The sequence below is a fragment of the Notamacropus eugenii genome, chromosome 4, assembly GCF_028372415.1.
Source record: "Notamacropus eugenii isolate mMacEug1 chromosome 4, mMacEug1.pri_v2, whole genome shotgun sequence".
Classification (NCBI taxonomy): domain Eukaryota; kingdom Metazoa; phylum Chordata; class Mammalia; order Diprotodontia; family Macropodidae; genus Notamacropus; species Notamacropus eugenii.
In genome coordinates this window covers 14810807-14881782 of record NC_092875.1, presented here as the reverse complement: position 1 = coordinate 14881782, position 70976 = coordinate 14810807, and the positions used below count along the sequence as shown (strand labels likewise).

The 70976-nt window shown below is 42.8% G+C and overlaps 3 protein-coding genes and 1 pseudogene across 8 annotated transcripts in view; 1 reads left to right on the top strand and 3 right to left on the bottom strand.

Moving 5' to 3' along the window:
- Positions 1-1709, top strand: part of LOC140499038 (galactosylceramide sulfotransferase-like) — a 16095-nt gene extending 14386 nt beyond the window's left edge. The window contains exon 3 of the mRNA XM_072599966.1: positions 514-1709. Within this exon, the coding sequence (XP_072456067.1) occupies positions 514-1636 (1123 nt within the window). The 3' untranslated portion in view covers positions 1637-1709. The remainder of the gene's footprint in view (positions 1-513) is intronic.
- A 9700-nt stretch (positions 1710-11409) lies between these two features.
- SEC14L4 (SEC14 like lipid binding 4) lies at positions 11410-38467 on the bottom strand. Of its 5 annotated transcripts, none has more exons than XM_072599959.1 (13): positions 38357-38467; positions 35579-35654; positions 28810-28853; positions 27619-27678; positions 27282-27470; positions 24359-24454; positions 23218-23278; positions 22771-22854; positions 17527-17633; positions 17303-17442; positions 17010-17179; positions 12156-12268; positions 11410-11687 (listed from the first exon to the last, which is right to left on the bottom strand). In XM_072599959.1, exons 1-12 carry the CDS (start codon positions 38408-38410, stop codon positions 12156-12158), a joined length of 1194 nt encoding a protein of 397 aa, XP_072456060.1. In that variant the 5' UTR covers positions 38411-38467; the 3' UTR covers positions 11410-11687. The 5 variants fall into 5 exon arrangements, with proteins under 5 accessions (XP_072456060.1, XP_072456062.1, XP_072456063.1 ...); XM_072599961.1 differs by having other exon boundaries at positions 17016-17179; XM_072599960.1 differs by having other exon boundaries at positions 11595-11682.
- A 2902-nt stretch (positions 38468-41369) lies between these two features.
- On the bottom strand, positions 41370-42661 carry LOC140498052 (14-3-3 protein zeta/delta pseudogene; annotated as a pseudogene).
- A 16399-nt stretch (positions 42662-59060) lies between these two features.
- Positions 59061-70976, bottom strand: part of LOC140499028 (galactosylceramide sulfotransferase-like) — a 15191-nt gene continuing 3275 nt past the window's right edge. The window contains exons 1-3 of one of the 2 annotated variants that reach the window (XM_072599942.1): positions 67545-67760; positions 64539-64672; positions 59061-60586 (exon numbers count right to left, since the gene is read on the bottom strand). In XM_072599942.1, coding sequence (XP_072456043.1) covers positions 59464-60586; positions 64539-64663 — 1248 coding nt within the window. In that variant the 5' untranslated portion in view covers positions 64664-64672; positions 67545-67760 and the 3' untranslated portion in view covers positions 59061-59463. Of the gene's footprint in view, positions 60587-64538; positions 64673-67544; positions 67761-70976 lie in introns of those variants that run through there. The other variant, XM_072599941.1, reaches the window with a different exon arrangement.

Below are 70976 nucleotides of genomic sequence, written 5' to 3'. Positions count from 1 at the left end.
TTTTCTATTACATGACCACTTCCACCTATTTTTTAGTCAATAATTCTACCTTTGACTATAGGTGTGTGAGCAGCTCCATTCCATTCTCTTCAAACATTTTAGGCTGTGCCCATCTCTAATTGTGGCATAGCTATCTATGTGGATCTTATTGTAGGATTTGACTGTTGAATCTCTACAGTCCTCAAAGTAAACCCTCGTATCATCTGTGATTGGAGATGTTTGCCTCTTCTTGTTTCTTTGATTTCTTTTTCTTGTCTTATTGAAGTAACATTTTTAGAATTATATTTGGTAATAGTGATGACCATGGATACCTATGTTTTACTCTTAATCTTATTGGAAAGATTTCTAGTGTTTCCCCATTGCAAATAATATCTCTTGGTCAGCTCTTACTTTTTAGACGAGGAAGCTGAGGACAAGAAGGGAATAAGGACTTACACAAGGTCACACATGATGAGAAAAAAACGATTATAGTTTTATCACCAAAGGGTCTCACTGTTCTCTCTTTCTCAACAGTGTTCCAGAGCCAACCCACTGTTCCTCTCCACCCACCTCACCTGTCAACATCCCCAAAGGCTCCTGCCGGCCCAAGACGGACATCGTGTTCATGAAGACACACAAGACCGCCAGCAGCACCCTGCTCAACATCCTCCTCCGCTTCGGCCAGAAGCACAACCTCAAGTTCGCCTTCCCCAGTGGCTACAACGACTTTAACTACCCAGCCTTCTTCAAGCGCAGCCTGGTGCACAACTACCAGCCTGGTGAGTGCTTCAACATCATCTGCAACCACATGCGCTTCTCCTATTCTGAAGTGCATAGCTTGGTGCCCCCCAATGCTACCTTCATCACAGTGTTACGGGATCCAGCCCATCTCTTTGAGTCATCCTTCTACTACTTTGGGGCAGTGGTACCCTTCACGTGGAAACTCACGGGTCAGAACAAGCTGGCCACATTCCTGCAGGACCCCAACCACTACTATAACCCCAGAGGCTTCAATGCCCACTACCTCCGCAACCTACTCTTCTTTGACCTGGGCTATGACAGTGGGCTGGACCCCCGCAGCCCCCAGGTACAAGAGCACATCCTGGAGGTGGAGCAGAGGTTCCACCTGGTCATGTTGCAGGAGTACTTTGACGAGTCCCTGGTGCTACTCAAGGACCTCCTGTGCTGGGAGCTGGAGGACATCCTCTACTTCAAGCTCAATGCCCGCCGGGCCTCCACCAACCCCCAGCTGACTGGAGAGCTCTACCAGCGGGCCACTGACTGGAACCAGCTAGATGCGCTCCTCTACCGCCACTTCAATGCCAGCTTCTGGCTCAGGGTGGAGGCCTTTGGGCGGGAGCGCATGGCCCAAGAGGTGGCCTCCCTGAGGAGGGAGAACAAGCGAATGGAAAGGATTTGCATTGAAGGTGAGCATGCAGTAGATGCCAAGGACATTGAGAAATCATCACTGCAACCCTGGCAGGCAATGGGGGCAAAGACAATCCTTGGTTACAACCTGAAGAAGAATATCAGCCATCAGTATGGCCAGCTGTGCCGGAAAATGGTGACTCCTGATATCCAGTACATGACTGAGCTTGGGGTCAACATGTGGGTCACCAAATTATGGTGGTACATCAGGAAATTGCTGCAGATTTGATACCAGACCCTGGAGAGTTCTCTCTGTCATTATTGGCTCAAAAGGCATGTACAAGAGCTATCCCTTACTCAGGGCAGAGTGGATGGACTTTTGGGCTAAACACTCAGAGCAGCTGATGAGGTGATTAAAGTCTGACCTCTACCTTCCAAGCTAGGTCAGTATCTTTCCATCCTTCCCCTACCTTTGGGCAAGACATACTAGAGAATGGGCCAAGATCTGCACATCACCTCACAAAGCCCACTGGGTGAGCTTACAAATGGTGAAGCCAAATTAGACTGAATAGGAGATGCCTTCAGTGAACGAAAGTATTTGAATAATTACATATAGTTTAAATTTTTTTAAAAGGGACATTCTGCTTTTATGGAGCAGCCTCTGAAATAAAATAATTTGTCTTTCTGTTTTATATCTGTAGTAAGTGAGATTGAGGAGAAAAGTTCCTAAGAGATCATTCCCCAGGATGTGTTGGCCCAAAGTACTGGGATAAATTCCCTGGACTCCATTTCCCACAATCCTCTGTATCTGGACACTGAGGATGGACATTGCCAGGTGAAGACTTGAATGGGGGGGGGTGTCGAGGCAAGATACTTAAAAAGTCGGTCTACAAGAAGTGGTCCTAAGTGGATATGAGGAGGCTAGCCCAGGACTAGGAGAGATAACAGTACCAGCAGACCCTTGATGACCCCAGAGCAAAAGTAAGAGGATTCTTTAGATCCCCAGCCTTCCTCCAGTGACTTTATAGACCTCAAGTCTTCCTGAGCTTGTCCATGAGGCTGAGACTCAGAGATGGATAAAGTCCCACCCATAACCCTGTCATTGATGTGGCATTGGGAGCTACCAGGTCAGTCCCTTTCAGGGAGTGAATCTGAGCTCTAAGGTTTTTACTCCTGGGTCATGAGTTTTGAGGTGACTCTCACTCAAGTTCTGGGTGAGTAAGAGTTATACTGCAATCACCTTGTAGGGTATAAGGTACTTCCCTTCTTGGTATATAAGGCACAAGAATGGTTATAATGCTAGGTCATTTCAGCCCTGCTATTTTCATTTCTTCAGTGTCTAAATTAATTTGATGAGATTTCACTTGCAGGTGGCACAATATGGGAAGGCATAGCTAATGTATTGGATAAGGGCAGAGTCAGAAGCCAACAAGATCATGACAGACCAGACAAGAGCTTTGGGCTGAATGACAGGAGATGAGTTTTGGTGGTGATCAATATCAAGTCTTACATTCAGTTCTAAAGATTGTCAACATGAGGATGAGAATGAGGGGCTATGATGAGATAGTAGGTTGTTTGGGAGAAAGTCTGGGAGTTGGAGTGAACTGCAAACCTAAAGTGAGCCAATAGTGTTAGAGGGCAGCTAAAAAAGGGGATGCCATCTTGGCCTGAATGAAGGTGGATAGAGCCCCAAAGCATAGCATGATAATTGTCCCTCCATGTCCTGCCCTGGTCCTTCTCACATCTAGAGTCTTAGGTTCCTTCTGGGTAGGAAGGTCATTGAGAAGATGGAGGACAGCCAGCAGGGGAAAGGGCCTTAAGTTCATGTCATATGGAAATGGGGTGAAGCAACTGGTGATGTTTAACAGAAAGAGGAGAGTCAGAGGGAATGTTAGTAATTGCTGTCAAGTATTTGGAGGACTGTCATGTGGGATCAGCTGTGTTCCCTTTGACCACAGAGTAGAACCAGAAGCAACATATGGGATTTGCAATGAGGCAAAACTTTCTGACCTTTAGAGCTATCCATAAGTGGGATGGTTGACCTTGAGAGGTAATGGTATCTCCTTCTCAGAGGTTTGAGTGTTCCTCCTCTGTTGCCAAAGAAAACCATACCATCTGAGAAATAATGACATGACTTGCACTTGACTTTGTTTAGAGTGAGGGAGGGCTGTGCAGGTCACCAGATTTCTCCTCCAGGGCCCTCTGAATCCAGTGACCAGATGTTGATCAGGATGATTGTAGATGACCCAGGATGAGGCAATTGGGGTTAAGTGACTTGTCCAGGGTCACACAGCTAATGAATGTCAAGTCTCTGACCTGAAATTTGAACTCAGGTCCTCCTGACTCCTGCACCAGTGCTTTCTCCACTGCACCACCTACCTGCCCCTTCAGAGGTTTGTAATCAAAAGGTGGATGACCAGTTATCAAACATATTGGGGGGTGGGGATCCTTCTCAGTTACAGGTTGGAGTAGATGGCTGCTGGGTGCTAAAATTCTCTGCTTCTTTGAAATGATCTGCTATTGGATTGGTGGTTTATACAGTCCCCTGAGCAGAGAGCTTTGTACTGGAGGGCACCTATGGTCTCATGACTTGCTTATTCGATAATACAAAAATACTTCCACAGATTGTGCTTTAAAATTAGCAAAGGATTCTAGAGCTAAGGTTTGAGGGTGGCACAGTAGATGGAACCCTGGACCTAGTGTCAGGAAGACCTGAATTCAAATTCAGCTTCTTGATACTTCCTAGTTGTATGACCTTAGGCAAGTCACGTAACCCATAATTTCAGTTTCCCTAACTGTAAAATCAAGACAATAACAGCACCTGACTCTCAGGGATGTTGTGAGGATCAAATGAGACAGTATGGGTAAGGTGCTTAGGACAATGCTTGGCACATGGTAGGGCACATGGTAGGTGTATAATAAATGCTTATTCCTTTACCTTTCCCCATTTGGGATTTTTAAGCGGTTTTTTGGTGTGTTGTTTCAGTTCTTGTTGTTTCAGGCTTGACACTTAATGACCCCATCTAGGGTTATCTTGGCAAGGGTACTAGAGTGGTTTACTATTTCTTTCTCCAGTCCATCTTGCAGATGAAGAACCAAGGCAAGGATATTTAAAGATACTGAATCAAGTTAAAGCTACCTGCTCCACCCTTGCGCAAATTCATTGAAAATTTTTGGGACACTATGTTATGCTGATATTTCCAACTATATTTTGATTATTACCTTCTAAGAAAAGACTTAGCAAAAATTATTTATCAGCATGTGTGCCACACTAACAGAATACATGCAAGATTTAAATATATATATGTATATTTGTTCCTCAATGTCTACCCTATAATTTAACAGTAGTTTTCCAGTGTAAACCCTAATTCCCCCACAAACAAATTGACTCAGTCAATCAATTTGACAATGAGGATGACCAAAAGGAATATTTGTTTTGCTTCATGATTTTTTATAAGGGCTTTGTTTTTCTTTTTGTCTATTCTTCTGGGGTTAGGGGTGAAGGGGAATGAGAGGGAGAGTAAATCAATTTTTGTGAATTGAAAACATTATTTGAAAAGAAGACAGATTGCATTTTTTAAAATGGTACTGAAGTACCCTATTTAATTATTTGTGCTCAAGTAACACTATTGAACAATTGAACACTTAGATTATGTGTGGGGTTGAGCAATCACATGGCTCTTTGGCTATTGGAAAGCTGGTTTTCAGCTGCAGAATTGATCCTCCTCATGATTCTGAAACAAAAAAGACTTTATGCCATCCTTTGGACATGCCAGGAAAGGTTAGAATCTGGCTAAGGAATACAGTAAGGAAGGCTCATCCTGTCACTAGGTGACCTGTCAGAAACCATGGAGCATCCCAGGATCTCCAAGGATGTAAGTGCTCAGGACGTCACTTGGAAACTACTTAGTAAAACCCCACATTGCTTCCTACAATATGTTGCTTAGAAGAAATGCACTTGAAGCAGAGACATACACAGAGTAAAGGAAAACCTGGAAAGACTTGTATGTACTGATGCAAAGTGAAATGAGCAGAACCAGGAAAACACTTTACATAATATCGGCAACATTATGTGATGAATCAACTGTGAATGACTCAGCTTTTCTCAGCACACAGTGATCCAAGACAAGTACAAAGCACTCGCAAAGGAAAATGCTCTTTATATCCAGAGAAAGACCTGATGGGCTCTGAGAGAAGATCAAAGCATATTTTTTTACTTATTTTTTTCTCTCTCATGGTTTTTTTTAACTTTTGATCTGTTTCTTCTTCCACAATTGTGGTGAATATGGATATGTTTTTCATGATGTGTATAAACTACATCAAACTGCCTATTGTTTTCAGAAGAGGGCAGGGGAAGGAGAAAGATTTGGAACTCAAAATCTTGTAAAAATGGATGCTAAAATTTTTTTTAATTTGCAATTTCTGGGGAAAATGCTATTTAAAGTAAAGTAAACAAACAAACAACAACCCTATATTGCCAGTCAGGAGTTGGAGAACAAGTTTAAAACTTTCATGGTGAGAGAAGGTTGGATCAAAGTGATAGAAACAGCCTGCTGAGATGGACCATGACACTGTAGGCAGCCAGTGACCCAGTGGTAGCAACAACCCAGTAGTCACACTTTCCTCTGTAGCCAGCGATCAGTGTGATAACAGTGGTATTAACAAATCTTAAAGAGGTAGGCTGTGGGGAGGGAGTGGGGAGAGTATAAACTTACCAGTATAAGGGGATCAAGGTGGAAAGCTACACTCTATTCCATGGGGGTATTATCCATAAAATGTAGGTGTGGCAGAGGTCTGATGGGGGCAATAAAGGGCAATAAAGAAGAGCCTCAGAGGACATAATTCTTTCTGCTCCTTTGGTTGCTCCTTCCCTTTCCTCCAAACCAGACCATCACACACCATGCCAGGAAGCAGCTAAACCACTTAGCTGTGTACCCAAATACTGTGTCCTCATGCTCACTCCGATCATTTTCAGACCCATGGCCGGCTGCATGCATACTCTCTTCTTCCCCATCATCTTTCCACTCTTTCCCTGAGAACTGTAGCTAAATCACTTTCATTATTTTCTCTAGAAAGGATGTGTAAATGGACGTAGAAATAACCAACAGAACTAACAACTGGTTCTTTGAAAAGACTAATGAAATTGATAAACTTTCAGCCAATAGCATTAAAAATAAGAGAACAAAAAACTTAAATCAACAACATGGCAAATGAACAAAGTGAAATCTCACACACACACAAAGAACAGAATAAAAAACTATGGCAGCCTGCTATTCACAATTATATGCTCAGAAAATGGAGCACATAAAAGAAATAGAGGAATATCCAAGCCAACAAGGCCAAGTTGATATCTTCAATAATCCATTCTTAGAAAAGGAAATAATAACTCCCTATAAAGGAGCAAATAAAGAAAAAAATCCTAGTCCCAATAGATTCTCTGGAGAATCCTATCAAACTTTTCAATAAAAATTAATATGTAATCAGCACACAAATAATTACAACAAATGACTATAAATACTATACAAAGTATTCTCAAAAATCGAGAAATAAAACACTATCAGATTCCATTTATGAGAGAAATGCTGTCCTAATACCTAAAGAAGGAAAGGATAAAACAAAGGAGTATGGAACAACATGATTAATGAATATCAATTTAATAATTTTAAATAAAATCCTATCAAATAAATGAAAGCAATTAACCCAAGAAATCATTATAACCAAGTTATATTTACAACAGGGAGGCAGGATGGTTCAATATTAGAAAAATGATACAGTTTTTTAAAAAAACGTCCAAGACCAGATGATTCTCTTACATAGTAATAATTTTGATAATAATAATTTCTTATATGTATATATATATGTGCCAGTCATTGTGCCAAGTACTTTACAATTAACTCATTTGACCCTCACAACAACCCTGGGAAGTGGGTGCTATTATTGTGTCTGTTTTATTGATAAGGAAACTGAGGCAAAAACTGCCTTGACTTGGGTCACACAGCTACTAAGTGTCTGAGACTGGATTTGGACTCAGGTCTTTCTGACTCAAGCCCCACTGCTTTATCTATTGTGCCATTTAACTGTCCCTGAACCACCAAACTTTCCTTTAACTTGATGCAGAAAAGTCTTTGACAAATGTGTAACAAATCCAATAAATTATAGGCACAGAGGTACCTTTCAAAATGATATATATCTATTTAGAACAAAGTGCAATGGTAATAGGCAATGAAGATGCACTAGAAGTTTTCCCAGTAAATACAGAAGTAAAGCAAGAGTGCTCATTCTCCTTGGCATACTGAATAATGTTCTAGCAATGCTAGCAATAGAATTAAGACAAGAGCAAGAAATTAAATGGATAAAGGCAGGAGAAGAGAAAACTTCCAATTTGTTGACAACATGATATCTTACTCATAAAATCATAGGAAATCAGCAAAGATATTAATTGAAACAACAGCTTCAACAAAGTTGTAGGCTGCAAAATAAATGCACAAAAGCAAACAGATTTCTATATAATTATAACAAAATCCAAAAGGCAATAACAGAAAGGAAAAATCTATTAAAAATAGCCATAAAAATGCATAAAGATTTAGAGGCTTAATCTACCAAAACACAAAATACTTGGAAAGATTCAATAATGGAGAGCTTCTTAATAAAATAAAGAAAAATTTAAATAACTAAAAGAATATTCAGTTCTCATGGCTGGTCAGTGGTGATCTAATAAAAATTACAATATTATAAAAATTAATTTACACTCTTAATGTTCTACCAATTTATCAAAGAGATGTGTTATATAAACTAATAACAAAATTCATCTGGAGAAGTGAAATAGAATACCAAGGGAAATAATGAAAAAAGATATGAAAAGGGGGAATATCATTCAAGCTATATAAAGCACTAGCCATCAAAATTATTCGTTATTGATTAAAAATTTGAGAAGCAGGTTGAGGGAAAAGACTAGATAGGGGAGGAGAACCAGAAACAATGAAACTCAACAACGCAGTGTTGAGTAAACTTAAAAATATAAATTATTTAGGAAACAACTCACGAGTTGATTTTTTAAAAATTGCTTAATAAACTGGAAAGCAGACTAGTAGAAATTAGATTTAGATCAACATCTTATGCAACGTTCTACAAGAAATTCAAGATAGAAACGTGAACGTAGTACTAAAGTTCATGACACTGAAAAATCAGAAGACGGGTAGATTAGATCCCTTTTACACCTATGGGTGAGAGATAAAGTCTTAACCAAACAAGGGATAAAGGAAATTTAAAAACGTAAAATAGATAATTTTGATTACATGAAACTGAAAGAAAAGCTACTCAAGCATATTAACGAATCAAGCATAAGAGGGAAGATATAAAAAATCAGTTGTCGTTGTTCACTAGAGAAGTGATTAAAGAATACAAACTATTCTAATGATTTATGAACTATTAACAACCATACGAAAGAACACCTCGAATCATTAATGATGTAAAATGCAAATTAAAATCACCATAAACTGTTACCTCAGAACCAACAAATGGGCAAAAGCAACAAAAGATGGGAATGATCTGTATTGGCAAAATTGTGGGAAGATTGTGGTGCTGTGAATTAGGAGAACCATTTCAAAAAGAAATTGAAATAAAGTGAACAAGAGTCTAAACTCCATACTCTTTGATTCAAAGATTCCACTACTAGGCATATACTCCAGGGATGTCATTGATAAGAAGAATGTACCCATATAGGCAAAAGTATTTATAGTGACACTTTTTGTGGTATCCAATAGCAGGAAACAATGCACATGCTCATTGAGAGGGGCACTTGTGATATTCGAATATAATGGAATGTTAGTGTGCTGAAAGAAATTTTATGGATAGGGTGAATATAGAGAACCAGGAAAAGAGCTCCATGAGCTGATGCAGAGTGAAACAGAGCCCATAAACATTAAGTGTCTCCTATGTGCCAGGAACTATATTAAGTACTGAGGACACAAATCTGAAAAAGAAACACAGCCTCTGCCCAAGGCACAATCTCATTGGAAAAACATCACATGTAAGGGAGCTGAGAGGGCTGGCCTGGGGTCCTTTTCAAGTGGAGACTTTGGGAGGAGTCTTTTGCTCTGCCCTCCAGCTCTCCAATGAAAGAGGAAGAGTGACCTGAGGATGCTGAGGATACTGATGAGGTGGGAAGACGAAAGTTGCTGCCATCTTGGTAGAATAATAGGGTTTGTTTTTTTTCTGATAATGAGGTTTCCTGGGTACTTGATGGAAACAATATTCACTATGACCACAACAATAAAAGTAGAAAAAAGCTATAACCATCAAACAATCAAAAGTGGATGTTGCAAAGTGATAAGTGCCTCAGTGAAGAGGCAGGAGAAAACAACTCCCCTCCTTTGCAGAAGTGGGAAGTCCTTAGGCAAGAATGTCATGAGGCTCAAATGAGCCTTGGCAAAAATGATTATCGTTGTTATTCCCTAAGCCTGCCACTTTCCTCCTGATGAACTCAAAGACTATTTATAGAACAATACATGGGGATGTTGCTAGAGATTTAAGTTCTCAATAAAAAAATTCACACATAAACTTAAATTTAATCTACATTATTAACCTGTTGTTAAGCCTAGACAATCAACAAAAGTATAAATCAGACCCTGATTAGTAACATTTGCTGATTTCTATGGTATAAATGATATCCTTGAAAACTTAATAAGGTCCTCTTACAAGCTGGTGAGAGCTGGCTCCTGCATACCCCTGTGCACACGTATGGGACACTGCAGATCTTTTCAGATTTCTTCAACGTGGCAATCAATATTGCCGAGGTGTTTTTTCCTTCTCTTATTTTTTTCTTTTTCCTTTAAAAATAATATTTGTTGGGGGTGAAGTCAAGATGGTGGAGAAAAGAGAGGAACTTGCCTGAGCTCTCCCAAATTCCCCTCCAAATAACATTAAAATAATGCATCAAAATGAATTCTGGAGTGACAGAACTCACAAAAGGATGGGGTGAAACAATTTTCCAGCCTGACAACCTAGAAGGTTGGTGGGAAAGGTCAGTCAAGCCAGGGTGAGAGTGGAGCACAGTCCAGTAGCAGACAATGCCCCCATAAGACAGCAGCAGGCCTTGGGGGCCATTGAATTGGCAATGGTATCTTCTGGAGCTCTCAGTCCACAGATGGTAAGGGGGGGGTCAGACCACTGATCAGGAGGATATTACAGGGGTCCCTTTGCTGGCTGGCTGCAGGACCATGTGCAGATTTCAGTCTTGGGTCACAGTTCCAGAGTGTGGATGGGCAGCAGCAATCAGGCCACAGGGGTGAGGGGACCTTTGTCACAGTTTCAGGGTGGAAAAGAATGCTCATGGTAACTCACAAACCAGAGCACAGGCCAGATGAGCAGTGACCACACCTCTCCTTAGATTATATTTCCTTGGAAGTACTGAAAACTTACAGACCCTCAGAATTAGCTCTCAAAACAGCTACAAAAAATTCCTAAATTTGGGAACAATGGCCCTTCTACCCTGGGAGCAGAAACCAGCTTTAACTGAAAGTTAAAAAGCAATAAATTGGCTTGGAAATGAGAAATCAACAAAAATCGAACCTGACCATAGCAAGTTACTATGGTTACAGGGAAGACAAAACAAACTATGAAGACAATAAAGTGGAAACCACTACATTCAAAGCCCCAAAGAAAAATATGAACTGGTCTTAGGCCCCCCAAAAATTCCTGAAAGAGCTTAAAAAGAATTTGAAAATGCAAATAAGACAAGTAGAGGAAAAACTGAAGAAGAGATGAAAGTGATGCTGTAAGAAAATTATGAAAAAAGAGTCAACAGCTCAGTAAAAGAGGCACAACAAATACTGATGAAAATAACACCTTAAAAAACACAATAGGCCAAATGAGAAAAGATTTACAAAAATTCACTGAGAAAAAGAATGACTTAAAAAAGCAGACTTGGTGAAAAGGAAAAGGAGGTACAAAAGCTAATGGAAGAAAATAATTTCTTAAACAAATATTATTTGTTGAATGCGATGACTTTCTGGAATTGGGAAGGAATAATAAAAGAAATTTTAATAAGGCAAAAACAAACAATATCAGTTAAAATCTATTTTTAAAATGAAAAGTAACAGTTTTCCAAACTGCGCTCCACATACATTGTCTTATCTGAGCTTCACGACTGACCTGTGAGGTAGGTATGTTTGCGCCACGTTACAGATGAAAAAACTGAGTACCAGAACAATGAAGTGATTTGTGCAGGGTCCCATAACAAGTAAGTGTAGAAGAAGAATTTGAACCCGGTTCCAACCTTCCTGGATATCGTGAGGCACTTCGGTGTCGTCATTCCTCTGCCTCCAATTTCCACACCTTGCCTTGGAAATGATAAACAAATCAATACTTTAATTTTTGTAAGGATTGCAATAATCCACTCCCTTAGGGCTCCCCTCACCATCCCTGTGACTCCACTGCTCCACTATTCAATTATCTCCCACTATAGAATGTGAGCTCCTCGAAGGTGAGAATTATTCTGCCTTTGTATTTGTGTCTCCTGTATTTAACACAGTGCCTGGCACACAGATGGTGCGAAATAATCAAGTTTTCATTTATTCGTTGTGTTCCTTCACTAAATCATATTCCATTATCACCTTGAGGCATCTCACTCTTTAACACCTCCCCACTCCCACATGGTGCCTTGGTCAAAGGTCATCCCCACGGCACTTCTGGGTGGAGAAAACTGGCCAGAGGCAAAAAGGGATCCAGAGTGGGGCGAGTGAAAAGTCAGAACCAAGGAGTGGACACAAGATTGGAAGGGGTATAATGGTGGCCATAGTCAGACTTGCCTACAGTTTCTGTATTTTCTCTTCAAAGGCTTTGTCAGGGAGTAAAACTTCCACTGTGTAGCTGACCTTCTTGGAGTGGACCAAACTGTAGGTGTTGTCAAACCTCAGGACATCTGCAAGGAACAGACAGACAGACATGCAGAGAGATCTACCTTCTGTAGCTCCCCTCTGTCTTTTGAATTAGGCCTAAGCTCCCACCTAGTACTCAAGGACTATCCCGAGCTGCCTTCAATCTACCTGCCAAGCTTTATTTCATAGTAGTCCCCTTGGAGCATTTTTTGAAGAAGGGGTTGATCAGGGGACCCCTGACCATTCCAGGAAATTACAGGATGAAAGTGGCAGGTAATGGAGATGATGAGGAGTAAAGACTTTACCTCTTTCACAGCTGAGATGTTGCATTCATAGCTTTCAAAATGCATAAAACCATGAGTGGCTCATGCCCAGTGTGTGTAATGATCTATTCAGCCTTCAGAGGGTGTGAAGCTGGCAGAGGCCCATTTGCACCTTGTAAAGGATTTCTCCTTACAGACTTGAGTGAGTCCATGCAGAGAGGTGTTCCTGCTTCTTAGTCATTTTAGGATGTGTAAATAATGCCCTTCATCAAGTTGAGTGTTATAAAGTGGCTAACCATTGTATGACTGAGGGACCAGCCATAACTCTGATGTGTCCCTAAAAGGTACAAACCAGCTCTGAAATAGTTAGCTCTGGCAGGTGAAAAGAAACCTAGCTATGGAGGAAGCTTTCTGCTTCTCTCTTCTTTTTCCACAGTCCATTTTCCAGAGTATGCCCGTGAAATTTCTCTCTCTTCCTCCCCCAGGCCCATTAGTAATGAGGTCACACAATAAAGCAAATTAAAAAAAACAACCCAAGCATTTACTAAGTATCTGTCATGTGCCAGGCCTGTAAAAATATTTCATTTAATCTTCAAAACAACTGTTGGACCTAAATACTATTATAATCGACATTTTACAGTTGAGGAAACTAAGGCAAATAGGGTTGAAGTGACTTGTCGCAAGTCACACACCCAGGAAGTGTTTGAGGCTGGATGTCCCTCACTCCTCTACCAACAGCTACAACTAACTACTGTATTCCCCCTTTAAGAGATGCCATCCCCAAGAGAAAACAAAGTATCTTCAGAATATAAAGAGTATCAAGAAGAAAAAACAAGGAGCCTAGAGACATTTGGAGTACTTCTGGGGCTGAAGGTATGAGTTGCCTTGACCCTAAGCATTTCCTCTGTGTGTGCCTTTCCACTCACTATCTATATGATTACTGTATTTATTGATACTGTGGATATTTGTGGAAGAGGGAAACTGAAGTTTACGTGTGGGGTGATGCTTTGTAACCACTGTCCATGACAGACATGCCTTCTCAATACGTCTTTGCTTTGACCTAATTTTGTCAACTAGTTGACTATCAAAGGTAAACACCCCAGTGGGGGCTCATGAGTTACAGTTTTAGTAATATGAACCTACATGGTACCTTCAATCTGGGCTGGTCATCGGTAGAATGACTCAAACTGCAAGTGCCATTTGGTGGGAGGGGAGGTAACCCAGAGGGGTCACTACACCTATGTCCCAATAAGACTAGGCTCTAGTCCCTGCTCTTGAGCCCTCCTTCACCTCTGTGCCTGTGTTCATATTGACCTCTATACCTGGAAGGGCTAGAAATGGCCACCACCACTCATCTCCATAAAATCTCTCCTCCTACAAGACCCCAACACAAGTATCCCCAGGAGACAGAAATCTCTGCTTGGGAAGGTGGCACTAAAGAGAAGGGAAGGAGAATACTTATACTAAGACCAGGAATGGATTGGTGGACACAGAAGACATAGCAGGTAACTCCACCATTAAAACTTGAGATTAGGGGAAGGAGTACTCAGGGAAAGTGAAGAGGAGGGAGAAAACAGCAGTAGAGATGATCCCAGGGCAGAAGCCCAGATGAAAGCTGGCCTTCCCCTAACCTGGGGTGACACTTCCTCACACTAGAACAAGGTAGGGACAAACCACAGAGTCACAGAAACTGAGAGTCCCAGAAGAGACCCCAGGGCCATCTAGTCCAATCTGCTCACAAAAGAATCCCCCTAGAACATACCAGTGAATAGCTATTGAATCTCAGCTTGAAGACCCCCTGAAGAGTGGAGGGGCACCCACTCATCCCATGGGAGTCCATTCCACGTGGGGCAGCTCTCATCCTGAGGAAGACTGTCCTGTCTCCAAGCTTAAATTGGCCTCTTGGTGCCTCCTTCTTGCTCCTGGTTCTGCCTCCTGGGGTCACCCAGAACAAACCCACCCCCCATGTGACAACCCTTCAATACTGGAACAGGTATCCTATTCCCCACCCCTATTCCTGAGCTCATCTCCTGACTGACCATGCCCAGCTCTGTCAACTGATCTTCATGTGGCATAGAGAGCCCTTGGTCATCCTGCTGCCTCCTCTGCACAGTCTCCAGATCACCAATGTCTGTCTTAAACTGTGGTGCCCAGGACTGAACCCACTAATTCAGATGAAGTCTGACAAGGCAAAGAATTGTGGCACTATTGCCTCTTTGTTCCTATATACCATGTCTCTCCTCACTGCAACCCAAGGTGGCATCAGTATTTTTGGCAGCCATACTACTCTGCTGATTTCTAGCAAGCTTGCAGTTCACTGAAACCCCCAGATCCTCTTCTGAAAAGCCTCCATATATCCAGGCCCCTCCTACTTTGTATTTGTGAAGTGAACACTTTGTGTCCAGAGTAAGACTTTGTATTTATTCCTGTTAACTTGTGTCTTATGAGATTCAGGCCAATGCTCTGGCCTGTCAGGACTCTTGGATTCTAACTCCGTGTTAGCTATCCTTCCTGCCTTCAAGTCATTTGCAAAACTGATGGCTTTATCCAGGTCAATGATAAAAAACAGTACTGAATACGCTGCCAGGCACATATCCCTGGGAGACCTGGGAGTACTGGAGACCTCCTTCTATGTTAACAGGGCATCATTAACAGTCTCCCTTTGGGTTCAGTCATTCAGTCAATTCTGGAAACTTCCAGCCACCCCCAACTGGGTTATCCTCTAGGCTACATTCCTCCACTCATTAGGAAATGATGAGATTTTTTATTAGCATCAGGAAAACTGAAGTAAACTATGCCTCCAGCATCCCTCTCCTCTACTACTTTAGTCCACAACAGGAGCCTCCAGTTTCTCTCTTCTCACCCTCTCTTTAACTCTCTACAGCCTGACTTCTAGTCTCATCGTTCAGTCACATCTGCTTGCTTCAAAATAGCCAGTGGCCTTTTAGTCGCCAAATCCTATATGTGTTTTCCTCATGCTCCCTACAGCCTTTGGCACTATTGGTCACCCATTTCTCCTCCATTTTCTCTTCTCTTTAGGATGCTCCCCTCACACCCCTACCCACTGTTTCTCCTCCTTCCTCTCTGACCATTCCTTCTCTGTCTCCTTGGCTGGATCCTCATCCAGATCACACCCTCTAACTTGAGGATCCCACAAGGTCTTTCCTGGTCCCTCTTCTCTTTCCGTCTATTGCACCTCTCTTGGTGATCAGATCAGGTCCCCCAGGTTCCACCATCATCTGTGTGCCAATGATCTCTGATCTAAACATCCAGCCCCAGTAACATATCATCAACTGCCTTTCCAATATCTCCAGCGGGGTCTCATGGATATCTCACACTCAGCATGTCCAAAACTGCACTCTGTCTCTCCCCCTACGTTCTCTCCCCCATTACTGTAGAGGGTAGCACCATCCTCCAGGTCCTGGGATTCACAGTCTGGGTGCTATTCAGGACTTCTCACTATATGTCTCCCCACCCCCAGTCCATCTAATCTGTTGCTAAGTTGATTTCACCTTTGCAACATCTCTCCAATATGCCCCCTCCTGTCTCCTGATGCTGCCAGCACTGTGATGCAGGCTCTTGGTGTCTTATATCTAGACTATTGTAATAGCCTACCAGTTGGTCTCCCTACATCAAGTCTTTGCCTACTCCAGTTCATCTTCCATTTAGATGCCAAAGTAAATTTCCTAACGTGCTAGTCTGACCATGTTACCCCATGTGTGCTTGTGCACACACACACACACACACACACACACACACACACACACCATTACATTCTGGCAGTATCCCTATTCTAGGATCAAAATAAAAATGTTCTGACATTCAAGGCCTTTCATAATCCAACCCCTCTTACCTTCCCAGTCTTCTTACATCTTTCCTCTCCTCACATTCGTTTCCATCTATTAACTCTTGGACCCTGGTTGTTCCACAAACATACACTCCCTCTTTCCTTCTCTCTGGCTGTCTCCCATGCCTGAAGTGCTCTCCCTCTTTCCGTCCCACACCTGACTGGTCTGGCTTCTGAATCTCAGCTAAATTCCCATCTTCTACAAGAAGCCTTTGCCCCATCCCCTTAATCTACTAATCCCCTCCTCCTACTGATTTCCCCCAATTTATTCTGGCCATTGCTTGTTTGCACACATTAGATTGTGAGCTCCCTGAGGACAAACCCATCTTTGGCCTTTCAATCTCCAGTGTTTATATGGGGCCTGATACACAGTAGGTGCTTAATAAATGTTGATTGATTTTTGTAGTAATCTTGTCCACAAGGGCAATGGGGGTTCTCTATCCTGTTTTTTGTGAGGCCAGGCTGGCTCTCTGTAATCCCCATCTCCCTTTCTGGATATTCACCAACCATATGTTTAATGATCCCTTCAGGATTTCTTAAAGGAATTGAAGCCCAGCTCACTGCTTCTGGTTTGCAGACTGTCCTCTCCCCTTTTAGCCAATCAGGACATTCTCCCTCCTGCTCTCCTCATGACACAGCTGCCATTTCCCATGCTCTATCAAATATGTCACTCACAGACACCTGGCTCTGTGCAGGTGAGGGTCCCATCCTCAGGGACCAGGTGAGAGTTGTACTTCTGGGTGGGCAGCACCTCAATCATCTCCTTTGCTCGCTGGCGCTCACCCATCTTCGTCTTCAGGTAAATCCCAACACCAATGTCTTGCCCATCCAACATAAACTGCCACCTGCAGGAGAGATGGTTCTTCTTGCCCCATGTTCTGCCATCCCTAAGATTCTGTGGCCCAGGCTCCTGCTGACATCCACCTACAGCTCCCTTCTGGGGAAGGGCAGAACAGACAGGCCCTTACCTCAAGATGCAGCCTGGGAAGAGGATCTCAGTCTCCACCTGGTGGGAGGAGCCCCGACTGATACACACTGTATGCTCATACTGCATTTTCATCTGGTTCTGTAGGTAGTATTTCTTGGGGACTACACCCCCATATTTAATCTGCAGGAAGAGGACATGGTGACCTTTGGCCTGCTGGGTCTGCCCTGGCTCCTGCTCCATTCCTGGCCTCAGGGGGTTCCTTACCTTGGTCAGGTATTTGGGGTTCCCATCAGGGTCTGTTAGGGTTCCCCCATACTCTGCAGGCAACTGGTCAGGGTTGATGAATTTCTGCAAATCCTTCTTCCAGTTTGCTAATGGAAGAAAAAGAAGATTCCAGGGTGGAGGAGAAAGAGATTCCAAGAAGAGATGTGTGATTGGGAGACTGGCCAGGGAGCCCAGCCCTTAGGAGCTACATGTGTGAGCCTGTTCTCCCTAAGGGTAACTGAGCTCCACTGGAGAGAACAGGCCTCCAGGTGCTGGGGGTTGGGGGGGGGACTCTTGGTGGAGTTTCTGAGTAAATGGCCCTTTGTAGAAGCTAACTGAATGTAATTGGTTAAAGGATACTGGTGCTATGATCACTGGAGGGTGGAGATGATATAAGGGAGAGTCTAACTAGGTAATGATGTTCTCCTTTTCAGTCCTGTCCAACTCCTCTTGGCTCCATTTGGGCTTTTCTAGGCAAAGACACTGGAATGGTTTGCCATTTCCTTCCCTTTTATTCCTCTGCAGACAGGAATTGGTGCTGTAATTGTGCTCCTGCTCTGCTCCTGGGCTGTAGCTTGCTTCTCAGCTTCCTCCTTTCTCTGTACACAAGGTAGTGGGCAACAAGGCTGCCCATTGACCCCTATTCCCATCACAGTTCCCCATGTAGGTCTGAGCCCTCATCTGACCTGGTGCATTGTCTCTGCCAGAGAGCTGGAGTGGGCAACCCAGTGCCCAGTGTCCACTGATTTCCTTGTCCATCTCCCTGTTCAGAGTGAGGATTAATTTACTGTGACTTTTTCTAGATTTCTCCATCAGGACTTGGTCTGGTGCATTTCTGGGAGTGTTTGGAGAAGTTTTGTGGCATTTCCTGCTATTCCACCATCTTGGTCCTGCCTCTCATGTCTGGACAAAATCATCTCTCTGACATTCAAAGCCCTTAATAACCTAGCCTTCTTCCCCTCCCCCCACTCTTCCTGTCTTCTTACACTTTATTCCCACATATTCCTCCATCTGGGGACACTGGAATCCTTCCTGTTCCTGGTACAAGACCCTCCACCTCCCAAGTCAGGGCATTGGGGTTGGCACACAGTGCCTGGAATGCTCTCCTTCCTCATCTCACCTCTGCACATCCTTGGCTTCCTTCAGCTCCCAACTTGAATCCTACCTTCTGCAGGAAGCCTTTCCTGATCCCCCTTAATTCTAGTTGATTATTTCCTAGTTATCCTGTATAACACTTTGTCCATAGCTGTTTGCAGGTTTTCTCCCCTAATAGACCATGAGCCCCTGGAGGGACCTGGAGGGCAGGGACTATGTTTTGCCTTTCTTCTTACCTCCAGTATTTAGCACAGTGCCTCGTACACAGTTGGTACTTAATAAATGTGTATTGACTGACTGAAAAAGAAATAGGCAGAAATAGTATCCCAGGTAAGAAAGTGACCTGTTTGATGAGATCATAGAATTGCGCCTGTCACAGACATTAGAAACCATCTGATCCAACCTCCTCATTTTTCAGTAAAGGAAACTGAGGCCCAGAGAGGTTTCTTTTTCCCCTGTGCCCTCTGGAATGCCTGGTATTTAGGCACCAAACTTGCTTTCTTCTTAAATCTTTTTCCTGCCTCACTCCTTCCATCCCTGGGCTCTCTCCTGATGACACAGCCTCCTAGCTTCTCTTTCTAGCCATGGCTGCCCTTTTACTCATTTTCCCCAACTCACTGGTTGAGATGGATAATTTGGGTATCTGGTCACCTTCACCATTTCCAGAGTCTCTCTCTATCACTTAGTTACCTCTCCTCATTCAAAGTTCACTCAATCCATATCTACTACCCAATCAATATCCTGTTAGCTGCTATGTACAGTCCTACCAGTGACTCTTCCTTTTTCTTAAATGACTTCAGAGTATGCCTTAGAATTTCTTTCCTCCTCCACTCCTGTTGGCTGTGACCACGTGCAGGAGGCTGGAGGTCTTGGTTTCATTTCCAGGCCAGAGGAAATAACTCAAAGATGATCTAAGGCCCAAGGCACCATCCTCCATACCTTGGGACCAGAGTTGATTACAAAAAATAAACTGCTACAAATACAAAAGTGAACAGGCTAAGGAGAAAGAATCCAACAGCAGAGAATTACTATGGGAATAGGGAAAGTGGGGTTCGTCTTCAGAGAAGGATACTGAAATGAAGAAACCATCCTCAAACCCCAAAGAGCAATCAATGTAAAAATGCTCACCTGCCACAAAACAATTCATAGAACTTTAAAAAGACTTTAAAAATCAAATGAGGGAGATTAAGGAAAAACTAAGAAGAACAACCCAAAAAAACAAGAAGATTATGAAAAGAAAGTCAACCAACCAGAAAATGAGATCCAGAATCTAAGGAGGAAAATGACTCTGTGAAAATCAGAATTGAGCAAGGGGAAACTAATGAAATTATGAGATCAAGAAATAATAAAATAAAATATAATGGAAATAGAAGAGAATGTAAAACATCTCATGAGAAAAACAACTGATTTGCAGAACAGATCTAGAAGAGAAAACACAAGAATAAGTGAATTACTTGACAGCCATGATTTAAAAAAAAGAATTTTGATACAATAATACAAGAAATAATTAAGTTGTCTTGAACCATTAGAACAAGAGGGGGAAGTAGAAATAGAAAAAATCCACCAATCACTACCTGAAAGAGACCCTGTGAGGAAAACTCACAGGAATATCATTGCCAAATTCTGAAATCCCCAGCTCAAAGATAAAATATTATGATCAATGAGAAAAAAATAATTTAAATATGGTAGTGCCATAATTAGAACCACACCAGACCTAATAGTGGCAGCACTAAAAGACCATGTGTCTTTGAATAATATATATTGATGAGCAAAAGAACTGAGGTTCCAGTCCAAAAAATCATATCCAGAAAAACTAAGCTTAATCCCGAATGGGAAAATGTACATTTACTGAATTGTCAGACTTTCAGGATTTTGTTAAAAAAAAAAAAAAGAACCTAAACTTAATAGAAGATCTGACATACAAGAGCCAAAGTACATACCAAAGACAAATTACAAGGGCGTCAAGACAGACTGTTAACCTTCTTTGTATGTAAAATGTAAAATGCAAAAAAAAAAAAAATCCTAAGAGTGTTATTTGTAATTATGTAGTTTGTAAGAAAGACAGGGGCAGACTTCAATATGTTATGATTTTAAAAAGTAAAACTGTTTAGAAATAGCTAAAAAGAGTAATTATTTTATACAAATGAAGTACAAGAGGGAGAAGGGATACAGAGGAATTAGATGAAGAAGAAGGGCTAGTAGTTCAGGAAAACTACTTTCATCAGGAATGAATTCAAGAGAGAACGATGCATACAATCATACAATGCATACATACACACATACTTTCATACATACACACACACATATATATATACATACATATATGTGGATATAAAAGTCTTCTAAATTCAGAAAGAAATAAAATGCTAAGGGGATAGGGAGGAAAGAGAGGGTAAGGGAGGGATCTCTAGAGTGGGGGGAGGGAATGAGTCAAAGGTGGGTGGTATAGAAAGGTGTTTAGATTAATGGGAACGGCAGGATAAGGGAGGGATTTTTGGGAGGGGAGGCAGGTTAAGTAAAAGAAGGGCACGATAGTGGGTAGAAGTAAAGTAGAGGAGTCAAGAGGGATAGGAAATAAGAGATGTGCACAAACATAAAATAAATATCAGGAGTAGAATTTGTTAGGGAAAAAGGAGGAGGGGAGGTAATCGTGATCTTGGACAAAGTTAAGGCTAAGATAGATTTCATCAAAAGAGAAAAACAGGAAAACTACGCTATGTGTCAGCCGTATTTATCGATGTTGTTTGGGACTATTTAAAACAACTTGACAGTATAAGGCGGGATTATTTCTGTGGTGTAAGAAATGATGAATTGGTGGACTTGGAAAAATATGGAAAGACTTGGACTTCTGAAGGAAGAGGTTATCCACCCTCCGAGAAACAAAGGAGAAGTAAGTGTAGTATAGTCTTCCATAGATGCATATGAATGTTTATGTCTATATATGACTAGGATTATCTATATCTAAGTAAAAGTATGTGTAAGTATATGTATATACAGGTATATGTGTGTTGATGTATATATGTACATCTTCGTGTGTATATGTCTATATATGTCTATACGTATGTGTATATATATGTGCATAGATGTGTATGTATCTATGCATCAATATATCAATATATCTGCACATAATTGTGCCTTCAGGGGATGGGGTGGGAGGAAGCGGGGAAAAAGAGCAAAACAAAAAGTGCACAGCAGAGAAGAATAGAAAACTTACAAAGAAACAAAGAAAAGATGGACAGCTCTCAACAGAACTTGTAGTATTATATAGACTTTCTTGAAATGGAAATTTATTGCTGTCTATTTTGAATCTTCTCACACATTCTGCTGTGCACATGGCAATGCTTCCACCTCCTTTTCATATTTTGTATTTAAGATTAAAATTAAAAAATTACAAAAGAATAAAAAAAATGACAAGTAGGATGGCTTATATGGGAAGACTTATATGAACTGATGCAAAGTGAAATGAGCAGCCCCAGGAAAACATAGAATACACAGTACCAGCAATATTGTATAATGATCATCTGTGAAAGACTTAGCCACTCTGATCAATAAAATAATCCAAGACAATTGTAAATGATGCATGATGAAAATGCTATTCCTTTTCAGAGAGGAAAATATACTTTAAACTTTATTTTCCTGGGGTTTTTCTGTTTCTTTTTTCAATGTGGCTAACTTGGAAATATGTTTTGCATGACTTCATATACATAATTGATAATAAATTGCTAGCCTTCTCAAAGAGTGGGATGGGAAGACAGAAAGGGTACTTGATATTCAAAATTTTAAAATATGAATGTTAAAACTTTTTACATGCGATTGGAAAATATTTAAGGAAATGAATAAAAGAAGTTGTTATTGAAAAGACTTTACACTTTGGTGGGATCTGGAAGAACTTGAGTTTGATCACTGCAGTCAGGGGGAGACTTCACAGGATGGAGGCACAAATCAACATAAGACAAATCCACCTGGGCTCAGGTTCAAGGACACCTAAGCTTTCTTCTCTAATTCTTCACCAAACTTTTTGACACGCACCTCGACCCATTGCTGTCTCACCTAGTCAAAAATCACCTAAATGGTGGCCTCTAACTTACCCTCTTCACCCACTCAATAACACCCCATTGAGAGAAGCTGGGAGGGTCAGAACATACTCACCTCCCAGAATCACAATCTTTCTCTGTGTCTCCTCTGAAATGAAGGCTTTGACCAAGTTGTAGGCTACAGGGAACAGCTTAGGAGCTGAAAGAGACACAGCTACCTTGAGATTAGGGCCAGAGAGGGCAGATGCCTTTGCAAAAGGTCAGGGCAGCTCTGGCCCAATACAAAACCAGATGGCACTAGCTCTGGGGTGGAAGTGATTCCTATCGCCCACCATTGCCCTGAGGAACTCAACCATCCTGATCCTGGTGTCTTGGGCTCCCTTGAAGGGGGTGAGTCCAAAATAAAGTCCTTTAGGGGTTTTGATGCCAAACTCTAATGGGGGAGCCATTCTTATCATTTGCTGAGCCCTGGCAAAGTCCAGCAGGTGCCCTCTTGCATTAACCCCAGGACCCTCTTTTCCTCTCACCCGCTTCATCCCATCCCCTGCCACTGCTGACTTACCTTTCACTACAATAAGATTCTTGACAGTCTCAGGGAAATTGTTCTCAAGTATGGAGAAAAACTGCAAAGCCAAGAAAAGTTTACCAATGGCCTTCCTCATGCCAGCCAGTGCCCACCTCCCTGAGACCTCTGGAAGACAGCATTAGGAAGCCTCAGAAGGTCTCCATGCCCAGGGGTCTTCAGAGCTTCCACTGAGGACCCACTGGTCTCAGCACTTGGGCTGTCTCTGTCTGGACATCACTGCCCAGTGTACCACTGCCCCAGCCTCCAGGACTGAGAAGGGGGCCATGATATCACAGAAATTACAGCTGGAAAGGTCCATAGAGGTCAAGATTCTATTTTTATAGATGCCACCACAGAGACCTAGAAACACTGAAGAGTTTGGCCAAGGTCAATCAGAATCAGATGCTCGTTTGGGTAGTGAGTTTCCCAGGTGGCGTCTGGGACCTCAGGGCCCTCTCACCCAACCTGTACCCAAACAAGAGTCTCTTATAACATCCCTACAAGTGATCATCTAGCCTCTTCTGGATGGGGAGTTCACTACCTGCCAGGGCATCCTTCTCTGCCTTTGGATAGCTCTCATTTTAGGGAATCTTCTCTCACATCAAGCCCAAGTTATGTTTGGAGTTTTGGTGATTTCAAACAATGAATAGCAAAGGTGGCCTTAGAATATTTGATTTCAAATACTACTCCAGCATTCTTTCTTCCACATCTTGTGAGGGGCCATTAGATCCCCAAAGAAGGGCCCTTAGAGACTATGAAATTACAGTATTTAGAACTGTAAGGGACCATTCCCTTCAGTTTACAGATCAGTAAACTGAGGCCCAGAGAGGTTAGGCAAGTGATTTACTCAAGGTCATACAGTTCTGGGCCTTGAACCCAGGTGTTGTATCCCTCAGTTTGGGGTTCTTTCTGCTAAACCAGAGCTCCTCTGCCTCTCCCTAGTGGATCCCTTTCCTGTAAAACTTCAGCCTGATTTTCTGGGATGTAGAATTTTTTGAGCCAAAGACCTCACTATGCTGTGGACTCAGAGCCCAGATCCTCAGCTTCACCCCAAGTGTGAAGGGAATACTGCTGTAGGGGCCTGGCTGCCCCCCCAGCTGGGCTGAGCCAACCCTCGAAGTGCCCATTCCTTCCTCACCTCCTGGTAGACTTCTGTAGCTGGCTTCCAAAAGTGCTTCAGGCCCAAATACTCCAAGTCAAATATCATAATGAAAGTTTCAATCTTCTTCCCCAGCTGCAGGGACAAAAAGAAATGTCAGTTAATCTATCAGGGGTAGGAAACTGGCTATTTATCATCCAACCAGGGTTGCCTACATTCATGAGATTCAGAGCTGGGCGGGATGGTAGAGACGACCAGGTAACAAGGTCACACATTCATTAAGTTAGCATTGGAAAGGATCGTAGAGACCATGTTATTTAGTTCCTTTCTTTGGGGATCAGGAATGTAGGATCAGGAATCTAGTGAGCTTAAGGGGATCTAAGTGATACAGTGGACAGAGTGATGGACCTCATGAGAATCAGGTGACTCCCAATCACTTCACTCTCTGGGCCTCATGAGCAAATAGAGACCAAAAATGTGCATTTCATATCTAAGCTGATGCTCCTACAAGTAACTTGCCTGATGGGGTTAATAAAGCACAGGAACAGCACGTTATCTAGTCCTGTGAGATGGGGGCTCATGACTGAGGTGATAACATTTTTAGTCAGTCTTTTCAATCATGTCCAACGTGATTTACAACCACATTTTGGGATTTTCTTGGCAGAGATGCCAGATTGGTTTGCCATTTCCTTCTCCAGACCATTTTACAGATGAGGAAACTGAGGCACACAGAGTGAAGTGACTTGCCCAGAGTTACCCAGCTAGTGTCTGAGGCCAGATTTGAACTCATGAAACTGGGTCTTCTTGATTCCAAGACTAGGGCTCTAGTCACTGCACCTCTTGGCTGCCCTGTGCTAAAGCTAGCCCATGAAAGAGGTGTCTGGAGCTAGCTGACGAGGAATTTTGCTTTTTTATCATTTCGAGTGTATGCCAGATCCTGTCTTCTAAACCTTCCTGAACTTCAGGGCCAGAGCCAACTCTAGTGACACAAGGGAATTGTAGCCAGTGAGGGCAAAAGGCTAATCATGGATAGCTGGAGTGCCATCTGGTGGCAAAGCTGTATATTACACCGCAACAGGGGTTAATGATCTCTCTGAAATAGTAGAGAAGGCAAGGGACTGAGGTGGTCCACAGTCGTCCCTGGGAGCACCTATTAACACTGCAGCCAATTCTAACACCCCTGCCCCAATTAGGAAAAAATATTTATGAAGCAATGGCTGTGCACGAGTCAGTGCTAGGAGCTGCAAAGGATACAATACTCAGATCCCACTCTCCTGGAGATACGACGGTCACTACCCTGCTCAATAACCCTCTGGGGCTCCTGCTGTCTTTTGGATTAAGAAACAATACTCAGCCTGGGATTTGAGGTCTTCCAGAATCTGGCTCTAACCTCTCCAGCCTTAACTCATCCTGTTCTATTCCAGACACACTGGCTCACACTATTACATCCTCTGTCCCAAATACACCCAAATACCTCTGTCTAGGACTTTGCTCACACCATTCCCAAGCCTATAACTGCATTCCTCTCCTAGTTTCCATCTGAAATCTCATCCTTCCTTCAAGGTTGGGGTCAGGTTCCAAGTCCTCCATGGAAGGAAATCCTGCTTCCTCAAATGCCCCAGAGCTGTCTAGAACTCCTTGGCTTATACTCAAAATCTGGCCGCCAGCCTCATCACTTGACAGAAGCCACTCTCTCTAACACCTGTGGTCTCTCCCACAGTATTCAACACTGTTTCCAGCCCTCTCCTCCTTCCTGGACCCTTCCTAGAACCTCTCACCTGTTTGATTGCTCCTTTATCTCCTGCAGAGATAGTCATCCATGTCCCACCCTCTGTGATTTGAAGGACCCAGCACTAGGTTCCAGGTCCTCTTCTCTGCCTGTGTTCTTTCTCTAGCAACCTCAAGTCTCATGAGCTCAGCTTCCTAGGACAGGAGGGACTGTTACTATTTTGTATCTGAATTACCAGAGAGCAGCGCCTGGCACAGAGTTAAACATTTAATAAATGCTCCCTGACTGACTGGCTGACTTCCAGGCTCCCAGACCTGCTAGCTCAGCATCACACAGCTACAAAGTTGCAGAGCAGAATGTTGAAACAGTCACATTGATTCTCTCTCTTTTTAAAACTGATCCTCTTTACAAGGAACTGACCTTGTCCTGGAACTGCCTAAGTCATGGTTAGTCATTCATTTTGTCCTACAACTGCCCATTCTCTGAATTTAATTCAGACACTGAGTTCCCTTTACAAACTCAGTCCTCCAGCGAATCACTGCTCTACTGTATTGTCAAGGAAATCTGTTCCCCTTGAAGGATGCAGGTGGGAGTCTGCTCTAGTATCTGTCCTTCCTAGATGTCTGGTTTGCTCTCTAGCCTTGCAGAGGAAGCTGGACTTGACGTTTCTTATGCCTGGGAGGGAAGAAAGAACTGCTGCTTGTTCTCCTCCCCAGTTTCCATCCAGTCTCATTTTCTTCCATCTCTGATGCTAGCCTTCCTATTTTCAGTATCCCCCCAAATATAAAAAGGGCTGTTGACTGCATAATTGGGTTATTGCTTTGCTGGGAAGCTCAGAGTCTATTTTTTGGTAAATTCACACTTCACTAATAAATTGATTGTGCTTGGAACTTGGTTCCTCAGTCTACCTTCATTTTTTAAAAACTATTACAGTATGAACCCAGGTCTCCTGCTTCAGACCCAGGGTTCTTCCCAACTGATGCCTTCTCTACCATCCCAGGGTCACAGAAGGAAAAAAAATGTATTCCAAGACATGTCCCTTTGAGCTGTCACCTTTGAACCATCTGAGAGCTGCTGTCTGATTCAAGAGGTTCAAGAGGGGCACACTGACGGGCCACAGCCCAAGGATCAATGGGTCAAAGCACGGAGATTTCCTCCCCTCTCTGTCCTCTCAGGACACCCCCAAACTCTCCCTCAGCCTTTCCCAGGGGCTTCCCCCTTTCACTCTCTCACCTTCTCACTTTGTAGCTCACATTCCTGTTGGAGGAGCACCAAGGTCTGGATGCGTTTCTTGACAATTTCTGATTTGCTGCTTGACAGAAGCAGCCCTTTGGGATCCAGGCAGCCAGTAATGTCAAAGCACACTGGGCAGCCCTCTCGATCATAACCACTCAAGCCGCCTGTGTCATATAACTGGAGGACCTAGAAATAGAGGAAGCAGCCTCGATGGCCCTCTGAGGCTCCAAGGTCAAGACTGCTCATGGTACACAGACCAGGGACCCAGAACCCAGAGGAGAGCCAGGTAGAGCTGTGTTCTGGGGCTCTGGGCAGGGGGATAACCCAAGCTCACCTCAGAGGGCTTCCAGTTTATGATGTTGTCCAGGTCCTGTTCCTTCCGGAATACCATGTGCTACCAAGAGAAATGAGATGGTACCAAGCCAGGACTTCCTCAAACTCAGCCAGCCCCAGGGTTAGATCCAAAGGGCAGAGCTCAGAAGGACAAAGTCAACAGGGGGAACCTTAAAACTGGGAATGTCAGAGCTGGGAGAAATCTCCAAAAAGACTTGAGAACATGGAATTTCAGAGCTAGAAAAGATCTTGGAAAAGGACTATAGAATATAAGATGAAAATTCCAAAAGACTCAGAATGAAAAATGCTCCTTCACTTCCAGAGCAAGAATAGATAAATCTGAGTGAAAATTGAAGCAGACGCTAAATTTTTTTTTCTTTTTCAACATGGGTAGTGTGGACATATATTTTGTATTATTTCACATGAATAATTGATAGCATGCTGCTTGCTTTCTTAATGGGTGACAGAGGCAGTGGAGGGAGACAATTTAGAACGCACAATTTTAAAAATGAATGTTAAAAATAAATAATGAAATAATTTTCCCCCAGAGAATATAAGATGTCAGAGTAGAGAGATACCTTCGAACCAGAACACCAGAGCTGGAAGGCAGCTAATTCAACTCCTTCCAGGTAAGGTTGGGGAAACTGAGACCCTTGGAAGGGAAGTGAGTTTCCCAAGGTCACATGGCTAGGAAACAGTGGAGCAATGATCCCAATCCAGGTCCTTTGATACCAGATCCAGTGCTCGTTCCTATACATGTGGATCCTCTAGTCCAAATACCTCATATTACAGGTGAGGCAACCAAGACTCTGAGATGTGTAGCCAAGGTCAAAGAATGGATAGGCAGCAGATTGGAACTTGGGCTTCTAGACTCCTATTCCAGGGCTCCTTCCATGCCCCTTGCCTCTCTCCCCTTGGTGTGTTAGACAAATGCCAGGGTTCAGGCTACTAAGGACCATCCTGGCCCCCACCCCCAACTGTCACTCGAGTCTCTTCCCCTGCTAAGAGGAGGGCTGGGAGCAGGAGGAAAGATTCAATAGCCTTTGGAAGAACACTAGTGGGAGAGGGGCTTTGACTGAGGCTGGAAGGGACAGAGAAATGAAGGAAAAGGGAAAACTCAGCAAGAGGTGGGAAGGCCCAGGATCTGCTACCCTGGCCTGGGGTCCAAGAGAGTAAGGGGCAGGGGGCTCACCTTCCGGAGCATGGCCTCAGATTTCTGCAGGTCAAAACTTCGAGCTGAAAAAGAGGCAGGATCAGGCTGGAGCCTGGAGTAGGCCTCCTCTGGGCAGGGTCCTTCTCCCCTCCTGCCCAGGGAGACCCAGGCCCAGTTTCTCCACCAATACCTCAGAGCATCCCATTCCTCACCCTCTACAGCTTGAAGTGAATGAAGGCCTTTAAGGAATGCTGGCAGCCCTGAATCATTCAGGGTAATTCAGGTACCTGAATTCAGGTACAAGTAAATGCCTAAATTTATACATGGTTATAGTGAGGCTGAAGCAACATCTGCTGAGTTACCCCAAAGGAAGAGAGCCTGCCTGGCTCTCAAAGATCCTCCAAAGACACAATGAGGGTGGGGTGGGCAATGGGTGACTGTTCTTTCTTCTCCAGTCCCTATTCCCCATCATTTTGCCACCCAGACTGAGGTCAGGCCCTGGGGTAATAGTGCCCAAACTTCTTGGTCTCAGGACCCCTTTAAAATCTCAACAATTATTGGGGACACGCAAAGAGCTTTTGTTTATAGGATTTATATCTATCAATATTTACCACATTCAAATTTTTAATCCTCTTAGTATTATTGTGAAAATAGTTTTGATCTTGAACACCCTTAAAGAGTTTGCTGGACCCTAGGGTTGCTCTGGAGATCTGAATGCTTTCATCTCTGCAAGTTTATCCCAGAGCCTCACTGTCCTGATTGTCAGTGCCTCACCTGCCTCACTGATTTAGGCAGGTCTTCACTGCCCTCCCAACCCTCTGACCCTCTTCTCACTAGTCACCCAGTTTGCTATGATGTATGCAACATATCCTCCTTCCTTCTCTCCTTCCTTGCTCCTTCTCACCTCATCCCAGTTCTGGAACCATGATCAAATCAACTCTATCACTGTTCCTGGATAGGGCAAGTCAATATTCTCCCCTAGAGGCACATTCATCATCCTTGTAACTTTCCAGGACAAAGCGCCCATCCCAAGTCATCACTTCTCCATGATTACTGGTTGCTTCCTCTATTAAAATGTAACTTCCTCAAAAAGCATGGGATACCTTTGCTTTTTTTTTTAATCCCTGGGGCTTAGTGCAGTGGTTGGTACATACTAAGTGCTTCATAAGTGCCTTTTCGTTCAGTCTTTCATTCTGTGGCTTCTCTCTTTCAAACCCCCCATCTCTACTAGCCAAGTCTACATGGTGCATTCTTCACCAGAGCATGCTCATTGCTGAGCTGATCAGAGACAATTTCCTGTGTTGAGGGTGATGTTTCCGTTATCCAGACATCTATGGGAGCTCTCTCTCCACACCAATCCAATCAAGATTTAGATGATCCTACCAAATGCCAGACTAATAATGACTTGCCCAGATGAAAAGGTCATTCTTCCAAATATAGAGGCACCAGTAATTCTGATTTTCACCAACGACAAGAAACTGGTTAGAGTGGAATCAGGAACACCTTGGGGCACCCTCAGCATCTGTGAGAAGGCAGAAAAGGCCAGGTAGGCACAGTCTGAACTGTATCCTTTCTTCAGAGAGAACAGTTTCCCAAGACTTCAGAGGATCCCATGGGGAAAATTCTCTGAGGAGGGCTGAGGAATGCAATGAGAAGAAAGAAAGAGAAAGAATTCTGAGGAGAGACAAGATGGCATTTGGACCAAAGGGACCAATGTGATTGCAAAGGAAAATCATTCTACAAGGCCTGGAAGTAAGGGCAGGTAACAGAAGGCAAGTACAAGAATGGTGGCATTAGACCCTAAGAATAATGTCAGTAGAGCTAAAAAAAAATATCAGAATAATTGTAGGCTAGTGAGGAAGGCTAAGGACAAGGAGGATTTCTTTAAAGCAATACTTGGAGGGGACAGGTTCAAAAAAGTGACTGATCTACTGCTTGGGGTGGATGGGACAGGAATAACTAACAACAGAGAGAATGATGCTGCTTATGTCTTGTTTTCCTTCTGTTTTCTCTCCTTTGCATTGGAAAGGACAGAACTGAGTGATCCATAGAGAACTGAAGAAAATGGTCAAGCAGCACCTGATGAGAAGTTAGCTCCTGGTGACTTTGTGTCTCCTGGCACAGACAGTCACCGTCCTCAGTCACTGAAAGAGTGGGCATCTGGGCTGGCTGGGCCATTGTCAGTAGTCTATCTCAATGAGCATTTATGCTCCTATGAATCCCAGGGCAGCCAAAAAATACTGGCACAATCTTGGGCATTCCAGCAATAAGGAGGTGATCAATATTCCTTCCATATTCTGCCTAGTTAGGTCCACATTGGAAGTATAGTGCCTCATTCTGAGTAACACAACTTGGGAAAGACATTGATAAGTGAGAGAGGGTGTCTACAAGGAAACAACCAGGATGTTGAGCTTGCCCTATGAGGTTCATTGGAAGGAACTGGGCATGTTTGCCCTGGAAAAGTGAAGACTTCAGGGGACATGATCACTGCATCTAAGCATATGCAAGGCTGTCATGTGAGAGATTAGATTTGTTTTGTTTAGACCTAGAGGACAGAAGCAGAAGCTGTCAGTCAGCCAGCAATCTAACTTAACTTAAGCACCTACTATGTGCCAGGTACTACTGTGCTACGTGCCAAGGCTACAGAGAAAGACAAAAGACAGTCCCTTCCCTCAAGGACCTCCCAATCTAATGGGGGAGGATACACACAAGCACCTCCAGACAAACATGCTATAGACATCAACAGAGGGAGGGCTAGGGAAAGGTTTCTTCCTGTAGAAGGTGGGCTGTTAGAAATGAGTGGGAGCCACATAGAGACCCACTGAAGCTTAGTATCGGGAAGACAACCCAGCCAGAGGGGGACATAAGCTGCCCAGAGACGGGGTGGGCACCCCCACTCTAAGGCTCTTCAGACAAAGGCTGGATGAGCCCTTTTGAGGTACGTGGTAGAGGGCATTCTTATCTGGGTCTGAGACAGAAGAGATGGCCCCTGAGGGTCCACACAGCCCTGAAATGCTAAGGCTCTGTGGTCTTACAGAGTGTTTTACTTGCCCCTCACTCTGACTGTATGATGTAGGTGCTACCAATGTTATTGTCTTCATTTTGCAAATGAGAAAACTGAGGTCAGCATAATTAGGAGAGTAACGCAAGGTCACACAGCTATAAAGTATTCATTTTGCATGGGTGAGACACTGATTCTCCCCCTCCCCCCTCCCTGTCATTCTAGCAAGATCCTGATGCTCCCTGGAGCTCCTTTGAACCTCAGTTTCCTCATCAGTAAAATGGGGATATTTATGCCTGCATTCCCTACGTCTCAGAGATGGGCTTTGCAAACATTAAAGGATGGCAGAACTGAAGGTGATTGGAGTCTTTTTTTTAATCTGTATGTAGGATCTCAAGGTGGGAGGGCTTCCAGCTTGGAAACCCACTCCACCAGTGCAGATGGGCAGCTCCTCCTTAACTTGTAGAAATAGAGAGTTGCCTCAGGCATCAATGTAATAGTTCATACTAATGACAAGTATTTATATGGAGTTTTACAAATACTATCTTATGTGATCCGTAAGGACAATTATATTTCCCACTTTACTAGCCCTACTCCTTTTACTACAACCACTGACTAATATGATTACTACTACTACTACTACTACTACTACTACTACTACTACTACTGGACAAGTTACTTAACTTCTATCTGCCTCAGTTTCCTCAACTGTAAAATGGAAATAATAATAGCCCCTGGCTCACAGCATTGTGGAGAGGGTCAAGGTGCTTAGCACAGTGTCTGACACATGGCAAGTGCTTAATAATTGCTTATTCCTCACTCTGTCCTCAGTTCCTTCATCTGGTACACAAGGGTATTCAGAAGGCAACCCATGATGTGCCCAACTCCTAGAGGTTAAGGGGATTAGTTGGATTGGCCAGGCTGTTCAGGTTCCTCAGGTGATGTCCAGTCCTTCATCCTCCCCTCCACAACAGATAAAGAGAGGATGTAATTCCCAGTCAATCATGCTCTATGGAAGCTTTCATTCTGCCACCTTCATGACATGACATTAGTCAGACACAGTAGAATGAGGAGCAACATCCCCATTTTACAGAGAAGGAAAGTGATGAGAAGAGAGGAGAAAGTCCTTGCCCAGCTGGGAAGCAATGCAGTCAGAACTCAGTTTGAGGTCTCTTTCTACTGGCATGCTGCCTCTTTCTCTTGACCTTGGCTGACCATCTCTGTTCTGGGGGTCCCCAGGACCCTAGTCTCCATGTCTGACCCAGGCCACTGCCAAATGAGAGACACAACCAGATGTCCTGGAACCTCTTGCATCAACCACATCTCATCTCCCTGAGGCCATTCTGTCATTAATTGGGCCAAGTAACCCTCCAATAGTACTTCATTATGATTAGTGGGGTTAATCTTGTTTTAATTGGGACACTGCTCAGGAACTGGATAATGGGTGACCAAGGGTGGCCCAGATGACACAGCAAAAAGAACCAGATGTTTCATAATCTCCCAAAGAGGAAGAGGGGGTTGAGCTCTGTGCAAACAGTTCCTTGGAATGCCCTGTCCATGACTCTCTCCCAGCCTCTCCTTCACAGATTCAAGAATTTCGGGGCCTTCTAGTCTAACACAAGTTTACACAATAAACCCTCCAAAACATTCCCAATCACTGGTCCTCCAGTCTGTCTTGGAGACTTCCAGGGAGGGGAAAGCCATGACTTCCAAGGCTGTCCATTCCACTGTGAGACAGCTCTCATTAATGTGGAATTCTGCTCCTGATGTCAAGTTTCAATTACTTCTTGACAGCTTCCTTTCTTGCTTTCATTTTGCCCCCTGAAGCCAAGCAGAACAAGGCCTTCTTATGCCTGGCAGCTTTTCCAGATTCTGAAGACATTGATCCTATCTGCCCAACCCCAGTCTTCCCCTCTCCAGGATGGGCATAACAGACTCAGTGCCCTTCCCCATTCCCTGCTCTTGTATATGCCTTTAGTTGACCAGTGCCCTTTTTAAGCACCTTCAGAGCAGGGACTCTATCCCGCCTCTTTGTATCTCCAGAACTTAGCACAGTGCCTGACACATTATTGAATGAGTGAAGAACTAATTGCCTTCTCTTCCTTTTTTCCTGGACTATAAGCTTCTTTTATTGCAACACCAAATCAACTTCTCTTTTCTGCTTGACCAGTTGCCTCTCCTATCCTGTACTTCAGACACTGGCTTTTTGAACCCAACTGTAAGACTTTACATTTAACCTTAATGATTGTCATCTAATTAGATTCTGTCCAGTTCTCTAGACTAGTCTACCAAGAGCTATTTGTATTCTGACTCTGTTATCCAGTGTTCTAATGATTCCCTTGTACATAGAGCACACTTTTAACTTTCATTTGCAATATTAGCATTTTCTCCATCTCTTTCTTAAGTCTAGACCATCAATCAAACAACAGATCAAGCCCTGATGTGTGGTGTTTGTACTGAAAATTTCACAATCAGTTTTAGTGGGTGACGTAGTATAAACTCTTGTTTGTACTAACTTTCTTGATACCAATTTTCTATATGTTCCTGAATGAAAGTCTTCACTTCAAAGCCTTGAGGACATATAATGGCACCCCATCTGTTTGATAACCACTGATTTGTAATATAGTTTGAGGTTTAAAAGTGCTAGGTACTGTGGAAATACCTCTTCACATCATTTCCCTTCCTAGACTAAATCTTTTGTTTCTCCAGATGAATTTTGCCATTCTTCTATTTGATCTATGAAGTTTCTTTTTCATAGTTTGATTGGCATAGCATTTGGTCAAAATGAAGAAAAACCTAAGTATACTGATTGCCATAATATTAATACTGTAAATTAATTTTGGAAGTATTGTCACTTTTATGATATTGACAAAGGCCAGCTAGAAGCTTTGAATAGTCTTTTAACCACTTCACTTGTTCTTTATTTCTCCAAAGAGTATTTGTAATTGAATCTACGCAAGCATTTTGTGTGTCCTACTAGACATCCCCAAATACATTTTGTAGTGTTTTTGAATGGGATTTCCCTTTTTATTACCATTACATTAAAAAACTATTGATTTTTATGGGTTTATTTTGGAGGCTGCAAATTTGCTAAAGCTATTGGTTATCTCAGTATCTTTGCTGATTCCCAACGCTTTTCTAAGTAAATTATCATATTGCCAGCCAACTAAGACAGTTTTATCTGGGTATGTCTTTCCTTTTTAGGTAGGTTTTTTGTAAACATCTTTTTAGGGAGTTTGTTCTCATTACCCTTTTATCACTTTCTTTCATTTTATTGGATTGTTTAGTCCGTTTACATTTAAGGTTATAAGAACAAGATTTATGTTTTCTTGTACTTGGGTTTTTTTTTTCAAGGGAATTAATATTTGTCCCTATTCTTCTTTAAAGACACTACTTTATCTCTTCAGGGAAAGAACATTGGATTTAAAATGAGATGACCAGAGGTCTAGCCCCAATTCAGACCTTTCAGTGACCTTGGGCAGGTCATAAATTCAAAATACTGAGAGGCAGAAGAGAGACTCGAGACCCAGCTTTCCAATGTGCAAAATAGGGATAATTCTATTGACCCTCTCCCTCCTACCTATCTCTCAGGGTAGTTGTGAGGATCAAAGGAGATCATTTCCATCTTGAAAACAATCACAACAACCCCCATTTTGGCTGTATTTTAATATTCAGAAGGCACTTGTTGCACAAGTCCCCTGGGAGGTAGGGGAGTAGGGAATAATTTAGGTCTTATCATCATTAGCCCACCTCTACCCTACCTCTAGCCAGGTTATGTCTCCAACCCCTCCTCCTCACCCCCTTCACCTCTGAGCCAGCGAAGAAGGAAATAGTCATCAGGGTTGGGCAGGTTGGACAGCACATCCTGGACATTTTTTCGGAACTGTGGAGAAGCAACGGGGTCAAGATCACTGGCCCTGATCCATGGGGCCTGCATTCCTGCCTTGGCACCATTAGTCAACTCACCTCAATTCAACTCAATGGCAAAGGGTCATAAGATCAGTGAAGGAAGTGGGTGTATTGCACCCAGAGGAGGGAAGATTGGAGAAGTAGGGAGAGGGAAGGGGAGAATGATAGTTGTCTTCACATGATTCTGCCACAGGGGAGAGGGATTTCATGAGTTTGATTTGGCTCAGCCCCAGAAGGCCGGATAAGGAGATTAGGGGAAGGTTCAAAGAGGCTGATTTTGACTCAGTGCCTTCAAGCTAGCACTGAGTAACCACTTGGATGACACTGTGAGTGTGTGTGTGTGTCTGTGTGTGTGTGTGTGCGTGTGTGTGTGTGGTGTATGTATGTTTGTATATATATGTATATATATATATATATAAATGTGTGTATATGTCTATATGTGTGCATATACCTCTATCTATCTATCTATCTATCTATCTATCTATCTATCTATCTATCTGTCTATCTATCTATCTATCTCCCCTTAAAAGAATATAAGCCATAGTCATGGCCCAGATTTAAAGCTGGAAGGGACCTTACAAACAACATCAAGTTGAGACCCTTCATTTTACATATGAGTCAAATGAGGCAAACAGAGGGTAAGTGACCTTCCCAGGGCCACACAGCTAAGAAGTGTCTGAGGCAGAATCTGAACTCCCATGTTCCTGAGTCTAGGTTGTGCACACCCTCTGCTGGGCCTGACTTGAGAGCAGGGATGAGGTCATTTCTGGCTGTGTATCCCCAGCACCAAACACAGTGATTAAGCACAGAGACGTTTAATAAAGGCTGCTGGTTGATTGGCTGATTGGTGTCTAGAGGGGATTCTTGTGGAGGTCCCTGGTCCCCCCCTAACTCTACAATTCTGTGACTTGCCCAGGACCACTCAGCTAGTTAGTGGTAAAGGTGAGGCTTAAAACTTGCTCTTTGGGCTCCATGCCCAGCCAGCATCTGGTTCTCTACACCTTCATGTATGTTAATTGGTTTAAAAATAGGCTAGGACACATGACACCAAGGGATCCCTATAGAGGGATTCTCTCCTTCCCACCCAGATGGGTCACACTGAGGCTTAGTCAGTAGGCTCATTGGGATCCACCTGGACCATTCCCCTGGTCTCCAGAGCCAAGGGCTAAGCCAGGAAATTGAGGAACACCTGAGGAGCTCGACCAAGCTTGGGTCTCAGTCTCCCACTCCCCTCTCCATCCCTTGTCAACTTAATAGGGAAGTTCATCACTAATGACATCTTTCCTAGATAATCAATGCCTCAGAGCTACCATGTAATAGACCAGAAACCAAGGCCCTGAAAGCAGGCCCTCTGAGGGAGCAGGAGGAGCAAGGGCAGCTGGCTTCCTCCAGGTCAGACGGCCAACACAGCCAACATGCAGCTGAGCAGGGATGGGCATCATGACCCTTTGTCCCCAAATCCCAGAGTTCTCTCCCCTAGGTCATATCTATTAGAGAGGTGATGAACAGGAGCCCAAGAAGAGATGAATGAATGGAGCTGAATGAAGGAATTGAAGAAAGAGCTAAGTGGGGAAAGGTCCATGAGGCCTTTGGGGAGTCTCCTGTGGCCTGGCCTCTATAAACAGCAGGAGAATGGGAGGAGCCCTGATCATGGAGTCAGGAGAGCTGAGCTCGAACCTGGACCCAGGCGCCACCTGCTGTGGGACCATGCTGAGCATCTGTGCTGGGCCTTGGGGCTATGCCCCCAGCCTTCCAAACTCTATGGGACCTCTCAGAAGTGGGCTCCAGCAGCAGGGATTTGGGGCCCTTAAGCCATCCTTGGAGCCATGGTGAGGTGTCCGAGGAGAGCACTGATTAAAAGCAAAGTCATTGGGATGAACTTTCGTTTGGTTCTGGGACCACAAGAGTTGAGCAGCCTCTGAACCCCAGTGGCATCCATGCCAGGGGGGGCTGGGTGTGGGGGGACCCCCAGGAAAGTTTTCTGGAGACTAGATTGAGAGCAGGAGGCCCAGGGAGTCCAAACTCCTCCTTCTCCCCTGAGGCCCCTCCCCAACTATTGTTTTGGATGGGGCAGGAGCTGCCCTGCCCAGGTCCTGATATGAGAGGATATATTGCCCCATGGCCTCCCCACTCCCTGGGGAGAAGAGTCCCACAGCCAGCCCAGCCTCTCTGCCCCAGCTCTTCATGAGCCCCCAGGCCCAGGATTATGAGGCAGTATGAGAGGGCCCACAGAGAAGGCAGTGGTTCTGAAGTCAGAGGACTGCCCTGACACTGCCCAAGGGACTTTGAGCAAGTTATTTAATCTCCCTGGGCCTCAGTTTCCTAAGTAGAAAACTAAGTGGATTCAGAGGTCCCTTCTGGGTGTGTGAGGCTACAAACAGAGGGGGAGGGCAGGAGCATGGAATTCTAGCTGGGAGGGGCCCTAGAGCACTTGTAGACCATCCCCCATTTTGAATGGAGGGAGAAACTGAGGTCAGAGAGGGGCAGGGGCTTCCTCTGGTCACCCAGCTTCCCAGAAGCAAAGGCAGAATTCCCACCCAACTCCTCTGTCCCTAGCTTTAGGACTCTCTGCCCTGTCTAAGCTGGAGGCAGGGAGGTGGAGAAGGGATGGGGCTGGAGCCTTAGAGGGGGGGGCGTGAGGATAGTGGGAAGGGGAAGGATGGGGGACAGGCTCACCTGGGCCAGCGCCTCCTCCTGCTGAGGGCTCAGGTCCCCAACCCTGCCACTCATGGTGCTCACAGGGAGAAGTCTCTCTGCTGTGTCACTAGGACAGCCTTTTCTCTGGATGGAAAGTGGGGCAGAATTGGGTTTGGGGTGTGGCCTGAGGGGCAGGGAGGAGCTAGGGAGCCCTTGGCCCAACCTCAGCTGGCACCTCCTGGTGCCAGCTGAACCACCTTTGTGCCTGCCAGCTCCTTAGTGCCTCCACCTAATTCTTGAGGCAGCCAGGGTACAGACTAAGGTTTCTAACTATTTACCCCTCAGATCAAAAGGCACAGAGGTCTCCCAGAAGCCTCAGTTTCCTCATCCGTCAAATGAGGTTTAACGTAGCGAAGACAAAAATTATTATTATCATATTTATAGTAGACAAGAGTCCTGAACACAGATCTGCGCTGGAGTCTTGACTTCTATAATCTGTGTGGTCCTGGGCAAGTCACTAAGGCTCTCCCAGCCTCAGTTTCCTCATCTGTAAAATGGGAATATTATTAGCACTTACCTCCCAGGATTGTGAGAATGAAATGAGTTAACATATGGGAAGTGCTTTGCAAACTTTCAGGTGCTACATAAAGTTAGCTAGCAGTTAGTTTAATGTAAATTAAAAGTGATTAAGATGAGAAGGTTAAACTAGGTGACCTGTCTGGTCCTACTTTAAATCTAATGTCCCAAGAACTGAAGTCCCTTCACAGAACTACAGGCTTGGAAGGGCCCTCGACAGTCACCAGTCCAACTAGGACATGACCAAGAATCCCCAGGAGAAGACACCAATGGGTTCAAGCATATTACAGCTATGGATGGTATAATTTTCCCATCTGTAAAATGGGGAGATTATCATAAAACTGTCTACTTGTCAGTTAGTTGTGAAGAAAACCCTTTAGAAAGTGTTGGGCACTCTGGAGGTATAAACTGCTGCTCTTGTTATTGAGATAGGGTCCTGAACCTGTGGGGAGTGCCTGGGTGAGCACCTTCCTCATGGATGGTTGTGAGAGAAGGAAGATGCCAAGTATTTACTAGACAAATGCCAAGCACTTTACAAATGTTGTCTCATCTGATCCATTACAAAGCCTGTGGGAGGTGGTTGCTATTATCTCCATTTTACAGTTGCCCAGGGTCACACAGCTAGTAAATACATGATCCTGAATTTGAAGTGAGGTCATCCTGTACCAGTGGCTGCCAAATATGGGAGTTTTGTATGTGATGTAGGGAACAGAGGAAGTCACTGGAATGAGTAGCTGAAATAACATGATCCATGCTGTATTTGGGAAAAATCACCTTGGCAGAGGTATGGAGGATGGAAAGACTTGAGGCAGGGAGGCCAAGCAGGAGGAGCAGAGGGCGGTGGTTGTGAGAGTGGAGACCACAGTCATGGAGGCCAATATGACAAAGTTCAGCTATTGTCTGGATGTGTGGGATGAGGGAGAGGAGGAGCCAAGAGTGGGAGCCAAGCTTGTGTATGGGTGACTGGTAGGGTGCTGCTGCCTTCAACACAACAGGGAGCTTAGGGAAAGGGCTCAGTTTGGGGAAAGACAAGCTTTGTTTGGATGCACTGAGTTTGAAACTCTCTGTCAAGATGTCCAGGGTGTTCAAAGGATATTTGATTCAAAATGTCCAGCAAGCAATTGGAGATAATGGACCAGGAGCTGAGGAGAGAGACTCAGACTGGTTATGTAGACATGGGAATCATCTACTGAGAGATGATGATTAAATGGCAGTGGTGAGATCGCCCAGAGGGAGAGTGGGGAGAGGATGGAGGACTGAGCCACACACTCATACTTCGGAGGCTTGTCAAAAAAGGTGATCTTGCAAAGGACCCCTGAGAAGGAGAAGTCTATCTGTCTAGGTAGAAGGAGAACCAGGAGAAAGCAATATCCCCAGACCCAGATTGGAGACAGCATCAAGAGCCATCCAGGAGAAGCTGGTCCAGATGTCACCACCATAGGCTCATGGCACAGGTGAGATTTGACCTCACATTGCTTGCCAGGGCAGGTTGAGGGGAGGGAGGGATGGCATAAATTGGAAAAAAAAACCCCAAAATTTGGAGAGACCGACTTACAAACAAGGTCTCAGCCCAGATATACTGGTCAAAATAAACAGTGGGAGGGTGATTGAGGTCATTGTCAGAATCTTCCACAAGGAGATGTATTTCTCCCAAAAAATCTTGATGTGCATGGAACACACAAGATGGTGGAGCATTGGAAAGCTATTCTGTAGCAAGGAGTGAAAAGCTGGGGTCTCAGATGATCCCCCTGTAAAATAAAGGTTATGGATAGATGGTCACGAATGCCCCTTCCAGGTCAGAGAATCACCAAATGCCAGAGTTGGAAAGACTGACTCCTAGAGATTTAGTATACCATATTCAGATGTACTATGGCCTTCACATCAGCCTTACTTAATGGTCTCCAGTGAGGTGCAGCTGTCCCAGGGCAGCCCACTGCACTGGTGCTCAGTTCTTCTGGGTAGAAAGCTTGATGAACCTGGAGTTAGGAAGACTCATCTTCCTGAGTTCAAATCCAGCCTCAGACACTTACTAGCTGTTTGACCCTGGTCAAGTCATTTAACTCTGTTTGCCACAGTTTCCTCATCTGTAAAATGGCAACCCACTCTAGCCACTCTGCCAAGAAAATCCCAGATGGGGTCATGGAGAGCTAGACATGACTGAAAAACTGCTGAACAGCAGCAAACCATCCCCCAGTGGTTCTAGTTCTGTGCGTTGGGGACATACAAAACACAGCTAATCCCTCTTCATTTTTTTTTAAATACGTGGGTTTTTTGTTTTACTGCTGTGCTTGATATAGTGACTTTATGAATATCAAGCAATTCATTTTTACTGCATCTTTACTTGTACATTTGGCCTTAGGTTGCCTAAACCATGTAAATACAAATAAAATGAGTGTAGCAAAAATACTGAAAGCAAACAGCAGGTAACTTTCCAAAGAATGGGATGTGAACCGTCTCTGCCCTTCTCCAGAGTAAATGGACTGGGTTAAAACTTTGTCTTAAGGAACACTTTTGCAACTGCAGTCATAAAGGTGTTCATGTTGAGATTGTGTATTCCACAGATACACAGGGAATGACATGTAATATCTATGGGACATCTTTTCTACCACAGCCATGAGTGCTCCAACCCTAAAGTACCCACAATAACTACACCTGTGGCTGGAACCAATTATCCCTTTATCCCCCCACCATGACAGACCAATATGTAGGCAGTTTTCTTTGCTTAGACATGGAAACTGTTTTAACACTGGCCGTGTGAAATCACAATGTATATGCCAAACATGTAAAACGTGTATGAAAATTCCATATCCCCATATTGGTCACCTCAGATGAAAACAGATAACTCCCCAAATGTTAACTGGCTCTTCTCCCCTAATATTAAACATAAAAACCACATGGGAAATATAGAAATCCAAATAGAAGTAACATAAACCTGTCATAAATCGTAAACAAAAACTACTTGTCGGACAGCATGGATGACAAATGGTCTACTGTGTAAATTTTAGAATGAGGCAGACAAAAGTTGGAAGGCTGGTTCATTCTCCCCTCCTTCTCCTGCTTCAGCTTCATCTCCTTGGGTGTCCGAAGTCCACAACGTCCACTTGTCTCACAGGAATTGCATCATTAGTGTGCTGTCTTTGTATGATTCTTCACTTAATGTATCAAGTTCAGCAATGGCTTCATCAAAAGCTGTCTTTGCAAGGGAGCAGGCTTTCTGTGGAGAGTTCAGGATCTTGTAGTAGAACACAAGGTTCAACACCAGACCCAATCTCACAGGATGCCTCAGTTGCCTCTCCGTTTTGCTGATTTCAGGTGCTTCTTGATAGGCTTGTGATTGATCCCTATTCCTTTCCTGTCATCAGCAGCAGCAACTTCAGCCAAACATCGGCAGTGTTCTCCTTTCATTTTCAAATAGAAAACTTTGCTTTCTGCTTATGAAGCATTAGGAATCAAACACTTTTCCAATAGAGACAGTACATCATGGCAGATATCTCTTAGTTTGGTCTCAATTTTCTCTCTGTATTCTCAGGTCATCTGCTGTTTTTTCTCAGCACCTTCTGTCTTTTGCTCAATACTTGAAACAACCCTCCAAGATGACCTTCGAGCCCTTACATTTTTGTAGGCAGCAGAGAGAAGATTCCTCTCCTCATCGGATGATTCAGCTCCTTGCTCAGTTACAGACTTCATGCAGGCTGCCATGTCATCATATCTCTCAGCGTGCTCAGTCAATTTGGCCTCCTGCACCAGCTCATTTTTATCCATGACTGAATGTTCATGAGTGAGCAGCTGCGGTAGACAGACAGAAGCAGGGTTCAGTGGTCTCTGGGCAGTGGCAGAGGCAGCAGCGGGGCTGAGACTGTTTAATCCCTCTTCTAAGACATGAGGACAACATTCTCATTCCCTCTGAGTCTTCTCTCCAGATTGAATATCTCTGGTTCCTCATGAAATGGGTCAAGACCCTTTCCCACCCTCATTGCCCTCTTCTAGATTCTCTCTAGATGGTCAACTTCTTCCAAAACTGGAATGCCCAAAAGTTAAGCCAACCCCCAAGTGGAGCAGAGTCAGGGCAGCAAAGAGGGAGGTCATACCCTCCTCCCCAACCCTGGTCACAGCCTCAGACATCCTCCATATCCTTGGCAGTCACATAACCCTGGTTCCAACCAATCTTTTAATCCCCCTTTTAGAGGAGCCATTACTGAGAACTGCCAAACCCTAAGGCTGCACCTACCATGTGTAAACCCTGACCCAGGAAGGAGGCCTCCTCTGTGGGTGGAGGCCTTCCTTAGGTTTCTTTTGTCCTGCAGTTGGCAGGATGGAAAAACATTCCAGGTGAAAGGTTATCACTTGCCTTGGAGGCATCCCACTCCTCCACATCAAAAATAGGCTAGGGTAGCCAGTCTAGATCACTGGGAACATTGGGCACTATCTGTCTCCTAGAAATATCTGACAGTTAGGAAGACAGAATATTAGAAGGGGCCCCAGAACATGGAATATCTGAACTGGAAAGGAACTTAGAACAAGAAAGATCAGAGGTGAGAGGTACCTTAGAATAGGGAATGTCATGGCTGGAAGGGACCTTAGAACAGGGAAGGTCAAAGCTAAAAGGGGGCTTAGAAAATAGACTGTCAGAGCTGGGAGGGGTCTCAGAACAGGAAATGTCAGAATACCAGTTGTCTCTTTGGGAAAATTTCCAGCTTGTCAGTCCCCTTACCCATTCACTCCTCATTCTCTCACTCCACATCTGTGACCCCCCAAAAAATAAAGAACTTTTGCTCAAACCAGTTGATATATGATTGTAGCCAAATAACATGGGATGTTAGAACTGGGAGGATTCTTGGAACACAGCACTTAGAATGTCAGAACTGAAAGGAACCCACATTGGTCAGGATCAGAGCTATCCTAGCATCCTGACTCTCTCTCATCACATCCAGCCTTGTAGCTTCTACCTCTGCCATTTTCTTGCCTTTATCCCTTCTCTCTCCTCACAAGGCCACAGTCCAGGGTCAGGTCCTCATCCTCTTTCACATGGAGGCTATGACAGTCTCCAATTGGTCTCCCTGCTCCTAACCTTTTCCCTCTCTAATCTACCTTCAGCACAGCTGTCAAAATCATCCTACCAAGGCAGAAGTCAAGAGAGGTCATATGACAGAATGACCAAGGTTCAAGTCTTGGTTTCTGACCCACTAGTGCCTCAAGGATGTCAGTGACAAAAAGAATGGCCCTACATACACTCCAGTCTTTTTAATGGCAGCAAAGTAGAAGTCCATTGATTTGGGAATGGCCATGGAACGTCAATAAAATAAGGCAGAGTCATCAAACTCATGGCCTCTCTGCAGCCAGTGTGGCCCAAATCAGATTAAAATGTAACTGGAAAAATTTAACAACAAACAAACAAAATAGAGCATAGATAATGTGAATTTGTGGTTCTCTAATTCAATATGCATCCTGCAGGGATCTATTTCTATGGGAGTTTGACATTACTGTAATAGGGTATTTCTGATGTCAAAAATGATGAAAACAGAGAAGCAGAGGAAAACTCATATTAACTGATGCAAAATGAAGTCAGAAAGACAACACACTAGTATTTCAATACCGCAAATGAAAGACTACAGAACAATTACAAGCAAAATTTCAAAGGAAAACACAACTCAAACACAAATTCAAGGAATTTTTATTGAAGAAATAAAGCAAGAGACGGTTTTTTTTTAAAGTTTAAGATATTATTAAAAAAACAATGTAAGTGAAATGACAGAATTTGGCAGGAGAGGAAGAGAATTATGGGAGAAAGAAATGGAAATGGAATTACCAGCTTAGCACAAGAGGCACAAACTCAAGCAACAAACACCCTAAAAATCAGAATGGGTCAAATGGAAGCTAATGACTCCATGATAAAATAAAAGTTATTAAAGTCAGAAAACTGGGGGTGGGGGGGAGAAAATTTAAGACATTTCATATGAAAAACAACTGATGTGGAAACAGATGGAAGAGAGATCATTTAAGAATTACTGGACTATTGGAATGCCATTACCAGAAAAAGAGCCTACCTATCAATCTCAAGAAATCTTAAAACTCCTCAGATTTCTTAGAACCAGAAGGCAAAGCAGATGTAGAAATAATCTCTTAGTCACATTCTGGGAGAAATTCCAAAGTGAAAAGAAGCAAAATACAGAGTTTCCAAGTCAAAGAAAAGTACTGCAAACAGCCAGAAACAAAAAATTCAAGTACTACAGGGCCACAGTTAAGAAAAGACATGATTTAGCAGCAAGTACTATGAAGCAATGGAAAGCTTGGAATATGATATTCTCCATAGAAAAGGATACAGGCTTACAAACAAGAGTAAAATACTCAGCAAAATGGAATATAATCCTACAGGGGAAAAATTAATCTTTCGTGAAATAGAGGTCTTGCCAACTCTGCTGATGAAAAGCCCAAAGCTGGGTAGAAAGTTGGAAGTTCAAACACGAGTTAAGAGAAGCATATAAAGGAATCAAACAATTCTAAGGAACTAAACAAAGATAAATTGATTGCATTTTAATAGGGGGAGGTGACACACGTGTCCCCTCAGATCTCTGTCATCATCAGGGGTCATAAAGGGAGTCTAGGTAGGGAGAAGGCTTGCTTGTGGTTCTGTTACATCTTGATTATCTTAAGATAAGAATGGAAAAACACCGGCCAGCTGTGGAGAGAGGCAGAAAGAGAAGGCTAGAGAAAATGACCTTACTTAGGGTGCACAAGTAAACATTTCTACAATGAAGGAGGGAGACATCAGGGCAGGAAGTGGCTGACATTTGGACCTTATTCTCATCTGAATTGGTTAAAGAAAGGAAGAATATAAACACAGAGTTGGGTACAGAAACACATGTCACTCAATTTGGAAATAGGAAGAAAGGGGAGAATGGAAAAAACAAAATAAAAAGGAGAGTAGATTAAGGGAAAATCATCTTAAATCAAACTCTAATGATACATAAAAATATTGATAGTGACTCTTTGTGGTGGCAAAGAATTGGAAATTGAGGGAGGTGACCATCATTTGGAGAATGGCTGAACAAGTTATAGTATATGAATGTGATAAAATTTATTTTGCTGTAAGAAATCATAATTATAGTTACCATTGGTGTAGCACCATGAAGGTCGCAAAGCATTTTACAGATATTGTATTATTTGATCCCCATACCAACCCTGGGAGGCAGGTGTTATTATTCATCACCATCATCCTACAGATGAGGAAACTGAGGTAGACTTGCCCAGAGTCACAGAGTTAGGAAGTGACTTAGGTCAGATTTGAACTCCAGTCTTCCTGATTCCACACTCAGTGCTATATCTACTGCACCACCTATCTTATAAAGAGGATGGTTTCATAGAACACTAGGAAAACTTGTATGAAAAAGAGGGAACTGAGTAGAACAGGGAAACAGTTTATACAACAACAAGATTACAAAGATCAACAATTTCGAAAGACTTGGGACCTCTGATCAGTACAATGACCAGAGGGTTGTGATGATCCCTGTTCCTCCCCTCCTGATAGATAGGTGAAAGACTGAATGAGACTTTGTGTTCTGGATATGACCAATGCAGAAATTTGATTTATTTGACTAAACATGTTTATAACAGAGGTTTTGTCTTCCCTTCTCAATAGTGTGGGGAGAGGAAGGAGAAAAGGCAAATTTTTCTTGATCAAAAATAATAAAATTTATTTTAAAAAATAACTTAAAACTGAGCCTTTATTTCAAGGAGAAATTGGAGAGGGATCATTAAAATAATATTTCAGCTCCTTATAGGTCATCCTCCCCTCCCCTTCCTGTTCAACTCTGTGTCTCCTTCTTTGTCTACACACAGACAAGTGTTCAGACACCTGCTAGCCTCCCGCTCCTGCAGGGGTAGTGACAGAGTGAAAGAAAAGGGAATGTAGGGCATCAAGAGTCATGGTCTTGAGATTGTCTGTAAACACTGACTTGGCAGTTGGTGCCCAAATATGAGCCCCAAGGCCCAATGAGCAGTGAGCAAACATGCTTGACATTCTTGCCATAAGTCAAACAGAAAAGAGAAGGAAAGTGTATCTAAATAGGTCTGCTCCCAAAGACAAATAAAGGAATTGGAAGAATGAGTCTATCCAAAGAAAACAAGAAACATCATTTCATAGGTCCTATGGTCATCTTGTGTTGCAGTGATTATGTTAATTATCATTTTAAAACCTAACATGGGTAAAGCACTTACAATAGGAGGGGGAAGGGAGGGAGAGAAAGAGAGAGAGAGAGAGAGAGAGAGAGAGAGAGAGAGAGAGAGAGAGAGGGAAGGAGGGAGGGAGAGAGAGAGAGAGAATCGTTTGATCTTCAGAGAGACAGGAAGGTTGAAGTTCAAATTCCATGTCTCATACATGTTGGCTGTGTCACCCTAGATAAATCATTCAACCTCTGGTCTATATCCATTTCTCTTAGAATGTAAGGCCAGTCTGAGTTGGCGGAAAGAGCTCTCTATTCCATGAAGTCACAGATCTGGTATCTGTCCCTAAAAATCCGAAGACCACCATAAAAATGATTGCTCTAGTACATCAACATAGCTTATGGAAGATGAAGGGAGAAAGAAGTTCGAGGGAATACCTTATGAACCAAGGTATACATACAAGAAAACCAAATGAAACCAATATGTACATTTATACTTGGTGACTTCACTGCAAAGATGGGAATAGACAGAGATCAGCGAAAAACATATTGGAATATATGGACCTGGAACAAGGAATGAGAGGGACCCAAAACTTGTAAAAACGACTGAGAAGTCTCTCACCTATTAATTATTAATACTTCCTTGTAAGGGGCGCTGACCGCCACACCATCTGGGATGCCACACTGATGGACATCAGGTAAACTGAGTCCGGTGCAGGGAAGAGTGAACAAGATGGCACTGGAAGGGATGGCCCCACCACTGGTTTGGTTTTGTCACTATAGTTCCAGCTTGTGTTCATTACTATAGCTTCGGGTTTGTTTGTGTGTGTTACCATGGTTCACTGGCCTGGCTGGCAAAGACTATATAATCAGAGTGCTTGCTTGAATAAATCGGAGTTGCTTCATGACCCGCGCTCCCGCCTCATTCTTTTACTCGCGAGCTCCACAGGAGGACAAGCAGCCTGCTGGACAGGCATAAGACTTGCTCCTCTTGGTAAGCTATGCCATCACCATAGCACTTCCTTTGAGGAAAGAATGAAAGATGCTGACCACAGGAATCCCCCAAGTAATATAACAAAAAATCAAGAAATTTATTATATTTTAACCTACTAAACATGACTTACTTCCTCTATGAGACTATCACTGGTCAGAAGAAAGGTCCTCCATCTTTTCTGAGTTTTTGAGTCATGGACCACATTGAGCCATGGACCACAGAACACACTGTTCTGTGGAATTTGAATTTAGTCAAAGACTCCACTTGATGACCTAAAAGGCCACACATGGCTCCTGGACCCTATTCTGTTTTTTAAGTTGTTATTCCATATTTTGTGCTTCCTTTACTGACTCTTTTTCATGCTTTTCTTCAGCATCATTCTCGTTTCTTTCCCTAATTTTCCCTCTACCTCTCTTATTTGAGTTTTCAAATCCTTTTTGAGCTCTTCCAGGAATTCTTGTTGGGCATGACACCAATTCAGATTTTTATTTGGATACAGTGGTTTTGATTTTGTTGCCTTCTAAATTGATTTTGCTCTTTCCTGTTACCATAGTAACTTTCTATGGTCAGGTTCCTCTTTTGTTGTGTGCTCATTTTCCAGCCCGTTTCTTGACCTTTAACTCTATGTTAAAGCTGGGCTGTGCTCTCAAGGTGGGAGGGACACTGTTTCAAACTTCAGGTTTTTGTGCAAGTGTTTTGAGAGCTAGTTCTGGGGGTCTGTAAGTTTTCCATTTTTCCAAGGTGGTATGATATAAAGAGAGGTGTGGTCACTGTTCACCTGGCTTGTGCTCTGGTCTGAGTGACCATGACCTGGAAGTGTGACCAGGGTCCCCTCATCCCTATGGCCTGATTGCTGTTGCTCATTCTCATCCCAGGACTGTGACCCCAGGACTGCAATCTGCATATGGTTCTGCATCCATGGCCAGCAAAGGAACCCCTGTAATCTCCTTCTGATCAGTTGTCTGACCTCTCCCTGTTACCATCTGTGGACTGAGAGTTCTGAAAGCTGCCATGGCCAATTCAGTTGCCCTCAAGGCCTGGTGCTGTCTTATGGGAGCATTGTCTGCACTGGACTTTGTTCCACTCTCACCTTGGTTGGACTGACCATTGCTGGTAGCCTTCTACGTTGTCTTGCCCTGGAAATTTGTTATCCTTTTGTGGGTTATGCCATTCCAGAATTCATTTTGAGGCATTATTTTAAAGTTATTTGGAGGGAAATTTGAGAGAGCTCAGGCATTTATCCCTCTCTTTTCTCCACTATCTTGGCTCCACCCCCAACAAATAGTAGTTGTAAAGAAAAAAAGAGTAATAAGAGAAAAACAACCACAAAACTAATGGCCATATAGAAGATGTCTGAAAATATCTGCAGTATTCCATATCTGTGCACAGGGATGTACAGGAGCCAGATCTCACCAGTTTATAAGAGTTGCTTATTACATTTTCAAGGATATCATTTACACCACAGATATCAGCAATTGTTACTAATCAGGAGCTGATGTGTACTTTTGTTGATTGTCTACGCTTAACAACAGGTTAATAATGTAGATTAAATTTCAATTTATGTGTGTACTTTTTTATTGAGAAGTTAGTTGCCAAATCTATACCAACATACCCCTTATATTGTTCTGCAAATAGTGTTTGAGCTTAGCAGGAGGAAAGTGGCAGGCTCAGGGAATGACAACAATAATCATGTTTGCCAAGTGCTTTCTATCTATTAGCTCATTTGAGCCTCATGCCATCCCTGCCTAAGGACCTCCCACTTCTGCAAAGGAGGGGACATGATTTCTCCTATCTCTTCACTGGGGCAATGCTTGTTCCTTATAACTTTGCAACATCCACTTTTGATTGTTTGGTGGTTATAGTTTTTTATATTGTTGTGGTCGTAGTGAATATTGTTTCCATCGAGCACCCAAGAAACCTTATTATCAGAAAAAACCCAAACCCTATTATTCTACCAAGATGGAAGCAACTTTCGTCTTCCCACCTCATCAGTATCCTCAGCATCCTCAGGTCACTCTTCCTCTTTCACTGGAGAGCTGGAGGGCAGAGCAGAGGACTCCTCCCAAAGTCTCCACTTAAAAAGGACCCCAGGTCAGCCCTCTCAACTCCCTTATGTGTGTTGTTTTTGCAGTGAGATTGTAAGTACCTTGGACAGAGGGTGCGTTTCTTTTTCAGATTTGTGTCCTCAGTACTTAGCATAGTTCCTGACACATAGGAGACACTTAACAAATGTTTATGAGCTCTGTTTCACTCTGCATCAGCTCATGGAACTCTTTTCATGGTTCTCTATACTCACCCTACAGATAATTTCTTTCAGCACAGTAACATTCCATTATATTCGCACATCACAAAGTCCCCCTCTCAGTGAGCATCTGCATTGTTTTCTGTTCTTAGACACCACAAAAAGTGTCACTATAAATATTTTTGTCTAAATGGGGACATTCTTCTTATCAATGACATCCATGGGGTATATGCCTAGTAGTGGAATCTTTGAGTCAAAGAGTCTGGAGTTTAGACACTTTGTTTACATTATGCTAAGTTCTTTTTGAAATGGTTCTCCTAATTCACAGCACCACAATCTTCCCACAATTTTCCCAATACAGATCATTCCCATCTTTTGTTTTTGCTTTTGTTTTTTTTTAATTTGCATTTTTCTATCATTAATTATTCGGGGTGTTCTTTCATATGGTTGTTAATAATTTATAAATCTTTTTAGAAGTGTTTGTATCTTTTAATCACATTTCTATTGGGCAATAACTTTCGATTTTTTTTAAAGCTATATTTATTTCCATATCTCTTATCTATATTAGCTGTCTGTATATCTTGGTTACCAAAACCATATCTAAGAAATTGATACAAAGATTGTTTTCCCCCTTTAACCACTTCTCTTCTTATTCTTGATTCATTAGTAATATTTCAGCAGAAGTATTTTTTAGTTTCATGTAATCAAAATTATCTATTTTATTTTTTAAAATTTCCTTTATCTTTGATTTGGTTAAGACTTCATCTCTCACATATAGGTATAAAAGGGATCTAATCTACCTGTCTTCTAATTTTTCAGTGTTATGGGCTTTAATATTAAGTTCACATTTCTATTTTGAATTTCTTGTAGAATATTGCATAAGACGTTGATCTAAACCCAATCTCTACTAGTCTGCTTTCCAGTTTATTAAGCAATTTTTAAAAATGAAATAGTGAATTCTTTCTTAAGTAATTTATATTTTTAAGTTTACCAAACACTGAGTTGATGAGTTTCATTGCTTCTGGTTCTACTCCTTTGTCTAGTCTTTTCCATCAACTTACTTGTCAAATTTTTAATCAATAACAAATGATTTTGATGGATACTGTTTTATCTAGCTTGAATGATATTCCCCTTTCTCATACCTTTTTCATTATTTCCCTTGGTATTCTATTTTATTTCTCCAGATGAATTTTGTTATTATTTTATTAGTTTGTATAGTATATTCCTTTGATAAATCGGTAGAACATTAGAAGTGTAAGTTAATTTTATTATGTTGTCATTTTTATCAGGACAGCACTGCCAGCCATGAGCACTGAATATCCTTTCAGTTATTTAAATTGTTCTTTTTTTTTTTTTTAAGAAGCACTCTGTAACTGAATCTATCCAAGCATTTTTTGTGGTTTGGTAGATTGAGCCTCTAAATCTTTATGCATTTTTATTGTTATTTTTAACAGAATTTTCCTTTCGGTTATTGCTTTTTGGATTTTGTTATAATTATACAGAAATCTATTAACTTTTGGGCAATTATTTTGCAGCCTACAACTTTGTGGAAACTGTTGTTTCAATTAATACCTTTGCTGATTTCCTATGATTTTCTGAGTAAAATATCATGTAGTCAGCAAATAGAAAGAGTTTTCTCTTCCCTTTCCCTACCTTTATCCATTTCATTTCTTTCTCTTGTCTTAATTCTATTGCTAGCATTTCTAGAACCTTATTAAGTATGCCAAGGAGAATAGGCATCCTCTCTTTACTTCTATATTTACTAGGAAAGCTTCTAGTACATCTTCATTGCCTATAATCATTGCACTTTGTTCTAAATAGATATGTCATTTTGAAAGGTACCTCAGTGCTTATAATTTGTTGGATTTGGATAAATCAGTGTTGCACATTTGTCAAAGATTTTTCTGCATTAAATTAAAGGAAAGTTCAGTGGTACAGGAACAGTTAAATGGCACAATAGATAAAGCAATGGGCCTGGAGTTAGAAAGACCTGAGTTCAAATTCAGTCTCAGATACTTAGTACCTGTGTGACCCAAGTCAAGTCACTTAACCTGTTTGCCTCAGTTTTCTTATTAATAAAATAGACATAATAATAACCCCCACTTCCCAGGATTGTTGTGAGAATCAACTGAGTTAATTGTAAAGTGCTTGGCACAATGTCTGGCATTTAGATATACATATAAATATTAGCAATTATTATTATCATAATTATGACTATGTAAGAGAATCACCTGGTTTGGGATGATTTTTTAAAAAAACAAACTGTATTATTTTTCTAATATTGAACCGTCCAGCCTCCCTGTTATAAATATAACTTGGTTATAGTGATTTCTTGGGTTAATTGTTTTCAGGGGGGTGAAGCCAAGATGGCGGACTTAGGTAGGGTCTCCCCCCACAGCCCACAAAATGCCTGTAGAGAGGGACTCTCAACAAATTCTGGAGCAGCAGAAGTGGAGAACAGCAGAATGGAGGAGATTTCCATCCCACGGTGACCTGAAAGGCCCAGAGAAACGTTGGTTGCACTGAACATGGAATGCAGTGCAGAGCCCAGCCCAGCCCAGCCTTGGCTGAGTGGTGGCGCAATGAGACTCTGGCAGGAGGACACTTCGGGGGCGGAATCTCCAGTCACAGCAGCGGGGCCTCAGATCCCTCAACCCACAGGTGCCAAAGGTCAGTGACAGGGTTTTATCAGCTGGCCAGGAAGGGAAAAGGGCCTTCCCATAGCTCCAGCAGCAGGCAGTGGCCACAGAAGCTGCACAGCAGCCCATACAGACCTCTCATTGTTGAAGTGGAAAAACCCCTGGGAGCATTGAAGAGCTGAGTCTTACCTCATCCCTGGGTGGAGGACCTGGGAGAGCTGATCTTTGTCTCACGCTGAATGGCAGCCCTGCCCATTCAGCTTATCTGAAAATCAGCCCCTAGTGATGAATTGGTGGAACTGGAGGCTAGGTGACTGTGGAGAGGTAATTGCTACTATTCTGGGCACAAAAATCCCTCTCTGCATCCAGACCAGTACACGCTTGATCATGCCACCTTGGAGGGACTGAGATCTCACAGATTCCCAGAGTATACCCTACTCTTGACAAAGGACCCAAAAGTCAAGTAACTGGTTGGGAAAATGCCCAAAAAAGGGGGAAAAAAATAAGACCATAGAAGGTTACTTTCTTGGGGAACAGATGTCTCCTCCCATCCTTTCTGATGAGGAAGAACAATGCTTACCATCAGGGAAAGACATGGAAATCAAGGCTTCTGTATCCCAAACATCCAAAATAAATATTCAGTAGGCTCAGGCCCTGGAAGAGCTCAAAAAGGATTTTGAAAATCAAGTTAGAGAGGTGGAGGAAAAACTGGGAAGAGAAATGAGAGAGATGCAAGAAAAGTATGAAAAGCAGGTCAACACCTTGCTAAAGGAGACCCAAAAAAATGCTGAAGAAAATAACACCTTGAAAAATAATTGTTTTCATTTATTTGATAGGATTTTATTTAAAATTATTCAGCGATATTCATTAATCATGTTGGTTTGTAGTTCTTGTTTTATCATTTTCTTCTTTAGGGATTAGGATTGCATTTCTCTCATAAATGACATCCGATAGGGTTTTATTTCTCAATTTTTAAGAATACTTTGGGTAATATATATGTCATTTATAGTAATTATTTGTATAGTATACATATATATTAATTTTTATTTAGAAGTTTGATATATTCTCCAGAGAATCTATTGGGATTAGGATTTTTTTCTTTATTTGCTCCTTTGTAGGGAGTTATTATTTCCTTTTCTAAGAATCATGTAATTGAAAGGGATTAAGTAGACTGTACAGTACTTTCACTTCAGATTTGGATCTTAAGATACAATCACACCCACTACAACAAGCTTAATAGGCAATTAAGTTTTATTACTACAAATAGTGCACGTTAGCAAGTGTATACATATAAACAAGAGCTAATAGCTAAGACAGAATAGAAAAAGAGAAAGTACCCATCACCAGCCAAGTCTGAGCTCCCACACTTTGGTGACCAGGGAGTGGGGAGCAGTCAGCAAAGGTCCTGACTGGGACAGAAGCAAGCATCCCCACTTCTGCAGCAAAGACTTCCCACCCAATCCCTTTTTACATGTAACTTCAGGGAAAAGAGGATCGTTAAGACAAAGAAGGAACTCTGGCCAAAAGTTCCAGTTGTTGAATTTGATGTGTATGCCCAAGAACAGACCAGGTCCTTGAATGCAGACACCTCCTCCCTTAAGGAGTTTTATGAATCTTAAGATAAAGGTCTCTTCACCCTGACCACACGGCCCATTAAATCTTATATGCTGCTTCCCCTGGCACTCCCAGTTAAGCATATCAGCTTTAAGTCACATTCCTTATGTCAGATCATGTGGCAATCATGCAAGGGGCTAAGGAATCTTTCTCAGTTTCGCTACAAATGGATTATTGAAGATATCAACTTGGTCTTGTTGGCTTGGATATTCTTCTATTTCTTTTATGTGCTCCATTTTCTGAGCATATAATTGTGAATAGCAGGCTGCCATTGTTTTTTTCTTCTGTTCTGTGTGTGTGTGAGATTTCACTTTGTTCATTTGCCATGTTGTTGATTTACGTTTTTGTCCTCTTATTTTTTAACAGGATTGGCTAAAAGTTTATCAATTTCATGTCTTCTCAAAGAACCAGCTGTTAGTTTTGTTGGTTATTTCTACGTCCATTTACACATCCTTTCTAGAGAAAATAGTGAAAGTGATTTAGCTACAGTTCTCAGGGAAAGAGTGGAAGGTTGGTGAAGAAGAGAGTATGCATGCAGTCAGCCACGGATCTGAAAATGATTGGACTGAGCATGAGGACACAGTATTTGGGAGTGTACACAAGAGGCTTAGCTGTTTCCTGGCATGGGATGTGATGGTCTGGTTTGGAGCAAAGGGAAGGAGCAACCAAAGGAGCATAAAGAACTAAAAGGAGGTCCTCTGAGGCTCTTCTTTATTGCCCTTTATTGCCCCCATCAGACCTCTGCCACACCTACATTATATGGATAATACCCCCATGGAATAGAGTGTAGCTTTCCACCTTGATCCTCTTATACTGGCAAGTTTATACTCTCCCCACTCCCTCCCCACAGCCTACCCCTTTAAGATTTGTTAATACCACTGTTATCACACTGATCACTGGCTACAGAGGAAAGTGTGACTACTGGGTTGTTGCTACCACTGGGTCACTGGCTGCCCACAGTGTCATGGTCCATCTCAGCAGGCTGTTTCTATCACTTTGATCCAACCTTCTCTCACCATGAAAGTTTTAAACTTGTTCTCCAACTCCTGACTGGCAATATAGGGTTGTTGTTTGTTTGTTTATTTTACTTTAAATAGCATTTTCCCCCAAAATTGCAAATCAAGAAGAATTTTAGCATCCATTTTTACAAGATATTGAGTTCCAAATTTTTCTCCCTCCCCTGCCCTCTTCTGAAATAGGTAGTTTGATATAGTTTATACACACATCATGAAAAACATATCCATATTCACCACAATTGTGGAAGAAGAAACAGATCAAAAGTTAAAAAAAAAAACCATGAGAGAGAAAAAAGTAAGTAAAAAAATATGCTTTGATCTGCACTCAGAGCCCATCAGGTCTTTCTCTGGATATAAAGAGCATTTTCCTTTGCGAGTGCTTTGTACTTGTCTTAGATCACTGTGTTGCTGAGAAAAGCTGAGTCATTCACAGTTGATTCATCACATGATGTTGCCGATATTATGTAAAGTGTTTTCCTGGTTCTGCTCATTTCACTTTGCATCAGTACATACAAGTCTTTCCAAGTTTTCCTTTACTCTGTGTATGTCTCTGCTTCAAGTGCATTTCTTCTAAGCAACATATTGTAGGAAGCAATGTGGGGTTTTACTAAGTAGTTTCCAAGTGACGTCCTGAGCACTTACATCCTTGGAGGTCCTGGGATGCTCCATGGTTTCTGACAGGTCACCTAGTGACAGGATGAGCCTTCCTTACTGTATTCCTTAGCCAGATTCTAACCTTTCCTGGCATGTCCAAAGGATGGCATAAAGTCTTTTTTGTTTCAGAATCAGAGGATCAATTCTGCAGCTAAAAACCAGCTTTCCAATTGCCAAAGAGCCATGTGATTTCTCAACCCCACACATAATCAGAGTGTCCAATTGAATTGCTGTTCAATATTGTCACTTGAGCACAAATAATTATATAGGGTTCATCAGTAAAATTTTTAAGAAGATGCAATCTGACTTTTCAAATAATATTTTCTCGTTCACAAAAATTGATTTACTCTCCCCTCTCACTCCTAACCCCAGCAGAATAGAAAAAAAGAAAAAGAAAGCCTTTATAACAAATCATGAAGCAAAACAAATGTCCCTTTTGGCCATCCTCATTGTCAAATTGATTGAATCAGTTTGTTTGTGGGGGAAGGAGGGTTTGTACTGGAAAACTACTGTTAAATTATAGGCTAGATGTTGAGGAACAAATATACGTATTTTTAAATCTTCATGCCCTCTGTTAGTGTGGCACACACGCTGACAAATAATCTTTGCTAAATCTTTTCTTTGAAGGTTATACTCAAAATATAGTTTGAAATACCAGCATAGCATTGACTGTCCCGAAATTTTTCAATGGATTTGTGCAAGGGCAGAGCAGGTCGCTTTAATTTGATTTGTTGTCTTTTAATATCCTTGCCTCAGTTCATCTGTAAAATGAACTGGAGAAAGAAATAGTAAACCATTCTAGTACCCTTGCCAAGAGAACTCTAGATGGGGTCATGAAGAGTCATGCCTGAAACAACAAGGACCAAAACAACACAAAAAAAGCCCTGTAAAAATCCCAAATGGGGAGAGGGAAGGGAAGAAGCATTTATTATCCACCTACCATGTGCCAGGCATTGTCTTAAGCACCTTACCAATACTATCTCATTTGGTCCTCACAACAACCCAGGGAGGCAAGGTGCTGTTATTGTCTTGATTTTACAGTTAGGGAAACTGAAACAATTATGGGTTAAGTGGCTTGCCTAGGGTCACACAGATAGGAGGTGTCAAGAGGCTAAATTTGAACTCAAGTTTTCCTGGCACTAGGTCCGGGGTTCTACATACTGTGCCACCCCAAACCCTAGCTCTAGAACTCTTTGCTAATTTTAAAACACACTCTGTAGGAGCATTTTGTGTCATCAAATACGCAAGTCATGAGACCATAGGTCTCCCCCAGTACAATGCTCTCTGCTCAGGAAACAGTATAAACCACCAATCTAATAGCAGATCATTTCAAAGAAGCAGAGAATTTTAGCACCCAGCAGCCATCTACTCCAGCCTATAATGGAGAAGGATCCCCACCCTCCAACATGTTTGGTAACTGTTCATCCAGGTTTTGATTACAAACCTCTGAGAAGGAGAGAAACCACTACCTCCCAAGGTCAACCATCCCACTTAAGGATAGCTCTAAAGGTCAGAAAGTTTTACCTCAGTATGCCTCTTTGCAACTCCCATATGTTGCTTCTGGTTCTACTCTGTGGTCAAAGGGAACACAGCTGATCCCACATGACAGTCCTCCAAATGCTTGACAGCAATCACTAACATTCCCTCTGACTCTCCTCTTTCTGTTAAACATCACCAGTTGCTTCACCCCATTTCCATATGACATGAACTTAAGGCCCTTTCCCCTGCTGGCTGTCCTCCATCTTCTCAATGACCTTCCTACCCAGAAGGAACCTAAGACTCTAGATGTGAGAAGGACCAGGGCAGGACATGGAGGGACAATTATCATGCTATGCTTTGGGGCTCTACCTACCTTCATTCAGGTCAAGATGGTGTCAGATTTTTTAGCTGCTCTCTCACACTATTGGCTCACTTTAGGTTTGCAGTTCACTCCAACTCCCAGACTTTCTCCCAAACAACCTACTATCTCATCATGGCCCCTCATTCTCATCCTCATGTTGACAATCTTCAGAACTGAATGTAAGACTTGATATTGATCACCATCGAAACTCATCTTCTGCCATTCAGCCCAAAGCTCTAGTCTGGTCTGTCATGATCTTGTTGGTTCCTGGCTCTGCCCTTATCCAATACATTAGCTATGCTTTCCCATATTGTGCCACCTGCAAGCGAAATCTCATCAAATTAATTTAGACACTGAAGAAATGAAAACAGCAGGGTTGAAATGACCTAACATTGTAACCATTCTTGTGCCTTATATACCAAGAAGGGAAGCACCTTATAGCCTACAAGGTGATTGCAGTATAACCCTTATTCACCCAGAACTTGGGTGAGAGTCACCTCAAAACTCATGACCCAGGAGTAAAAACCTTAGAGGTCAGATTCACTCCCTGAAAGGGACTGACCTGGTAGCTCCCAATGCCACGTCAATGACAGGGCTATGAGTGGAACCTTACCCATCTTTGAGTCTCTGCCTCATAGACAAGCTTCTCAGGAAGACTTAAGGTCTATAAAGTCACTGGAGGAAGGCTGGGGATCTAAGGAATCCTCTTACTTTTGCTCTGGGGTCATCAGGGGTCTGTTGGTACTGTTATCTTCCCTAGTCCTGAGCTAGCCTCCTCATATCCACTTAGGACCACCTCTTGTAGACCGACTTTTTAAGTATCCTGCCTCCCAGGAGGCCCCCCCCCCCCCCATTCAAGTCTTCACCTGGCAATGTCCATCCTCAGTGTCCAGATACAAAGCATTGTGGGAAATAGAGTCCAGGGAATTTATCCCAGTACTTTGGGCCAACACATCCTGGGGAATGATCTCTTAGGAACTTTTCTCCTCAATCTCACTTACTACAGATATAAAACAGAAAGACAAATTATTTTATTTCAGAGGCTGCTCCATAAAAGCAGAATGTCCCTTTTAAAAAAATTTAAACTATATGTAATTATTCAAATACTTCTGTTCACTGAAGACATCTCCTACCCAGTCTAATTTGGCTTCACCATTTGTAAGCTCACCCAGTGGGCTTTGTGAGGTGATGTGCAGATCTTGGCCCATTCTCTAGTATGTCTTGCCCAAAGGTAGGGGAAGGATGGAAAGATACTGACCTAGCTTGGAAGGTAGAGGTCAGACTTTAATCACCTCATCAGCTGCTCTGAGTGTTTAGCCCAAAAGTCCATCCACTCTGCCCTGAGTAAGGGATAGCCCTTGTACATGCCTTTTGAGCCAATAATGACAGAGAGAACTCTCCAGGGTCTGGTATCAAATCTGCAGCAATTTCCTGACGTACCACCATAATTTGGTGACCCACATGTTGACCCCAAGCTCAGTCATGTACTGGATGTCAGGAGTCACCATTTTCCGGCACAGCTGGCCATACTGATGGCTGATATTCTTCTTCAGGTTGTAACCAAGGATTGTCTTTGCCCCCATTGCCTGCCAGGGCTGCAGTGATGGTTTCTCAATGTCCTTGGCATCTACTGCATGCTCACCTTCAATGCAAATCCTTTCCATTCGCTTGTTCTCCCTCCTCAGGGAGGCCACCTCTTGGGCCATGCGCTCCCGCCCAAAGGCCTCCACCCTGCGCCAGAAGCTGGCATTGAAGTGGCGGTAGAGGAGCGCATCTAGCTGGTTCCAGTCAGTGGCCCACTGGTAGAGCTTTCCCTTCAGCTGGTGGACGGCAGAGGCCCGGCGGGCATTGAGCTTGAAGTAGAGGATGTCCTCCAGCTCCCAGCACAAGAGGTCCTTGAGTAGCACCAGGGACTCGTCAAAGTACTCCTGCAACATGACCAGGTGGAACCTCTGCTCCACCTCCAGGATGTGCTCCTGCACCCGGGGGCTGCGGGGGTCCAGCCCACTGTCATAGCCCAGGTCAAAGAAGAGCAGGTTGCGGAGGTAGTGGGCATTGAAGCCTCTGGGGTTATAGTAGTGGTTGGGGTCCTGCAGGAATGTGGCCAGCTTGTTCTGACCCGTGAGTTTCCACGTGAAGGGTACCACCATCCCAAAGTAGTGGAAGGATGACTCAAAGAGATGGGCTGGATCCCGTAACACTGTGATGAAGGTAGCATTGGGGGGCACCAAGCTATGCACTTCAGAATAGGAGAAGCGCATGTGGTTGCAGATGATGTTGAAGCACTCACCAGGCTGGTAGTTGTGCACCAGGCTGCGCTTGAAGAAGGCTGGGTAGTTAAAGTCGTTGTAGCCACTGGGGAAGGCGAACTTGAGGTTGTGCTTCTGGCCGAAGCGGAGGAGGATGTTGAGCAGGGTGCTGCTGGCGGTCTTGTGTGTCTTCATGAACACGATGTCTGTCTTGGGCCGGCAGGAGCCTTTGGGGATGTTGACAGGTGAGGTGGGTGGAGAGGAACAGTGGGTTGGCTCTGGAACACTGTTGGGAAAGAGAGAACAGTGAGACCCTTTGGTGATAAAACTATAATCGTTTTTTTCTCATCATGTGTGACCTTGTGTAAGTCCTTACTCCCCTCTAGTCCTCAGGTTTCTCATCTGTAAAGTAAAAGTCAACCAAAAGATATTATTTACAATGGAGAAATACCAGAAATCTTTCCAATAAGATTAGGGGTAAAACAAAGACATGGCAAAAATATGGCTAAAAAGTGACAACCACTATTATTAAATATAGTTCTAAAAATGCTACCAGTAAGATAAGAAAAATAAATCAAAGAAACAAGAAGAGGCAAACGTCTGCAATCACAGATGATATGATGGTTTACTCTGAGGACTGTAGAGACTCAGCAGTCAAATACTACAATGAGCTCCACATAGATAGCTATGCCATAATTAGAGATGGGCACATCCTAAAGTGTTTGAAGAGAATGGAATAGAGGTGCTTATACAATTCTAGTTGAGGGGAGAATTATCAACTAAAAGATAAGTAGAAGGGATCATATAAGACAAAAGTCAATTTGGATTACATAACATTGAAGAATTTTTGTAACACTATCAGTACAACTAGAATTAAATGAGAAGCGGTTAAATGGGAAAACCTCTTTTCAACCAACATCTCTCTTAACAGTCTTATATACAAGACATATTTATTTGTGTATTTACATCTTTGTCTACATCTATCTGTCCATCTATACAAATACACACACACATACACCTACATCTATACAAATACACACACACATACACATACATCTATACAAATACACACACACATACACATACATCTATACAAATACACACACACGGATATATAAGAATAGGTATCATTCCATAACAGGAAAGTGATCAGATGGTATGAACAGACAATTTTAAGGAGAAAAATGTCAAATTTTCAACAACCAAATGAAAGCACGCTCCAAATAAAAATACAAGTAACACAAAGTAAAACAATCCTGATGCTTACCTCACACTAAGGAGATTGGCTAAGATGATGGGACACAAATGGTGCATTAGGGGTTCGGGACCTGACTAATAGATGGGATTTGTTAGTTCAGAGGGACAAGGATTAACTCTAAGCCTGGGGAACCATTCGTATCTATCAGAATTTCCAAGCAAGGAAGCAGATTCGAATCATGCCAGAGAGTTCTTAAAGGGACACACACACAGCCTGGAGATGTGGACTGAGAGGAAGGAGTGAAGACTGGAAAAACTGAACAGTAGTAGCATCAAAGGGCTGGGGGAGAAGCAACACTGGTTGAATCAGTAGTACCAGGGCAAAGGATAAAGGGGAACTGAGTTGTGGTAAAGAAGGGAAGGGACTGAGAAGAGTTATCCGGCCCCTACTGGCATCTGAGAGAAGACAAGTTGAAGTGAACTGTTGTACCCACCTCTTCAAGGATAGAAGGAAGTTCCAGAAAAAGTGTTGTTTCTCTAACTTCCCCTCCCTGTGTCTGTCCAGAAACAGACACTATCATAATGTGCTTTGCTTACTTTTTAAAAAAAATTTAAACATTTCCTGTTTTGTCCCGATTTTTGCTTCAAACAAGAGAAGTCAGGAGTGACCTAGAGTTTGAAAATATTTAATTTAGGTCAGAGAGTTAAACCTCTGTCTAAATGACAGGAATAGTCCTATCTGGGGGCCTGCGCTATTGCATTGTATTAATAATTCTTCATCTGATGGAAACATCATAAAACCAAGAAAAGGACAATGTAGACTTATTTTTCCTGAGATAAAAATTAATCTAATTGTTGTGACAAGTTGTGGCTGAGGAAAGGGGGTAGAAAGGAGAAGGATGTGACCAGAGAAAAGGTCGCACACATCATCCCCTGAGGAGAAGATAGGAAAGACATTGGAAGAATTCTTCTTTGGAAAGAATTGTATCCAGTATCCAGTATTAAGTGAGATAATATTTGGAAAATGTTTAGCACAGTGCCTGGCACACAGTAGGCACTATATAAACCCTTATTCCCTTGCCTTCCTTCCTTCCATAGGGACAAGGGAGTAAGAAGTTTCAAGGATCATCTGGTCAACTCTACCCTTATATTACAATAGCAAATTTTGAGGAGACTGTGGAAAGACAAGCCTTATGGATGGATTTGGGAATTAGTCTAAATTCTAGAATTATGCCAAAAAATGTATCAAACTGTACCTACCATTTCACCCAGTGGTACCACTACTAGATACATGGCCCCAAGGAGGACAAAAATACAAAGTAATTCTAGTTGCACTGATAAAAATATTTATGACAGTATTTTTTTTGTAGTAGCAAAGAATTGGAAAGAACTTTTGTTTCTTTTGTAACTGAACAAATAGAAATTGAATAGAATATTACCATGCTATAAGAAATTCTGGATATGAATTCAAAGAAATTTGGGAAGGCTTGTATGAAATGATACAGAGCAAAGTGGAATGATGTCCACAGGGGCCCCAGTAATATAAAGGGAAACAACATTGAAACATTTTAGAATTAAAATGGCCAATAATGCCTACTATATACAACTCATGGTGAAGCATGACTCCTATCTCTTGATGGCAGACTCTGAGTTCAAATGAAGCATGCCTAATTTTCAGATTTGGAAAATTTGTTTTGCTCATCTGTATTTATATATTTATTATGAGGGTTCTCTTGGTGGGTCAGTGGGAGGAGGGATGTAACAGTGAAGTTAAAAAAAGATTATCAACAAAACTTCAAGAAATAAATACGTAAATAAAGAAAATGAGGGAGTTTGGAATAGATTGTCTCCAAGGGTGTCTCTTCCAGTTCTTGCTCAGTTCTAACATTCTTTGTTCTAGGTTTCTAATAAACTAAAGTGTGTTAAAAGGTCTAACAAACTGTGACTTCAGATCCCCTCCTAGATTCTATATTCTACACTCTCAGTGCTGACAGATCAAAGTCTCTTAGATCTAATATTACATAGTTCATGTTCTAAGGTTCTGTGAAGCTTTTCTCTTTATGTTCTACCTTCATTTTTACTTCTAACACTCGACCCCTTCAGGTCTGACAGTCTATGCTCTAAGACCTGTTCCAGTTCTTCAAGTTCTATTTTCATGTCCCAGGTTCTATGTTCTGATATTTCTCTCAGCTCTGACATTTGTCTTTTAAGTTTTCTTCCAGTTCTGTTCTACATTCTGTGTTCCAGTTCTAACAATCAAGAATTGAGATCCACTTAAGCCGGTAATCACTCAAAGAAGGCTGAAAACCTAGACTGGCCAATCAGAAAAAGACACTTTGGCACAGTCCAAATGATCATAACCATAGTGCCTTGGGATGCTGTCTGAGTAAAGCCAAGATTCTCTTGCTAGGTCAGCAATCACAAGCTTGGATGAAACTGACCAGGAATATTCTTCTGCTTGTGACTGACTGATGAAGACCGGGCTCCTTGCACCGGATATCTTCTTGATTTATGATGTTTCTCTCCATCTCTTGTTATGACACCTTCATATATTATGACATCCCCTAACTGGCTAACAGACACCAGACATCCTGGAGGTGCTCTCTTGTTCTGTGGAAACTATAACTTTGGCTGACACAGGCATCCTGAGTAAGAAGGGAGAACACTTCCTTACTCTATGAATATAAATAATCTCCTCCAACTAGCCTTTCTTTCCCATATACAGATGATTCTGCTAGCTTATAGAGAATAAACAGCACATACATGACCTAATTTTGTTTGTCTCTTTTTATACCAAACATTGAAAATTGACACAGGGAAGCCTGTCTCTTCCTCTTCCCCAGACTCTCTCTTGCCTATGGTGGGGATGAGTCTTCCTCCCATGTGCCCAGAATGACATTGCCTTTGAAGTGGAGACCCCTTCTACCCATGGCCCTCATAGAATTTCTAACAAAGAAGTCCTCCAATCTGTGTGGGGGCCAGTCTTGAGGCCAGGAGGCTGCCCAACCTCTCCCCGCCCCGACCCTTTACACCTCACTCACTTGGCCATGGCAGCTTGAGAAGGGGCGATAGTGTAAGAGTAGAGCAGCAATAGTAAGCCAGTAAAAAGGCATCCCAGAAGGAGCACCTTTGCCATGCCATGCCAGGGCTTCCTGCGGGGTGGCATCTCAGTCACCTGGGGAAAAGAGAGAGAGAGAGATACAGGCAGCAGCTGTGAAATGAGCAGCAGTAATCACAATGCCCAGTCCCCTTCATAGCTACCAGAGGATGTGCCCTCCCCTGTCTCATCTGAGCATCACAATGGAAGAAATTCCCTTGTAGGGAGACCTTGACTGCTGGCAGGTATCCATGATGAAGACAAGGCTATGTATGGCTAATGGCAGCTCGTGAAGGACACATGGCCTTGATGACTGAGTGGCTACAATTTATGTTGGTTAACTGGACCCTCAGTGTGGTCATTTCACACCTTTCTAGAGGTTGGCTCTCCTCTTCCTCCTCCTTCTCCTCCTCCTTCTCTGTCCAGTTGCTCTTCCAAAACCTCTCATCCCTCTTCGAGCCTCCTCCAATGCCTCCTCCCCCATCTACTCAGCTGAGGACTTGGCCTCACACTTCACCTGAAAAGCCCCAAGGAGAGCTGGTCGTGTTTGATGTACCTTATGTCACCTTCTGGCACTGCCTTCTTCATCACCTCTAATGTTCATATCTCTCCACTCTTTCTTTCATGACTAAACTACTTGAAGAGGGTGTCTATGGTCAGTGACTCTCCTCCCACACTCTCTTCTAAGCCTTCCCCATTACAGATTCTCTCTCCAAAGTTACCAATGGTCTATTAATCACCAAATCCAATGGTCTTTTCCCAGTCCTCATGCTCCTTGATCACTCTTTCCTCCTTGATTACCCTCTTCTTTCTAGGTGTTCAGGACGTCCCTCTCTTCTGATTCTCCTCTTACCTATCTGACTGCTCCTTCTCTGTCTCCTTTGGTGATTCTTCATCCAGGTCACACCCACTAAATATGAATGCTCCAAGGGGCTCTGTTCTGGACCTTCCCTCTTTCTCTCTATGCTTTCTGCCGTAGTGGTCTCATCAGCTCCCATAAATTCAATGACCATCCCTATGCAGGTCTATATGCCCAGCCCTAAGCTCTTAGCTGACCTCCAGTATGCCTTCATCAACTGCCTTTCTGGCATCTTGAACTGGAGTTCAAGTGTGTACAAAACTGAGCTCATTCTATTTCTCCCCAAACCCTCTCCTTTTAAGAATGTCCCCATTACTGCCAATGTCACCATAATCCTCCCAGTCATCCAAGTTTGCAACCTAGACATTGTCCTTCAATCCTCACTCTCTTACTCCCCATATCCAATCACTTGTCAAATCCTTTTAGTTTCAAAGCATCCCTCTCTCCTTCCGTCTCTGCCCCTATCCTGGTGCAGGCCCTCATCACCTCACATCTGGACTGCTACAGCAGCTGCTGGGCAATCTCCCTGCCTCAAGGCTCTCCCTACCCCAGTCCTTCCTCCTTTCTTCTGACAATTATCTCCCTAAAGTATAGGTCTGACTGTGTCACCTCCCTACGCAATAAACTCCAGTATTTCAAGATCAAAAAGAAAATTCTGTTTGACTTTCAAAGCCTTTTACAACCTAGTCCCCTCCTACCTTTCCAGTCTCCTTACACTTTACTCTTCTCTGGTTATCTCTGATCCAGCACCCTGCCTTTTCCCTGTTCTGCCATGCTCTCCCTCCTCCCTCCACTTCCCAGCTTCCCTTGTTTCACTGAAGACTCATTTCTAAGATGACTGTTGGTGAATGTCCTTTTCCAGTCCCCCCAGTACTGCTGGTATTTTCCCTTTGGGATTACCCCCAAATAACCTGTCTAGATCTTGTACATGCAGAGTTCTCTCTCTTGTTAGGATGTCTGCTCCATGAGGGCAGGGACTGTATTTTGACTTCCTTTCTAATCCCACACTTCAGCACAATGTGCCTGGCAAGGGCTTTATCATTTCTTGTTGCTGGGTTAATTAGGTAGGCAGATGGAAGCAGCTTTCTCCTCGTGTCCCTCAGCCTGAAGATCTAGTGATGGCCACTGCTCTAGTCCACTGTGAACTGCTGATTGCTCAGCAGACAATCTGGGTCATCTTGCACACTTGGCAAGGTATGCTGGCACAATCTGGCTATTTTCTCACATTCTCAGTTGTCAACACACAAATATTTTCATTCTTTTTCCACATGGAACTATGGACAATGCACTGGAATGCTGTGATGATGCCCTCAGGCAATGTGAGAGATATGAAATAGTTACATTTCCACACTGCGAAAAATCATTTATCTTGGGGAAAACAAGTTGTTTAAGATAAAAGTTATCAGTCAGCAGCAGCAAACCAAGGAGGCTCAGAAGCCACAAAGTCGGGAGTCCTAGGCAAACAGCACCAAGCCAGTTTGGGGTTATGAATTGTTAGCCATTTTCTTACTACAACCCAAGCTTAATTAACCTCATGCATGTAACGGGAAACTCCCCACATAAAATTAGAGCCTCATTAAAGCACCATGCAAAAAAAATAAATAAATTTAAAAAATAAAAAAAATTTTAAAAAAGCATCATGCAACACATGATGGAGGAAACACATGTGAATGAGAAAATGCAAGAGAAAGAATGTGACCCGGAAGGATTAGGACCAATTCTGATCCAGAAGGGAGGAGTTGAGATTATTAAACCCTATAAAGCATGTTCTCACTTTTGTATTAACACACTCTCCCTTTACTATGGGGGTGTGTCTTCTTCTTGAGAATCAAAGGGGAACACACTTCAACCTTTCTAATAAAGAAACTTTGAGACACCAATCTTTGGAATTGAGTCTGGAATCATTCTTTATGAAAGGCAACAACTTCTTGTGCAGCTGGGTAGTGCAGTGAATAGAGCACCAGGCTTGGAATCAGGAAGCCTTGAATTCAAATTCAGCCTCTAACATTTACTATGTGACCCTGAATGAATTACTTTACCTTTCTGCCTCAGTTTCCACATCTGTAAAATGAAAGTCATAACAGCACTTACCTCCCAGGTCTGCCTTGATCCAGCAAAGTAATTATTGTAAAGCTCTTAACAAAGTGCCTATAGTAGTGCTATATAAAAGTTAGCTATACTCTATTGAGATGGTCTCTGAGGTCATCCATGCCAGACAAAGGAATTTTCCTAGACCATTTTTGGAACAGGGGAGAGCTGGTGAGCTACATCTTTTGAGTTCTCAGGCACATCCCACATCCCACTTCTGCAGTGAGAAGATGCTTGTCCTTTATCTAAGCTTCTGTCTCAGTTTCTCATGAACCTCTGGCACTGGAAAAACCCCAAGGTCAAATTTCTCTGGATTCACTTCAGTGACTGAAGAGCCTGGTTCTTATGTACTCCTGAGCACAGCCCTAGAGGATGATCTCAGTGTCCAGACATTCCATACCATCTTGTTTGCCATAACACACGCTCTCTCTCTCTGTCTCTCCCTGCCTCCCTCCTTCCTTCCATCCCTACTCCACCCCCATCATTGAACTCTGGCCAAGTTCTGGAGGTGGAAGGGCGAAACTTCTCCCCTCAGATGTATCTAAGAGAAAAAGGGTCACTTCACTTATCAAAGAGAGGCAGGTTTCAAAACTGCACTTTGGAATGGGACTAGCACTTAACCCTTTCCTGGATCACAGAAAGAGAAATGGCTTGTGTGAATCGAGACACAATTGAATTTGATTAGAATATCTCATTAGGATTTAAGGAGTCTTACAAACAAAGTTAAGCACTGGTTAATTTTAAAATAACTTTTAAATAGGTGTGTGCGTGTGTGTGTGTGTGTGTTAAAACTGGAAATGACTAAATTATATGAAACTCCTATTCACTTTAAGAAATCAGAGAGAGCTATGGGTTCCTTTCAAGATCGTGGAACCCAGACTGAAATTAAATGAAACATGCTCTGAAGTGTGATAATTGGGGTACATTTGTGTACAGCATTAAAATCCTAACCACAGATTTTCTGTAATACCATTTGGAACATAGATCCAGGCAACTGAATTCATGCTGGTTATATCTTAAGTGAAATGTTGTCTCTCCTAAGATAAGCTAGAATTTATAATGCCATTTGGCACAAACACAAATTGAGAAAATGCATAGACTGAAAAAACAGATGCCTCAGAAATGAAACTCTGAGCTCTCCAGTATGGGAGACAGGGGACTAGGTGCCACTGAATCTTTTCTGGAGTCTCACTCAACTTGACTGATGGGTTCAAAGCTCTCACTCTCTCAGAAGTTTTTAAGGGGTAGACATAGAAATGAAGTTTACTTTTCTAAAATCTTAAAATATTCTGAAGATCCTTTACCTTGTGGTCCCAGCTGTGACTAGGCTAATGCTAAAACCATTTCAGTAGATTCTGTTAGCTCCTCTCATCCCAAATCAGATTAAGAAAAGATAGTGCTGGAGAATGGTAGGGAATTTGAATCAATCTCTTCCACCTGGCAAACAGAAGGAAGGGGAAGGCGAAGCAGCTATAGAAATGGTCCGGTTGGCAATGGCCCTGGATGCCTGGACCCCCTGAAGCCTGCCCCTGGAGGCAAGCAGCCTCAGCCTCATCTTCAGCAGCGTCTGTGACTGTGGGGAGAGGAGAAAGGGGGATGGAGCAGGGCAGTAAGAGGTAACGAAGCCAGTCAGCCTCTGCACTTGGTAAGCTCAACATTCTATCGATAATTTTTATATGTGATGATTTGGGGCTGTAATTAATGTCATCTGAAGTTTGCTGTTTGTATTATCATTGTATTCCTAAACTGCTGTAAAATTCTCTTATATTGTAAAATTTGAGTCACCACTGTAAGCCAGAAATGGTGTTAGACAAAGCAATTTTTAATCTGTATTTTGTTGAAACTAAAAGGCAGTGGAAAGAATTGTTATGTTTCACTTATGAAATTTGCAACATTGTTAACTGTTATTTGGGGCTAATGTTATAGCATTAAAACCTAGAATTGGTCCCGCAGCAGCTCTAAGGGTAGATACTCCCTACTCCCCTCCCTTAGGTAGATGGCCAAGGTCACCTCTGAAATAGGGCTACAGGGGATAACTGGAGGACCCATGTGCTAGCCGCCGCAAACTGGAATCCTAAAAATAAAATATGGGAACCCTGAAAGATATCCTGGAAAAAGAAAAAAAATCAATCAGGGCAAAACAAATTAAATTAAGACTGAAAATGCCACAAGAAAGCATGTGGCTTTCATCTGTCCAGAGGAAGAATATCATGGCATGGACAGGCAACCCCTTCTTTGGGGTCCCTATCAGTTCTCCTTATTTTGTAAACTTACCAGATCCGAGGAAGCCATCTATGTGGGCCAGGTCATCAGACCCAGAAAAAAGAGCTTGTTTGGGTTATGGAGCTCCTGAACAATGAACTTGGCTTGTTCAAAGAATTCGCAAACTTATGTTTAATATAGAAATTATTTCTTATGATTTGTTTTTATACCAGGATAAATTTAAACTTGAGAAAGGAAAGAAAAACTAGAGAAAGATGTTAAGTGAAACTTTTTATGTATGTAAGTCGTGGTAACTTTTATTGCTTTTTCCAGATCCATAAGAGTAAAAACAATGCTATCTAGCCCTAAACTGTGATTGGGGAGACTTGCCAGTTGCGGGAAAAGCCCCTAGACCTACACTGATTTTATTTGGGTTGGAATCTACATATACTTGTCTGGATTAAATCAGTATTGAGAGAAATGCCACAAGCTACTCAGAGGGAATGTGATTCTGCTACAGGTGGAGGTTTGCTTCTGGGAAAAGCCCAGGGGACAATCCTAGCATCAGCCCAAGGTGAGAGCCTCCTGGCTCAGTTTCCCCACTGTGTTCCTTTCAAAAGGAATATTTCCCACCTGGCTATTCCTGAGTCTGGCTCTGAGATGGAATTGATACTGCATGGTTAACGATGACCCCTCTAAATTCAAACAGAGCCAACAAAGGATGTTTTATCCTGTTATATTTGGTATCTCTCTTGAGATGGTAACCTCGTTGGATGAGGCAGTGTCCTCACTGGGACCTCGTTAGAATGAGTGAAATCACAGATGAAAATACTGGTGAAGAAAGGCTGTGTGGAGTTAGGGTGTTGGGCACTCTTCCCCACCCCCCAGTATAAGTTCTTCCATTTCACAAAGTTGCTGAGAAAGTGGTTCATAAACACTCAAGTCCTATAAAAAGGTGAGAGTCGATTCTCAGGCATCTCTCCCCATTTCACCTCCTGGAGAAACCTGCCTAGGAAGCTGCTAGGGGTGTTAGGAAGTGGGGCTGTGGGCAGCAGTGCGGACAACCCCTTGTTCCTCCCCAGTCACACCCCCTGCCCAACAGAGAGCTGTGTGTCCCAGGAAGGTCAGAGACACTGACCTAGACGTGCCAGCCTCCATTCCCAAAGCACGGACCATGACTGCCCTGAGGGCAAAGTCATCCCCACCCACACATACCTGCCTTCTTGATGCTCA

Excerpts from the sequence above, each read along its gene's own strand:
- SEC14L4 (XM_072599959.1), bottom strand. The coding sequence starts at position 38,410 with ATGAGTGGCAGGGTTGGGGACCTGAGCCCTCAGCAGGAGGAGGCGCTG. Across the intron at positions 24,455-27,281 it reads GTGAGCTACAAAGTGAGAAG|CTGGGGAAGAAGATTGAAAC; the intron begins GTGAGAGAGTGA and ends TTGTCCCTGCAG. Across the intron at positions 23,279-24,358 it reads CTACAGAAGTCTACCAGGAG|TTTTTCTCCATACTTGAGAA; the intron begins GTGAGGAAGGAA and ends TTGGCTTTGCAG.